This window comes from Haliotis rufescens, unplaced genomic scaffold (assembly GCF_023055435.1).
Source record: "Haliotis rufescens isolate VD_foot unplaced genomic scaffold, xgHalRufe1.0.p SCAF_1, whole genome shotgun sequence".
Lineage (NCBI taxonomy): Eukaryota > Metazoa > Mollusca > Gastropoda > Lepetellida > Haliotidae > Haliotis > Haliotis rufescens.
In genome coordinates this window covers 40,168,594-40,240,682 of record NW_025963779.1, presented here as the reverse complement: position 1 = coordinate 40,240,682, position 72,089 = coordinate 40,168,594, and the positions used below count along the sequence as shown (strand labels likewise).

General features: G+C 41.9%; 3 protein-coding genes across 3 annotated transcripts; 2 read left to right on the top strand and 1 right to left on the bottom strand.

Moving 5' to 3' along the window:
• The first annotated feature begins 14,442 nt into the window (after positions 1-14,442).
• On the top strand, positions 14,443-24,812 carry LOC124121890 (beta-1,4-galactosyltransferase 4-like). The gene is made up of 7 exons (XM_046485014.2): positions 14,443-14,879; positions 15,115-15,347; positions 15,554-15,744; positions 16,379-16,498; positions 16,749-16,853; positions 18,743-18,877; positions 24,394-24,812. The coding sequence occupies exons 1-7, from the start codon at positions 14,471-14,473 to the stop codon at positions 24,437-24,439; spliced, it is 1,239 nt and encodes a 412-aa protein (XP_046340970.1). The 5' UTR covers positions 14,443-14,470; the 3' UTR covers positions 24,440-24,812.
• Positions 24,813-27,306: 2,494 nt separating this feature from the next.
• On the bottom strand, positions 27,307-52,751 carry LOC124127439 (acetylserotonin O-methyltransferase-like). Its single transcript, XM_046490834.2, has 7 exons — positions 52,543-52,751; positions 49,300-49,471; positions 48,919-49,059; positions 48,498-48,743; positions 34,324-34,464; positions 32,311-32,433; positions 27,307-28,093 (listed from the first exon to the last, which is right to left on the bottom strand). Exons 1-7 carry the CDS (start codon positions 52,630-52,632, stop codon positions 27,870-27,872), a joined length of 1,137 nt encoding a protein of 378 aa, XP_046346790.1. The 5' UTR covers positions 52,633-52,751; the 3' UTR covers positions 27,307-27,869.
• An 11,837-nt stretch (positions 52,752-64,588) lies between these two features.
• On the top strand, positions 64,589-65,137 carry LOC124127440. The gene has a single exon (XM_046490835.1). It carries the CDS (start codon positions 64,589-64,591, stop codon positions 65,135-65,137), a length of 549 nt encoding a protein of 182 aa, XP_046346791.1.
• Positions 65,138-72,089: the final 6,952 nt, after the last annotated feature.

The window sequence follows — 72,089 nt, the reverse complement described above, 5'->3', positions numbered from 1 at the left end:
AAAAAGTCTGGACCAAAAAAGTAAGTTCGTTATATCCGTCAGTTCGTTATAAGAGCTTGTTTTAAACATATTTTATTGACATATATGGTCAACGGGATTGGGCAAAAGTTATCCAACTTAGGTGGCCCTTTCCCTACTCTATATGTCCAGACACTGATAATACATATATATACACATATACATACACACATACATATGCATACGTATACAGAAATACATACATATACACATAATCATATATACACACAATCATACATACTCACACATACATACACATACTCATATACATATGCACATATTACATTTATAGTAACAAGGAGAAATATATTTACACAAGAACATAAACATAATGTTTGCAAGAATAACATAGACATACATAAGAATTGCCTATAGACTAGATTTACTTGTATATACACATTAATCCAAAATACATGCAAGACTATATATAATTACACAATAATACATACACTTATATACATGTACATACATACACATTACCCTTGTATACGCATGCATACATTTATATACATACACATACACATATGTACACACATACACCAGGATATATATACCCGTAAACAGTATGCTTACAGAAGGAGGTAGAGATACCCATGTATTCATATACATGCATGCAGTTTATACACTAATGGCGTAATTAATAATAAGTGGTCGCAGAGCGATATTCTATATTTATGATAAAGGGTTACTCGAATCTATGAGTCGACAGTATATATTTTTGTACGCTGTTGAAGATGAGGTTATTGTGACTTTCAGCTAGGGATACATCACAGTAGAGAATATTTTGCATTGTACATGTAGTTCCAGCTTTTATAATGTTAGCGAAAATGATATTTCTGGGAATAGTGTAATTGGGACATTCAAGAAAAAAAGTGTATGTTGTTTTCATATGGGTTTCCACTAGAGCAGGACAAAGTATCAGATAAATTTACTTTAAAGAGGTCTGCATTTAGGGAACTGCAATAATGCCTTAGGCGTGTATGTAAAATATTAGCTCTTCGGTTGCCGATTGAGAAGTATGGAGGTGGAGCTGCAATGGTTGTTTTAATCATATGTTTAAAATTTGATAATGATGTTGCACTTCTGTATTCAGGGGGTAACTCATTTCATAATTTGATTGAAGAAGGTATAAATGATTGTTGGTATGTAACTGTTCGTGCATGCGGCAAATTAAAATTGTTCTGATTTCGTAACACATATCTACTAATAGTTGATACTTTGGGTGGTAACGTGTCATGTAAATACGATGGACATAGGTTATTAACAATACTGTAGATTGTACAAAGTTTTTTATTTTTCCTTCCATAAGATAGTGATTCCCATCCTGTCTCAAAATATAAACTCGATCTTGAGGAGAATTTAGGGAGACCTGTTCCTATGCGAGCGGCTTCGAGTTGAATTGTTTTTCGGAAGTTTCTTGACTGCAGTTGTCCCATACCTCTGAAGCATATTCTAATATAGGCCTTATGAAAACAAGATAGACTTTGCACAGGGTTTGTCTGTCAAGTAAATATTTAACGGTTCTTAACGAACAAATCATTTTGGAAGCTGAGCGGCAAATGTTATCAACGTGAGTTGTCCACTTCATATCATGAGAGAGAGAGTAACGCCCAGATGTTTGTGCGAGATAGATGCGCAAAGTGCGGTATTGTTATAAATAATATCTGCAGTGCGGTTTTTACAATGAGTGAACAGAATAAATGTTGTTTTGTCCGGGTTAAACTTAACTAGCCATCTATTGGCCCAGGTATTGAGAAGCTCTAGATCACTGTTTAATCTGTGTTCTATCATTTGTAAGTGAAGAGATGATGTACCAATGGAAGTATCGTCTGCAAAAAGGCGAGTAGAATTCACTAGATTATCAGCGAGATCGTTGATGTAGACTAAAAACAAAAAACAAAAAGGGACCTAATACCGAGCCCCGGGGGACAACGGCTCTGGTGAATTTCAAAGATGAAAAGCTGCCATTTACAAAAACCTTTTGTCTCCTCTGACTAATATAGTTTTCTAACAACAGTAATAGCTTGCCCGTTACACCGTATTTTTTGTAATTTATGAAGTAATCCTTTATGCCACACTCTGTCAAATGCTTTCGATATATCACAGAGTACCATACAATAGTATTCGAGCTTGTCAACAGATGAGACAAAATCATTATAAATTTCTATTAATTGTGAGGTAGTAGAATGTCCTGGTACAAAGCCGGATTGATATTTGTACAGGAGACTATTCATATTGAAATAGTTGTATAAGCGTTTAAAAACTAATCTCTCCTGTAGTTTTCCAAGAATAGATAACAAGCTAATTGGTCTATAGTTTGAGGGTTGTGCTTTGTCACCTTTCTTGTATAACGGCATGACGTGAGAAAGTTTCCAGTTTTCTGGAAAGATTGCTTCTTTTAAAGATCGATTGAAATTTATACATAATGGGATAGCAATACTGTCAGCCAAGGGTTTTAAAAGTCTAGGGTTTATATTATCTGGTCCGCTTGATTTTTTGCATGGTAGTGACTTTATGAGATCGCTGTATTTCTGATTCAGTAACTGTGATATCCGCGAGAGAGGTTTCACAACGTTGACTGAAATCCGGAAGTGGCTGATTGCCGTCATCAACATCACAAATAGAAACAAAATAATTATTGAGTACATCAGCCTTTTCGACATCGGTAAATGCTGTTGGTTTGTTAAGGTCGGTACACAGAGGGGATATACACGCTGGTGAATTAGCATTTTTGATGATGAATCGCAATAATTTCCAGTAGTTGGTACTGTTTGAGTTCAGATGTGTTTCCAACAAGCCGTTAATGTTGCTATAGTATTTTTCTTTGGCTATCTTTTTCATATTATTAATGTCGCCGGATTTATTTAGGGTAAGTTGCCAAGAGTTATCTGTTTCATTTTACGGAAGCTTCATCTCTCAATCTTACTCCTGGTTGTCTTACCAGCAGTATCTCGTGCTGATACCTGGGGTGTGACGTGGACACTTTCAAATGCCACTTTATGTCACGCCATTGTCGAGGGAAGACATTCTTTCTTCCTCGACTCATCCATTCAAGTTGATGTGATTTATATATTTTTACAGGTATGTTCCCTTGTCTATCTACTTTCTTTATGGAAATCTAGTCAATAGAATAGGTAACGCGATTGTAGAAAGTAAATCATTAAAGTAGTAAATTGTGAATATCATACTCGGTCAAAAGGCATCGCGTTGCACGATATTACTAATTCAAACACTAAGTTTAAAGACCATCCTGTTAGTAAGATTGTGAGTGAAAGATCTGGTTAAGTTCCATTTGTTAATCATGTATATATATTTTATTATTACATAAAAGATCATAAAAATGTTACTTCGTTTATAATGTGGCGACGTCACACATAACGTGTGCCGCCGAAAACATTTATTGCTACATTTATAGTATATAAAGTAACAGCGTTTGAATATTATATTGTGCCATGCTATGCAACGTAATCAAATGCGACTTTATGTTACGCCATTGTCGAGGGAAGACATTCTTTCTTCCTCGACTCATCAATTCATGTTGATGTGATTTATATATTTTTACAGGTAATAAATCCTTTTATACCTCATCCGCACCGCCTCAGTTCCCTCAATTACATCGTTGGCAGAACCCGCAACATTAAATTTGTTTCTTTGCTTTTTGTAATTGACAAGATCGCTTAATTTACCAGTTCGTAATGCCTTTTTTCGATAGCGGTCTCTGGAGCGACGCTCCCTTCTGAGGTCATTATCGAACCATGGTTTGTCCGTTGGGCAAATAGTTACACACTTTGAGGGTATATAGTCGTGCATGTAATTTTTTAGTTGGGAGTGGAATTTGTCACACATTTCATTAACGTCCGTACATTCTTTAAAAAAATCGTTCCAATTTTTATTCTTAATTTGTATATTCATTTTTGCAAAGTTAGCTTGTTTGATGAGCCATACGTTTCTTCTACATGGCTTTTTTATATTAAGATGTACATTAATAGACAAGAAAACACCCCTGTGATCCGATACATCGGAACTAAGATCTAGTACACCGGATAAGGAACAATTACAATCATAACTAACTAAAATATTGTGTTGTAATTCGTGTTGCTTCATTTATAATACTGCGTAAGTTCTTGCGTGTTATTATGTCACGTAAATGGTGGACATTCGTATTGAAAAGATCTTCAATTAGGTCACCAACAAGGACGATGTCACGGGATACATCAAGTGCAGTTTCTATCATGTGCTCAAGAACAGTCCAATATGCGGTAGGGGTGTTGGGTGCGCGATAGGTGACACAAAGCAGAAAACTGTGCTGTGGTGAATAAGCTTGAAACCACATTGATTCAGAATTAATTACTTCCAAGTCTGTCTATGCTTGACACTAAGTGAATTAGAAAAATATACAATTATACCACCTCCGAAACAATCCCTGTTCCTCCTGTGAGGTTCATGGAAGGGATGAAGGAGCAGGTCGGCTGACTGAATGTTGGCGTCCAGGTGAGATTCAGTGAAGCATAACACATCGAAATCGCAGATATCATCGTAGATTTTAGTCAATTTATGCCGGATACTTGTAATATTCAAGTGGAATATGCTTATATCATTGGTTGTGTTCTATTCTTTTGGGCCGGGATTTGGATGGATATCACCAGCAATGAACATCAGAAGGGGGGAGATTAATTTCATGTTTACGTACAGGCCATACGTCATGACAAGACAAAAGTGCAGTATGTACATCGTGAAATACATTTTGAAATGGATATATACTTCATTGGTAAAAGCGTGACGCCTGAGGTAAGTTGGCCTACAATTATTATAAAATAATCCAATCGTCGCCCTGTACGACATGATGTCAATCATTGCCTAATTTGGATAGAATAATGAACCAGGTGAGGGCGACGATGAACTGTTCTGAAAGTGTTTGATAATTGGTTTGATGAATATGACTAATCAAATGTTAAGCACGCTGTAGAGGCATAATGAATATATAAGTTCTCCTTGATTGTGTAGTACAAAATGTTCAAAAGTGTTGAACTGTAGTCTGTTTGTGGACAAAGGACAAACACATGAAGCATGTACAAGTAACATAGAAAAGATCCAGCAAAAAGCTGGGTCTTGTTCAAAATGAATAGAGGAAATATGATACAAAAGCGTACAGTGTGAAACAAGTAGGGTGTGTTGCCACAAATTGATTTTGTTGGCTTGGGTGGGACTGTGCAAGTACAGCAATAGCTGTGACCAAGATGCATCTGATTAATGACATCTTAATGTGTATAGTAGAAAAGAGTAGGTAGCTCTAAAATGATATGATGGTCACTTTCAGAATATAGAAGACATTGGCATGATACCTAAACAGGTACAGGTCAAGAGGTCACAACACATTTATGAGTTTATCAAATCATCAATGTCTGCAAGACAGTTGATCCAAAAACGCTTTCCGCCTTGTTTGCATGCAGATATCCTACCATCAAAGGTCCAGAATGAGTACATTGAGGTCGCTTTCTTGAGTTTTAGGAGCCTTTTAATTACTGAATGGCGATGTTTGGTCAGGTCTTCAGTGATGAAGATTTTGTCAGGGTTAGACCTAAGTTTGCGTTTTCACGCGTACACATCATTTTTCGTGTTGTGGGATACAAATTTGACAAGTACTTGGGCTCTGCCATTGATGACCCTACCCACAGTATGCGAACGATCTAAGTACTTCTTATTTATTTTTATACCTAAGTATGTATGACAGATATCAATGACTTTATCATCGGTTGGGGCTTTGACATCATCGATGGGCACATTCATAAAACGTAACGAATTGCGTCGTGTGTATTATTCTAGTTCCTCGATGTGAGCTTGAGCCTTTGTCAGATTATCCTCAACCCTTTGAACTTTGTTTTGAAGTTGCTGGATCAGGTCTGATTGTGCTTTATTAACTGAATTTTGATTTTCGACACAATCTAACGGCCTGCTCAACGACTTGTTCCAGGTGTTTGCCTAACTCCTTAGTCAATTTTGGCACTAAGACGGGTAACAACTTTGCCATAAAAAGTTCGTGGGCAACTGCCTGAGTTAGAGCATCTGAGGCTTCATCCTCAGTGAGAGACTCACCCCCACTGGATAGATTAGGTCTTCTTTGTCGCTGTGCGGGAGGTTGATCATCAGCTGTACTGTCTTTGCCACGCTTTTCCCCAGTCGAGGGTAATGGCGGAGTGATTGGGGTGTTCGCCGCCATGTTGCTTCTCGTGTTGATTGTAGAAGATCAGGGCAAAGAAAGAGAAGATACTAACTTAAAGTGACTTTGGGTAATTAATGTTGAAGGCGATATTTGGAGTGTTGGTACCTTGTATTTGTTGTAACTGGGTTGCGATAAACTCTCTTTAGTCCAGGTGTAGGCAGACTTGTGATGATCAATCAGTGGTCTCCGGCGCCGTGTTGTTCATTGTGTTGGGGTATTGAAGAAAAAATACCAACTGTTAGTTCATATTGCGATTTTGAGTTAACAACATGTAAAGACGTTTAGAATATTGATACCTTGTTCAGGACAGTGTTCCATCTTTAAGAAAATAGTTCAAAACTTGACTTTCTTTCGTTATAACCGTGGTTTACTGTATGTGTGTTAAGAAACGAATACACGGAATGTGGATTCATGATTATTATTGAGTTAAACAACCAAATAAGTATCCTAAATTCATGAAAACATGTATAAGCATTAAACTAAAAAGTCATATTGGTAGTTTTAGAAATAATAGTAGAGCCTATTTGTAATATAGCAGATAAGGCTAAGCATGCATGCATGTGATGAATGAATGTAGGTAAGCTTAAACGAATGAATGAAGGTAAGCATGAATGAATGAAAGTAAGCATGAATGAATGAATGAATAATTGTGGAATTGTATAGCATTGCTCTGTCATGTTCAGCTACATGTATACATGTATATATAATAGAAAGTATTTGTTCTTATTGGCATGTCTGTATGAACTGTATATATGTATTGTTATTTCGGGGCGGTCGGTAGCCTAGTGGTTAAAGCGTTCGCTCGTCACATGGGTACAATGTGTGAAGCCCATTTCTGATGTCCCCCGCCGTGATATTGCTGCAATATTGCTAAAAGCGGCGTAAAACCATACTCACTCACTATTGTTATTTCCTCTGCAGACGAGTTTTGCACTTCTGTGCAGAAATCTAGCGCGACATCGTCCCCATGAGTGATATCAACCTAGGCCCACACTCCTGGTAGGTTTACATGTAATTTATGTATCGTTTATATGTAATTTATGAACTGTGTATAGTCTCTCTAGTGTATGCATTTGATTATACATCAAAACAAAAATACTTTTGAAATGTACTTGTACATAAATACATTCTAGCCATTTACAACAATGCTATGTACTCTATCTCATCGTATTAGTATGCGTATGAATTGTATGTGTATATCTGTGTTTATGATACGTGTATATTGTTTTATATGTGATATATTGTAGACCTGATTGTTTCAGTGTGTTTTTTTAAATCACATTCATAATATCTGGAAATAAATATTGGCAATCGAAGAATACAGTAGCGTCTGTGGTCTTTGCGTCGTCGGACGCAGTCCTGCTACACAACTTGTTTCTTACACAGCCTACAATCGCACCTTTTTAGCATCGAATCGATGCATTGTGTCTCTTCTCATGATCGCAGTGGCGCATTATACATAACACAACGGTCATGAGTGACGTCATCCGACGAACTGCTTACTATTAATAAATACTGTGATCCTACACCTAAACCTAAAAACGTTCCCATCATCTCTGGATTATAAAGGCGATGATGATAATGCAAAGTAGATAAGATCAAAGAACCCGCATGGTCACCTCAAAGAAATTACCAAATTTGTTCAACAATGTTTACTATCGTATGACATCACTGCCGGTGACCGAATTTTACAAATGGCGTGTTCACCGACAACAGTACGCAGGATTTTCAGAGGAGGAGTTTGTTGATTGAGGGGTGGTATATACATAAATGTGTCATGTAAGTAATTAGAAACAATCAGACAATCTGCGTACTGGTATTTGTTTTAATGTTTTCCAATGTAACCAAGGTAATTTGTCAGAATAACAGATAACTACCGTCATCGTTGTGCATGACTTTGCGTCAGTCATGGCGTCACAAAGGACGGAAACGTTTACGATTTCTGTTGAATATACCTGATCATTGTAATGTATATATTTTTAATTCCATAATTCTTGCTACGATGCTGTTCCCTCGAATATTCTCAAACGCGTCAGCCAATGTATGCAACAATTAGACGAACTGATCTCTCAAATTAGGAGAGTGTAAATTCTGAATTTTGCTTTGTTTTCATTTAGTACAGTACAGTTTTCCAACACAGTGTTCGTTTCCACACCGAATCATCTAGATCTAGATAATTTGTTCTGGTGACAAAGACCATTTGTCATTTGATTCGAATTCAGTTATGCATGTATCGCAGCTGAGTTTGAATGAACGTGATCTTATAGGCATACCGGCATACGTGAAACGTGATTTTGTAAACACTATCAAATATGGCGGAAAAGGCACTTCGGCGTTCGTGTTTTCCAGAACTTTCTAAACGATTCTAGGTTCATCGGCGACTTTTCAGAATTATCATTGGTGATTTGATCAAAAACAAATAGAAATCTATTCTTGATCACTTATATGCTATTTTTAAAATTCAATTCTTCGAGTAAATTTTCCGCTATTTAGATTTCTAAACATACAGTAAATAATTAACCCCGTGAAGTCATGTATCAAAAATGGCGAGATTTACGATGTACCTAATTTTCAAAGGTCACTTTCAGGAGTTTTGCTTTTCCCAAAATAAGAGTTGATATCGTGGAAAAGGGAATTTCCACAGAATTCAAAACTGTAAGTGTTATAGGTTGCGTGTTTTAATTCGAAGTGAGGGTTGATGAGGAGGGACATGTTTGTCGCTGTGGAATCCAGGGGGTAATACTATACAACCATAACGTTCAACACAGATGTTGGTGAGCATTCGACTGAAGTGTTTTGGTGAAAAACAGATTCCCGTGATCACTGATATGCTATTTTTAATAAATTTTTATCCTTCGACTAAATATCCGATATTTAGATATCTAAACACAGTAATTTTGCTTTGCCAAAAATGACAGTGGATGATATCACAGACGAGGGAATTTCCCACAGACTTCAAAACTTTTTGAATGTCATGTATTTTGAAATTTATTCGACTTCGAAGTGAGGGTTGAAGAGGAGAGACATATATATCGTCGGATCATGTTTTCGGACATCATATGTTATCAAACGGCCATATTTATCGCGAATCACTCCCGCTATAACGATGGTTGTGGTGTCAACCGACATTGTAAATACTTGACTTGATTATTAGATAAAGCTGTCTTTGATGAGTGAATGAGGAGTTTTACGGTTCTTGTGATTAGCGAATGTTTCTTAAGCGTCCGAAAAACCCAAACGCGGGGATATATCTAGATGTCTGTCGCTGTTCAACACAGACGTTGGTTGACATTCGACTGAAGGACAAGCAACTTATCAATGTCTTGCGATCAGGAAAGTAGTCCGTCTAAATCTGACCTCAGGTCATCACCATAGAGTAGCCAATCACTGGTCTGGAATTTGATCTCACACATATATTTGATACTAGTTATCACAAATGGGTTTCTCACCGACAGGTGTGTAAGAAATTCCGATGCATGACACAAACAATTCCGAATGACAGACCGGATATCGGGGGCGCTGACGGGAGATATATCATGACAACCGGCATGTGTGTCTGGATAGAATAAAGGCGACAACATTAATAGACGACTTGAGATGATTTGTCCCAATCTCAAAGATCTGAGGACATCCCATTGGTGGTCACGTCAGAACGACCTTTCATTCGACCAATCAGAGCGTCGCTTACCAGATCATGAAATGTCGGAATGTGATTTCTAATCATGCAACCTCGTAAACCTTAACACGGGGTATTCAAGCGAAGGTTACGGGCTTAACGACTGAATTAATATACCCTAGACCATCTATATGCAATTCCAGAATGTTCTTTGGTCCAGGTTTCAAATGTTTAATCGAGAATTTGTCAAAATATGTTTTGAAGGGTAGTCGCCAATTTGAAATTAGTGTCGTAAAGCAGGAGAAAGCTGCCTTCTTATTGGCTAATGTCGACTTCTTGTCAGTCATTCCATTGGTCGGTCAAAGTTCGCGCAGGGTCGGTCTGACGTGACCCGTAATCGGATGTCCTAAGATCTTTGTTTAACGGTTGCGAGAAAGATCTGATTTTAATGAGATTGGATTTTTCTTTTCCTGGTGGTCAGGAAACTTGGTTTCAGAGGTGGGATAAACCTCATAACAATTCTGAATACCGAAAAGCAGGTTGACAAGCCTTTAACCAAAGAAAAATAACTAAGTAGGAAAAGCACATGGCGTGACTTCCGAAATGCACGCAGCTCAAGCTCACGGGAATTGTGGCGGAATATTTCAAGAATTTTGAAGTCAGGTTCAACGACTATTGTATTCAAGCTGGCTATAGAGATTTAGGGAAGAAACCCGATACCGAAAACTTAGAATATTACAAGAAACCACAACATGAAATATCATCGCGCAGATCGTCCATGCCAGATGAACATGGCAGGTAATCAGATATACTTTTGAAGCCTAGATATCTGAAGCAGACGGTAATAAACTATCGATATGGATGGACAGACTTTTCTGTGAAGGAACAATCGGGAGCTCAGTTATGACTGACAGATTTAGACTTTAGGGCATAAATCAACTACCACACTAGACAGTGCAGGATTGGGAGCTCAAGGTCAATGACGATAATATTAGAACTAGAATTAGAACTTCTAGAACTAAAGACACATTCGAAATCAGGCAACACGAAGAAACGTATGTCCAATCTTGTCAATGAAGCAAAAGCCTTAGAATCTGCACAGAAAGCCAACAGGGTAATTAACGAGTCGACAAGAGGTATAGGAGAAACAGGTGCATTGGACAGTGAAATGAAGTGTGGTGACTGATGAGAGCCTCACCCATGGAAGATGTGTCCAGCAAGAGGAAAACATTTGTGCCAACTGTGGAATGAATAATGACTTCGCTGGGGTCTGCCAACAAGCTAATGCTAACTCCCAACGACGGTGGCAACTGCAATAATAAAAAAAACAGTACCGTACTCTAAGATACAGGGGACAGTCTAAGGAGAATCCACAGGGTGATAGCCAATATCCATCAAACAGGGACCCCCATTAGTCAGCCCACCAGTTAGCACACACCAGAGGAAGCGTACCTAATATACTCTTTAGAGACTCAACACGTGTACAATATAGGCATTAACGCAGGAGGCAAGAACTACTTTGTCAACTTCTCAACATCTGACACAGAGCATAAATTCACGCCAGTGAAATGCCAGATAGACTCTGCAGCCTAATGCAACACCATATCAGAAGGTGTCAGAAATATTTTCTCAAATGTTGCAGTACTCAGATCTCCATATATACTCCACCCGTATGGTGATGCTAAGCCAATATATGCTCTTAGTCAGATGGGAATTGACCTGTGAACGAAAAAACAAGTATGACAATCCAGGTTCATCCGAAATCGAAAATGAGAGGTAAACCTGGTCTTCTGTCTAGACAGGATTCTGAAAAGCTAGGCTTGATAAAAATCGAAGCTGACGAAGTATAAACATTGTCTTCCAGAGTGCTGAATTTTTTAGATGATGACTTACCAGGGTACCAGGCACGATCTTGTGATAACTTCCAGACTTCACTGTCAGTGGATACTTAAAGTCAAACACACGGAGACGATGACGGTGAATAGGTGCTATAGGCATGTAACCAAGATGATATGCCACATAACAGAGTACCCGGTCACTGTTCTCTAACATTGTCAGTGCCATCACAGCATTTTGCCTAACCCTGGTCATCTCACAAAGGAAGATGTGCAGAGAGAATATCCAGAGAACTTTCCAACAATTCTGAATGACAGACCGGATATCGAGGGGGCTGACGGGAGACAGATCATGACAGCCAGCATGTACGTCTGGATGGAATAAAGGTGTCAACATTAATAGACGACTTGAGATGAGTTGTCCTTTCCCGGTGGTCAGAAAACTCTGAGATCAGGAATATAGACGATATGCATCGATTCGATGCTAAAAGGTGCGATTTTAGGGTGTATAAGAAACAGAATACTGCACTCGTGACTGTCAGATACCGTTTATCTTACAACTCGTTGTTTCAAAGCGAATCTAACTCGCTTTCGCTTGTGTTAGTTACCTCTCTATTTTACTTTTAATATATTATATATATTATATCGCCTGATCAACGATCCATTAAGCATATTTGTTTGTTTGTTGTTTAACGACGCACTCAGGCAATATTCCAGCTATATAACGGCGGTCTGTAAAAAAATCCAGTGATTGATATCATGAGCATAGATTCAAGGAATTGTGATACGATCACACACACACACACACACACACACACACTCTCTCTCTCTCTCTCTCTCTCTCTCACCTACTCACTCACTCACTCACTCACTCACGCACGCGCGTGTGTGTGTACCTCTGGGACATGATTGCACAATGTGTTCACAAGGACTATATACAAAGAGCAGATAGAGAAAAGAGATAATTAGCTCACCCATTCTCTCAAACATGATGTCAGATGAATTCTTGGCATTTAACCACTACTGTTGAAGTGGATACAAAACATGTATGTGTATAATCAAAATGCCTTTGTGTGTATTATGAAGTGTGACAATATATATGTGTGTGATGTAATGTTTTTGGGATCTTAGCAGAAGGAATAAGATTCCGAATTGTGGTCTGGTGAATGTTTACCCACTCTGCCTGCAATGCTTGTGCCAAGTTTAGGAGATTCTGTAGTTGTTGCTGACGTGCTCGCAGTCGTTGAACCAATGCATCCCATAAATGTTCGATTTGGTATAAATCTGGAGACCTCGAGGGTCATGGCAGGACCTGGATATTGTGATTCCTGAAAAAATGAAATTCGCTTAGTGCATAATGGGAAGGACGTGTGGCCGTAAAATCTCATCCGTGTAACGCGTGTCCCAGAACTTGCAGAAGTAAGATGGCTGCCCTCATCATCACAGTACCACCACCAAGTCTGTCCACTTCCTGTATGCAGTTCGTGCATAACGTTCCCCACTGTTAAACACGACGTCCGCATGGCGAATAATAATTACGGTACTAAACCAAACTTGTCTCCATCGCAGTTGTGGCCATACTCTGTGACCTTGACACCAATGGCGTCGCAGGTCCGTCAAAATGACACCTCGAAGTGGTCGTCTAGCGCGAATACCTTCAGCGCGTAAACGGCTCCTCGCTGTGCTGCTTTCAAACGCAATCCTTGTATTGCTGGAGTTGTACAGGTGACGATGGTGGTTCTTTCACGTAAGTGACATGGCCGTAGGAGTCTTGTGCTCTAGTGGTGATCTAGACCGGATCTTGCAAGGCAGCGGGTTGTCCCGTATGTCTGATAACGGTTCATCAGTCTTGGAATGGTGTCTGGTGCTACTTGGAAAAACCTGTATAAAGCTGAAAATGATTCTCCTGTTTGCAGTCGCCGATGGCGTTGTTGCGTTGGGCTTCCGTCAGTCGTGGCACGTTTTTACTGTTCACTTGCTGTAAGATTGTTGTTGTATGCAAATGAAAACCCAACGTTTTTCATAGCCCAACAAGTGATGTTGCGCATACATGTCAAGTTGGTGTGTTTCGGCGGCAGGCTCTCACGTGGCTGTGTTTTTGCGATTGTTCAATCTTTTCACCAAATTTCCCCAGTACCTCATTCTTTGGACACAGATCAATCCCAATCCATGCAAAAATTACCAATTCATTATAAGCATTAACTTTGTATTGATGTTTGCAACACTCTGTAAGATATTTACGATATTACTAACTATGCGTCTTTTTAATGTCTATGAAGAAGGTGTCTTTGTCTTTATTGCTTTAATTTATTATATATTTTAATCGTAAATACCTTATACGTAAACGCACGTAAACTCATACATGCATAAGTAATTGGACAGACACCAATATACGTTTAGGAGTCAACATATTAATATGCAAATTATCCCCACCAGTTGAAAGCGGACATAAGGACATTAAGCACAAAAAGATAGACATTGACAGGACGCTCAACCCTAACCTCAGACAATGGTTTGTGAGATTTTTTGTCCGTGGACAATGATCACTAGTTTTCACTGTCTAGGGACATTGGAAACTCGGATGTACTGTCCAGGAGAATTAGTCCTCGTGTGCATTGTCCCCCAGACATTGTATATTAAATACAAGTATATATGACACACGTTTTCCCCAATTACAATGTTATATTCTTCTAATCTACAGGAGAATCAGCTCGTCTGAAGTGCACCTCAGACAGAACATTTGTCACCTAGACGCCATTAGATGAGATTGTGTTGACTGAGATGAAGATAATCTTGCCCTGCAGTTTCACTCTGCTGACGTCGGACACAACATGCCTCACACCTACTCCAGGGTACGCACCAGCAGGTCACTACGGCTTTCTAAATGACAAAGATGGCCAGTTGCATCTGACTTACACTACTAACGTTGCTGGTACATTATGCACTGAGGTAGCGTCCTTCTGTACAGAATTACAGTACTTTGTGTTAAGAATGTGCATGGGTATGTTACGTGGGTTGCGGAGACGCTGTCCTGGTTGGCTCACACTACTGGTGTTGGTGATGTTGCTTTGGTGGTTTTGTGAACGAGGCGACTATGCACAGCTTCCACCGATAACTGTCAGTCCGTACATCGATGCCAAGCTGCTCAACCCCATGGGTCTCTCAAAGTGTTTGACAAGCTCTGGCCAAGGTTCGTATAAGGGCATTTTTGTTGTTTATGTAGGTTTACGTTGGTTTGTTCAAGCATCGCACAATACACATGTTCAGGAACACGAAATAATTGCGTACACTGGAAGGCCGGGTTCGATTGCCCATATGGGTACAATGTCTGAAGCTTATTTCTGGTGCCCCCCGCAGTGATATTGCTGGAAGCGGCGTAAAACTATGCTCATTCAAACTACTTTGATATATGCATATATTTGTAGGACGACTGCGAGTTAACAAACAGAATGTAAGCTATGAGGAGGTGCAGAATGCTTTCGCCCCTTTAGGGACGGGTGCCGGCCATTTCCGCCCGCCTCAGTGTGCAGCCGAACAGAAGTCAGCCATCATTATCCCTTTCCGAAACCGTCATCACCACCTACCGATACTCCTGAACAACCTGGTACCCTACCTACTGCGACAGCGCCGAGACTTCACCTTCTATGTGGTAGAACAGGTAATCACCACCCTCCCAGGGGGAGCAATATCACACCTCTGCTACAAGTAGAACAATAACACGAAATCTGCCATCATAGACAGAGACATAGACGGTCTCTCTGGTCTTAACTACGCGGATATGAAGTGTGCAATGTTTTCTATATTTGTATCAAGTGTAATGCATACCTTGTACATTTTGATGTGCCATATGGTCACTTCCACCAGGGATCTGCTGGGGTATTCAACAAGGCGTTAATGATGAACGCGGGCTTCATGGAAGCGATGCGTCGTGGCAACTATGACTGTTACATCTTCCACGATGTGGACCTGATTCCTGAAGATGACCGGATACCGTACACCTGTCGCCCTGGGCAGGTGGCGCATCTGGTGGCTGCCGTCAGGAAGTACTATTACCAGTAAGGCCGTGTTTCTTTATGCCCTCATTGTTTATATACTATATTACATGAAACTAAAATAAACCACCCATTGGGCTTTGTATGGGTGGGCGTTATCCTCTCGGAATTCAATCTGACGGCCACTTACTCCTACGCACAAATTGTTTAATACTGCAACTTCAGGTCCGACTGCTCAAAGTGCGATCATTTATTCGCCTGTGGTTGATGACCCTAGATTGTTTATCCTAGATGGTGATCTGAAGCTATACCGTAACGCTGTGAGTTTTACCTGACGGCCTTGTCTGGAGTTTGTTTCGTCTACCACGACCACTGCGCATTTCACACCGTGTAAATTCTATAACCCTGTAGTCACACTTGTTGATCTATTAACATATTCAGCAACAAGCCGGAGTTTTCCGACCTAATCATGCCTACTGCTACTAATTTGTGCGCTATTGTGTCTTCGTGATGTCTGCTTTTACAAAACAAGTGTTTCTCATCCTTCTCTTACACGGCGATACATGTGTTACAAAACTATGCTTTCTACCTGCACTTCTCGCAAATAGGTCATCTCTGGGTACATGCAACGTGAAGGTCTCGCAGGTACCACTGCATTTATCACACACAGGTTAAGGACCGTCTTGTCTCGTTTCAGCGCCATGCGGAGGTATATCGGAGGCGTTCTAGCCTTCACCGAGCAACAGTTCCGTGGTGTGAATGGTTTCTCCAACCTGTACATGGGCTGGGGGGGCGAGGACGACGACATGAGGTTCAGGTAACGTCAGTGGCGGAAACACCAGAATTCGCCCCGAATAAAACAATATCTTCTCCAGTAACGATTCCACCGTACCGGCGTCCACAAGCCAGTTATAGAGCATATGTTATGTGCAAAGGTTATAAATCCCGAATTTCATGGTGATCACACGCTTATTTTATCTCACAACGGCCTAATTGTAACATGTCACGGACTGGCGAACTAACGGTCATGTCTAACCTTGCCTTACCTTGATACCGCCTGGTTCCAGATTGGATCTCCTGAGTAATCCAGTGTATGAAGTATCTATTCAGATTGGGAGGTACTACAGTTTCAATCACTCGACTGACGAGGGCAACCCAGTCAATCACCACAGGTAAATACTACAGCTACAATCACTCGACTTACGAGGGTAACACAGTCAATCACCACAGGTAAATACTACAGCTACAATCACTCGACTAACGAGGAGAACCCAGTCAATCCCCACAGGTAAATACTACAGCTACAATCGCTCGAGTGATGAGGGTAACACAGTCAATCACCACAGGTAAATACCACAGCTACAATCACTCGACCGAAGAGGGCAACCCCATCATTCACCACAGGTAAATACCACAGCTACAATCACTCGACTGATGAGGGTAACACAGTCAATCACAACAGGTAAATACCACAGCTACAATCACTCGACCGAAGGGCAACCCCATCATTCGCCACAGGTAGTCAAAGAAAGTTGGAAGATTCAGCACATTTAGTAATCACACGTCACAAAATACACAGCACACACAAAAGTCGAGAGCGGATATTCCAAGCACAAAACATTGAGGCAGGACCCTATTGACTTGAGTTATTACAAAGTAAGGGTTGGATAACAATAGCCTGATTGATAAGGAAGCTCTGTCATATAACAGATTATGTTTGACACGAACGTAAATGACAGTAATAACATTGTGTACGTGTCACACAGGGACATCTGTGACTCTGACATCTGCCTCTCTCTTTAAGGCAGGATATCATGTCTTAAATAATTCTGTACAATCATATGTTATCAAGAAAATGACAACTAATATAAACTTAAGAAATACTAAATATAGCAAGTAAATATTCACATGTAAAGTCCTGGTATTGATCTAACAGCACAGGGGGCGGTCGGGTAGTCTAGTGGTTAAAGCGTTTGCACGCCACGCCGAAGACCCGGGTTCGATTCCCGACATGGGTACAATGTGTGAAGCCCATTTCTTGTGTCCCCCGCCGTGATATTGCTGGAATATTGCTAAAAGCGGCGTAAAACCATACTCACGCACTCACTCTAACATTACAGTCCAGGGTCTCTTTTACATTTTCATTGTCATCGCTGCAGCTGTGGAACAACGTTGACTGGGGGCTCGTGTTGGGATGTCGCTGGCGATCTGGGGACATCGGTCATATATTTACTTTGGTCTTACTTGAAGACCTTCTGTGTTGACATTTATCCAAATTGGTGTTTAGTGGAACGTGTTTCCGCCAAAGTTGATGTCTTCTCAAGAAACTAGCTTGAGAACTTGAGCAAGCTTTAAGTAACCGTTTCAAAGTAACTTCCGATGTAATCCATCGTCTGGTACCGTACAGGAACATTCCAAACACAGTATGTAACAATACAACGACAAAATGACACAATGAGGGGAATACCTCTTCTGATATCACAAGCACAACGTTGAGCGGACTTTCCTGCTCAGACATTTCCAGCTGAATCTCCAGAGGTTTCCTCCGAGCAGCACATCCTACACATGCAAGCGGAATACCAGACAACCTGAACATGAAGCTGGACACTTTATACAGTTCCATAAAGGTATCACGTAGACAGGGTTGTAATAATTGCTCATTTAACGGGTGCAGATGAAGAAGGTATTGGATCGGGATTCAGCACAGAAACTTGAGGCGGGATCCTATTGACTTAAGCTATTATAAAGTAAGGGTTGAGTTACAATGTGCTTGATTGACAAGGCCGCAGAGCGATATAACGGCTTCTACACGAACCTTAATTATAGTAGACTAAACAAATACATCAGACATGGGGTATAGTTTAACAAAATAATGTCTGACGTGACATTAAAATCTCTTATGCTGCGTGACGACCCAGTCAATCAGGAACTATATAGATGACAATGGTAGTTGTGTTCTCTCATGGTTGACACACCGAGCCGCTGCGTTTAATTGACAGAAAGATTATACTTTTTTCTGAATTATTTCGACACAACTATTCTAAGACTTTACTTTCTTTAGGAAAGAGTTACTCTGGGAGGCAGGTAAACGAGCGGCCATCGACGGTATAACGTCACTGAAGTATACTGTGGACAGCGTGGAAGAGTCAACGTTGTTTACATGGGTCAAAGTGCGATTTGACCCACAACACTACAGGTGAGATTTGATTTTACACCAAGGCCAAGCGTAACATTTGAATCGACATTTAGAACGTAATGAGTGATCCTATACTGCCATACTTTTATCTACAGGGTGACAGAGACCTCAACACCCTATCTCTCTGCCTCCTTTACACAGTGTTCCAAGTAATGGAGGTATCATCTATCTGTCTGCCACCTATACACAGTGTCCCAAGTAATGGAGGTATCATCTATCTGTCTGCCACCTATACACAGTGTCCCAAGTAATGGAGGTATCATCTATCTGTCTGCCTCCTATACACAGTGTCCCAAGTAATGGAGGTATCATCTATCTGTCTGCCACCTATACACAGTGTCCCAAGTAATGACGGTATCATCTCAGCGTCTGCCATCTATACACATTGCCCATAGTAATGCCGTATCATCTCAGCGTCTGCCTCCTATACACATTGTCCCAAGTAATGGAGGTATCATCTGTCTGTCTGCCTCCTATACACATTGTCCCAAGTAATGGAGGTATCATCTGTCTGTCTGCCTCCTATACACATTGTCCCAAGTAATGGAGGTATCATCTGTCTGTCTGCCTCCTATACACATTGTCCCAAGTAATGGCGGTATCATCTGTCTGTCTGCCTCCTATACATATTGTGCCAAGTAATGGCGGTATCATCTGTCTGCCTGCCATCTATACACATTGTCCCAAGTAATGGCGGTATCATCTGTCTGCCTGCCATCTATACACATTGTCCCAAGTAATGCCCGTATCATCTCAGCGTCTGCCATCTATACACATTGCCCTAAGTAATGCCGGTATCATCTCAGCGTCTGCCATCTATACACATTGTCCCAAGTAATGGAGGTATCATCTGTCTGTCTGCCTCCTATACACATTGTCCCAAGTAATGGAGGTATCATCTGTCTGTCTGCCTCCTATACACATTGTCCCAAGTAATGGAGGTATCATCTGTCTGTCTGCCTCCTATACACATTGTCCCAAGTAATGGCGGTATCATCTGTCTGTCTGCCTCCTATACACATTGTCCCAAGTAATGGCGGTATCATCTGTCTGTCTGCCTCCTATACATATTGTGCCAAGTAATGGCGGTATCATCTGTCTGCCTGCCATCTATACACATTGTCCCAAGTAATGGCGGTATCATCTGTCTGCCTGCCATCTATACACATTGTCCCAAGTAATGCCCGTATCATCTCAGCGTCTGCCATCTATACACATTGCCCTAAGTAATGCCGGTATCATCTCAGCGTCTGCCATCTATACACATTGCTCCAAGTAATGCCGGTATCATCTCAGCGTCTGCCATCTATACACAGTGTCCCAAGTAATGGAGGTATCATCTGTCTGTGTGCAACCTATACACAGTGTCCCAAGTAATGGAGGTATCATCTGTCTGTCTGCTTCCTATACACAGTGTCCCAAGTAATGCCGGTATCATCTGTCTGTCTGCCACCTATACACATTGTCCCAAGTAATGGATGTATCATCTGTCTGTCTGCCTCCTATATACATTGTCCCAAGTAATGGCGGTATCATCTGTCTGTGTGCAACTATACACAGTGTCCCAAGTAATGGAGGTATCATCTGTCTGTCTGCCATCTATACACATTGTCCAAAGTAATGGAGGTATCATCTGTCTGTCTGCCACCTATACACAGTGTCCCAAGTAATGCCGGTATCATCTATCTGTCTGCCATCTATACACAGTGTCCCAAGTAATGGAGGTATCATCTGTCTGTCTGCCACCTATACACAGTGTCCCAAGTAATGGAGGTATCATCTATCTGTCTGCTTCCTATACACAGTGTCCCAAGTAATGGAGGTATCATCTATCTGTCTGCCATTATACACAGTGTCCCAAGTAATGGAGGTATCATCTATCTGTCTGCCACCTTTACACAGTGTCCCAAGTAATGGAGGTATCATCTATCTGTCTGCCACCTATACACAGTGTCCCAAGTAATGGAGGTATCATCTATCTGTCTGCCATTATACACAGTGTCCCAAGTAATGGAGGTATCATCTATCTGTCTGCCTCCTATACACAGTGTCCCAAGTAATGGAGGTATCATCTATCTGTCTGCCATTATACACAGTGTCCCAAGTAATGGAGGTATCACCTATCTGTCTGCCTCCTATACACAGTGTCCCAAGTAATGGAGGTATCATCTATCTGTCTGCCTCCTATACACAGTGTCCCAAGTAATGGAGGTATCATCTATCTGTCTGCCTCCTATACACAGTGTCCCAAGTAATGGAGGTATCATCTATCTGTCTGCCACCTATACACAGTGTCCCAAGTAATGGAGGTATCATCTATCTGTCTGCCACCTATACACAGGGTCCCAAGTAATGGAGGTATCATCTATCTGTCTGCCTCCTATACACAGTGTCCCAAGTAATGGAGGTATCATCTATCTGTCTGCCACCTTTACACAGTGTCCCAAGTAATGGAGGTATCATCTATCTGTCTGCCACCTATACACAGTGTCCCAAGTAATGGAGGTATCATCTATCTGTCTGCCTCCTATACACAGTGTCCCAAGTAATGGAGGTATCATCTATCTGTCTGCCTCCTATACGCAGTGTCCCAAGTAATGGAGGTATCATCTGTCTGTCTGCCTCCTATACACAGTGTCCCAAGTAATGGAGGTATCATCTATCTGTCTGCCACCTATACACAGTGTCCCAAGTAATGGAGGTATCATCTATCTGTCTGCCACCTATACACAGTGTCCCAAGTAATGGAGGTATCATCTATCTGTCTGCCACCTATACACAGTGTCCCAAGTAATGGAGGTATCATCTATCTGTCTGCCACCTATACACAGTGTCCCAAGTAATGGAGGTATCATCTATCTGTCTGCCTCCTATACACAGTGTCCCAAGTAATGGAGGTATCATCTATCTGTCTGCCACCTATACACAGTGTCCCAAGTAATGACGGTATCATCTCAGCGTCTGCCATCTATACACATTGCCCATAGTAATGCCGTATCATCTCAGCGTCTGCCACCTATACACATTGTCCCAAGTAATGGAGGTATCATCTGTCTGTCTGCCTCCTATACACATTGTCCCAAGTAATGGCGGTATCATCTGTCTGTCTGCCTCCTATACATATTGTGCCAAGTAATGGCGGTATCATCTGTCTGTCTGCCTCCTATACACATTGTCCCAAGTAATAGCGGTATCATCTGTCTGCCTGCCATCTATACACATTGTCCCAAGTAATGCCCGTATCATCTCAGCGTCTGCCATCTATACACATTGCCCTAAGTAATGCCGGTATCATCTCAGCGTCTGCCATCTATACACATTGCCCCAAGTTATGCCGGTATCATCTCAGCGTCTGCCACCTATACACAGTGCCCCAAGTAATGCCGGTATCACCTCAGCGTCTGCCACCTATACACATTGCTCCAAGTAATGCCGGTATCATCTCAGCGTCTGCCATCTATACACAGTGTCCCAAGTAATGGAGGTATCATCTGTCTGTGTGCAACCAATACACAGTGTCCCAAGTAATGGAGGTATCATCTGTCTGTCTGCTTCCTATACACAGTGTCCCAAGTAATGCCGGTATCATCTATCTGTCTGCCACCCATACACATTGTCCCAAGTAAAGGAGTTATCATCTGTCTGTCTGCCTCCTATATACATTGTCCCAAGTAATTGCGGTATCATCTGTCTGTGTGCAACCTATACACAGTGTCCCAAGTAATGGAGGTATCATCTATCTGTCTGCCTCCTACACACAGTGTCCCAAGTAATGGAGGTATCATCTATCTGTCTGCCACCTATACACAGTGTCCCAAGTAATGCCGGTATCATATGTCTGTCTGCTTCCTATACACAGTGTCCCAAGTAATGGAGATATCATCTGTCTGTCTGCCACCCATACAAAGTGTCCCAAGTAATGCCGGTATCATCTGTCTGTCTGGCATCTATACACAGTGTCCGAAGTAATGGAGGTATCATCTATCTGTCTGCCACCTATACACAGTGTCTCAAGTAATGGAGGTATCATCTATCTTTCTGCCACCTATACACAGTGTCCCAAGTAATGGAGGTATCATCTATCTGTCTGCCACCTATACACAGTGTCCCAAGTAATGGAGGTATCATCTATCTGTCTGCCACCTATACACAGTGTCCCAAGTAATGGAGGTATCATCTATCTGTCTGCCACCTATACACAGTGTCCCAAGTAATGGAGGTATCATCTATCTGTCTGCCATTATACACAGTGTCCCAAGTAATGGAGGTATCATCTATCTGTCTGCCTCCTATACACAGTGTCCCAAGTAATGGAGGTATCATCTATCTGTCTGCCACCTTTACACAGTGTCCCAAGTAATGGAGGTATCATCAATCTGTCTGCCACCTATACACAGTGTCCCAAGTAATGGAGGTATCATCTATCTGTCTGCCATTATACACAGTGTCCCAAGTAATGGAGGTATCATCTATCTGTCTGCCTCCTATACACAGTGTCCAAAGTAATGGAGATATCATCTATCTGTCTGCCTCCTATACACAGTGTCCCAAGTAATGGAGGTATCATCTATCTGTCTGCCATTATACACAGTGTCCCAAGTAATGGAGGTATCATATATCTGTCTGGCTCCTATACACAGTGTCCCAAGTAATGGAGGTATCATCTATCTGTCTGCCTCCTATACACAGTGTCCCAAGTAATGGAGGTATCATCTATCTGTCTGCCTCCTATACACAGTGTCCCAAGTAATGGAGGTATCATCTATCTGTCTGCCTCCTATACACAGTGTCCCAAGTAATGGAGGTATCATCTATCTGTCTGCCACCTATACACAGTGTCCCAAGTAATGGAGGTATCATCTATCTGTCTGCCATTATACACAGTGTCCAAAGTAATGGAGGTATCATCTGTCTGTCTGCCTTCTATACACAGTGTCCCAAGTAATGGAGGTATCATCTGTCTGTCTGCCTCCTATACACAGTGTCCCAAGTAATGGAGGTATCATCTGTCTGTCTGCCTCCTATACACAGTGTCCAAAATAATGGAGGTATCATCTGTCTGTCTGCCACCTATAAACAGTGCCCCAAGTAATGGAGGTATCATCTGTCTGCCTGCCATCTATACACATTGTCCCAAGTAATGGCGGTATCATCTGTCTGCCTGCCATCTATACACATTGTCCCAAGTAATGACGGTTTTATCTGTCTGTCTGCCACCTGTACACAGTGTCCCAAGTAATGGAGGTATCATCTGTCTGTCACCAAAACACAGTGCCCCAAGTAATGGAGGTATCATCTGTCTGTCTGCCATGTATACACAATGCCTCAAGTAATGGCGGTTTTATCTGTCTGTCTGCCACCTGTACACAGTGTCCCAAGTAATGGCGGTATCATATGCCGTCTGTAGGTGCATTATTGCTTATTGATGCTTTAGTGAAATACGTTTGAGTGGCATTATGATATGATATATCTGTACATTTTTCGCTCATAACCAACGTGTAACCATTTTGTTGCAGTCCACTCTTCAATGCTGTCGTAGACGGTTCTTTGGAAATGCCTTAAATGAAACATTGCCAAATACTACAAAACTTAAGGCATAGCATCCCTGATACAAGAGCAAGGGCCACACAGCATTGGACCTGATAAAGCAACCTTAACGCCTCCTCCCTGAAGCATGCGACCGATGAGTACGATTCAGATCTTTGGGGATGATAGCTCGCCCAGCCTGTAGTGTCAGTACCAGCTATGGCAACGTCTGCGACTGTGGTGGAGGCAGTAGCACCCACCTATGCTACTATGTTATAATGCTCGCTGGGGTTAATATCTGGAGACCGACAGGGTCAGTGCATAAAATTAATGTTGTTGCTTGTTGTTGTTGTGGTGGTGGTTGTGTGGTGGTATACCGTGGTGATATACCGTGGTGAGTCTGGAAGAATCGCGAGGGAATACGGCGTTTGCGTTCTGCATTATGGGAATGATGTGTGATTATAGAATTTCAACTCATGTGCTGTAAACATAAATTAGGTAGGTGCTGTAAACATAAACTAGGTAGGTGCTGTAAACATAAACTAGGTAGGTGCTGCCATTGTGCGAGATTGCTTCACACACATTTACACGCCACCACACACGACCATACGCCTTCAAACACCACTTATCATCTCACACATCGTCACACACCATCTCACATCGTCACACACCACCACACAACATCACACACCGCCACAAAACACCACACACTGTCACACCACACTGCAGATAATACAACACTCCACACCTAACAACTATACCACAGATGCTACTACACTTCACCTCCATACAGGGGGCACGGGTGGCCCAGTCGTCTAAGGCGCCGCGATTCGCTGTGCAGAGTTGCGTCCCTTGGGCACGCCAGAAACCTATGATTGTGGGTTCGAATCCCGGTTCGCCCCGATTATGTTTCTAGGTTTGTCAGCACCATACCCGTGCTCGTGGGTTTCACCGAAGTGGTAACCGTCTGAGACCTGCATCACTTCGGGCTTTCCTCCCACATTAACCTGACACGCCCTGATATAACTTGAATAAAGTTAAACCCAACTCACTCACTCACTCAATCACCTCCATACAACAGAATCAAAGATGCTACAACACTCTATTCTTATACAACCACATCACAGAGGCTACAACACTCCACCCTCACACAACCACACAGCAGATGCTACAACACTCCACCCCACACAACCCCACCACAATGCTACAACACTCCATCCTCGGAGAACATCATAGATGCTACAACACTCCAGCCACACACAACCATACCACAGATTCTGCAACACCCCACCCTCAAACAACCACACCACAGTTGCTACAACATTCCACCCTCATACAACCACACCACAGATGCTACATCACTCCACCCTCACATAAACACACCACAGATGCTACAAAACTCCACTCTCACACAACCACACCACAGTTGCTACAACACTCCACCCTCACACCACAGATGCCACATCACTCTACCCTCACACCACAGATGCCACAACACTCCACCCTCACACTAGTCTACCATCATCACAGATAATGTTACATACACCAGTGCAACATCATCACAGATAATATTATATACACCAGTCTACCGTCATCACAGATAATGTTTCATACACTATTCTACCGTCATCACAGATAATGTCACATACACTTGTCTACCATCATCACAGATGATGTTACATACACTATTCTACCGTCATCACAGATAATGTTACATACACTAGTCTACCGTCATCACAGATACTGTTACATACACTATTCTACCGTCATCACAGATAATGTCACATACACTTGTCTACCATCATCACAGATAATGTTACATACACTAGTCTACCATCATCACAGATAATGTTACATACACTGGTCTACCGTCATCACAGATAATGTTACATACACTAGTCTACCATCATCACAGATAATTTTACATACACTAGTCCATCATCATCACAGATAATGTTACATACACTGGTCTCTAACATCATCACAGATAATGTTACATAGACTAGTCTAACATCATCACAGATAATGTTACATACACTAGTCTACCGTCATCACAGATAATGTTACATACACTAGTCTACCGTCATCACAGATAATGTTACATACACTATTCTACCGTTATTACAGATAATGTTACATACACTAGTCTACCGTCATCACAGATACTGTTACATACACTATTCTACCGTCATCACAGATAATGTCACATACACTTGTCTACCATCATCACAGATAATGTTACATACACTAGTCTACCGTCATCACAGATACTGTTACATACACTATTCTACCGTCATAACAGATAATGTTACATACACTAGTCTACCATCATCACAGATAATGTTACATACACTAGTCTACCATCATCACAGATAATGTTACATACACTGGTCTCTAACATAATCACAGATAATGTTACATACACTAGTCCGCCATCATCACAGATAATCTTGCATACACTTGTCTACCGTCACCACAGATAATGTTACATACACTAGTCTACCATCATCACAGATAATTTTACATACACTAGTCTACCATCATCACAGATAATGTTACATACACTAGTCTACCGTCATCACAGATAATGTTACATACACTGGTCTCTAACATAATCACAGATAATGTTACATACACTAGTCTACCGTCATCACAGATACTGTTACATACACTATTCTACCGTCATCACAGATTATGTTACATACACTGGTCTACCGTTATCACAGATAATGTTGTGACTACAATATTGAAAACCAAACTTTACTTGTTTGAAAAATACACTAAAATATTAGTGTCACCGGAACTTTTGTTGTTGAATATATGTTGGGATGTTCCTCATAATATAACATCTTGGGCATAATCATGTGTGCGCACACTGACTTCATAAAGAAAACAACATTTGCTTACGTACATAACACTTTATTTCTTACAACAGGTTACAAAATGTGATATAAAAGTATAAAATACATGACGATATGACGAGTTGTAAATATGGTACAGATCTGATAAAAACTTCAAAATGTATGCGGACCAAAATAGTTTGCCCCCAGTCGCCCAAAAGTTTGTTCTTGTCATGAGGTTAGACTTGAACAGACAATGAAAAGACAATGAAAAGACACCATTTCTATAAATTAAGTAACAGAGGGACAGATTTACCAGTGGACCCCTTTCAACTGACCGGTACTATGTTCTTTGTACACATCTGTACGTTTGTCACAGTGCTCGTCCCGAAAGCAGGGTGTCCAGGCTTCTATCGTGTGCCTCAGTGGACGGTAGGCAATAAGCGACGAAGAGGAAACATATTAACCAACTAAATGCTGCAAGGCAATAAATACAATTTTTAATGTTTCATGACATTGCTTTCGACAACTGATCAGCAAATGGCAAGTGAACATCACTAAGAACATCTGCTGCACCTTCGGTCTTCATGGAAGAAACCAATCGAATCACATGCTCTACTGCATACCTAAAATGGTTTCTTTGCGAGAATAGCATCATAGTAATTGCACCCTTCTATTGACTTAAACTGAGTATTTGAAAATCCGTGCTTCTTGAGCAACTTCTGATATTCTGACGGAGTTCTCTCCCGTCCCTTTGAGATCATAGCCATCACTAGATCCATGCTGATACACGACCATGGTCCATCTTTATCCTCGTTCAGCGTCTTTTCCAGCAGGAGTAAGCTTCCCCCTATAAAAGAAGTAACACGTTATGCGAGGAAAGTTATTTCCTAGATTTAGTATGCAAAAGAGACACTATAACTTCTCCTCCAGGTGTTCTAGTGTATATCGTCAGTTGCTGCATCATAGCAGTGTACATGTGACACTTACAACATGGGCAGTATAATACAGGTGACAAATGCAACATGGACAATATAATACATGTGACACTTATAACATGGACAGTATACATGTGACACATACACCATGGGCAGCATACAGGGGCACCAACAACATGGAAGGTTTATTACAGGTGACACATACAACATGGAAGGTATAATACAGGTGACACATACAACATGGACAGTATACATGTGACACATACAGCACGGAAGGTATAATACAGGTGACACATACCACATGGAAGGTGTAATACAGGTGACACATACCACATGGAGGCTATAATACATGTGACACATACAACATGGACAGTATACATGTGACACATACAACATGGGAGGTATAATACATGTGACACATACCACATGGAAGGTGTAATACATGTGACACATACAACATGGACAGTATACATGTGACACATACAACATGGGAGGTATAATACATGTGACACATACCACATGGAAGGTGTAATACATGTGACACATACAACATGGACAGTATACATGTGACACATACCACATGGAAGGTGTAATACAGGTGACACATACCACATGGAAGGTGTAATACAGGTGACACATACCACATGGAAGGTGTAATACAGGTGACACATACCACATGGAAGGTGTAATACAGGTGACACATACCACATGGAAGGTGTAATACAGGTGACACATACCACATGGAAGGTGTAATACAGGTGACACATACCACATGGAGGCTATAATACATGTGACACATACAACATGGACAGTATACATGTGACACATACAACATGGGAGGTATAATACATGTGACACATACCAAATAGAGGGTATAATACATGTGACACATACAACATGGACAGTATACATGTGACACATACAACATGGAAGGTATAATACGTGTGACACATACCACATGGAAGGTGTAATACAGGTGACACATACAACAAGGACAGTATACATGTGACACATACAACATGGAAGGTATAATACGTGTGACACATACCACATGGAAGGTGTAATACAGGTGACACATACCACATGGAGGGTATAATACAGGTGACACATACAACAAGGACAGTATACATGTGACACATACAACATGGAAGGTATAATACAGGTGACACATACAACATGGACAGTATACATGTGACACAACATGGAAGGTATAATACAGGTGACACATACCACATGGAAGGTGTAATACAGGTGACACATACCACATGGAAGGTGTAATACAGGTGACACATACCACATGGAAGGTGTAATACAGGTGACACATACCACAAGGACAGTATACATGTGACACATACAGCACGGAAGGTATAATACAGGTGACACATACCACATGGAAGGTGTAATACAGGTGACACATACAACATGGACATTATACATGTGACACATACAACATGGGCAGTATAATACATGTGACCCATACAACATGGACTATATAATACAGGTGACACATACAACATGGACAGTATAAAGGTGCCACATATTACATGGACAGTATAAAGGTGCCACATATAACATGGAAGGTATAATACAGGTGACACATTCAACATGGACAGTATAATACATGTGACACGTACAACATGGACAATATAATACAGGAGACACATTCAACATGGACAATATAATACATGTGACACTTACAACATGGACAATATAATACAGGAGACACATACAACATGGATAATATAATACAGGAGACACATACAACATGGACAATATAATACAGGTGACACATACAACATGGACAATATAATACAGGAGACACATACAACATGGACAATATAATACAGGTGACACATACAACATGGACAATATAATACAGGAGACACATACAACATGGACAATATAATACAGGTGACACATACAACATGGACAATATAATACAGGAGACACATACAACATAGACAATATAATACAGGAGACACATACAACATGGACAGTATAAAACAGGTGACACATACAACATGGACAATATAATACAGGTGACACATACAACATAGACAATATAATACAGGAGACACATACAACATGGACAGTATAAAACAGGTGACACAACATGGACAGTATAAAACAGGTGACACATACAACATGGACAGTATACATGTTACACAAACAACATGCACAGTATAATACATGTGACACATCGACATGGACAGTATACATGTGACACATACAACAGGGGCAGTATACAGGGTCACCAACAACATGGACAGTATACACGAGCGCCAACAAAATGGACAGTATACACGAGCGCCAACAACATGGACGGTATACATGTGACACATATAACATGGACAGTGTACAGGGGCACCAGCAACATGGACGGTATACAGGGGCATCATCTACATAGTATAAAACAGGGTGACCAACAACATGGACAGTATACAGGGGCATCATCTACATAGTATAAAACAGGGGACACATACAACATGGACAGTATAAAACGGGTGACACATACAACATGGACAGTACACAGGGGCACCAACAACATGGGCAATATACAGGGGCAACAACAACATAGACAGTACACAGGGGCACCAACAACATGGACAGTACACAGGGGCACCAACAACATGGACAGTACACAGGGGCACCAACAACATGGGCAGTATACATGTGACACATATAACATGGACAGTGAACAGGAGCGCCAGCATAGGCACTCTACAGGGACATCCACACCCTAGGCAGTATACAGCGACATCTACACCCTAGGCAGTATACAGGGACACCCACATCATAGGCAGTATATAGGGACACCCACACCCTAGGCAGTATACAGGGACACCCACACCATAGGCAGTATACAGGGACACCTACACCATAGGCACTCTACAGGGACACCCACACCCAAGGCAGTATACAGGGACACCCACACCATAGGCAGTATACAGGGACACCTAAACCCTAGGCAGTATACAGGGGCACCAACACCATAGGCAGTATATAGGGACACCTACACCATAGGCACTCTACAGGGACACCCACACCCTAGGCAGTATACAGGGACACCCACACCCTAGGCAGTATACAGGGACACCAACACCATATGCAGTATATAGGGACACCTGCACCATAGGCACTATACAGTGACACCAACACCTTAGGCAGTATATAGGGACACCCACACCATAGGCAGTATATAGGGGCACCAACACCATAGGCAGTATATAGGGACACCCACACCATAGGCACTCTACAGGGACACCCACACCCTAGGCAGTATACAGGGACACCTACACCATAGGCACTCTACAGGGACACCCACACCATAGGCAGTATATAGGGACACCTGCACCCTAGGCAGTATACAGGGACACCCACACCATAGGCAGTATATAGGGATACCTGCACCCTAGGCACTATACAGGGACACCCACACCCTAGGCAGTATATGGGGACACCTGCACCATAGGCACTATACAGGGACACCCATACTCTAGGCAGTATACAGGGACACCTACACCATAGGCACTATACAGGGACACCCACACCATAGGCACTATACAGGGACACCCACACCATAGGCAGTATATAGGGACACCCACACCATAGGCAGTATATAGGGACACCTGCACCAGAGGCAGTATACAGGGACATCTACACTCTAGGCAGTATACAGGGGCACCCACACGATGGGCAGTATATAGGGACACCTACACCCTAGGCAGTATACAGGGACACCCACACCATAGGCAGTATATAGGGACACCTGCACCATAGGCACTATACAGAGACACCCACACCATAGGCAGTATATAGGGACACCTGCACCCTAGGCAGTATACAGGGACACCCACACCATAGGCAGTATATAGGGACACCTGCACCATAGGCAGTATATAGGGACACCCACACCATAGGCAGTATATAGGGACACCTGCACCCTGGGCAGTATACAGGGACACCCACTCCCTAGGCAGTATACATGGACACCTACACCCTAGGCAGTATATGGGGACACCTGCACCCTAGGCAGTATACAGGGACACCCACACCCTAGGCAGTATACAGGGACACCCACACCCTAGGCAGTATATAGGAACACCTGCACCCTGGGCAGTATACTCACCTGGCGGAAGACCGCGGTACACCTTGGAAAGAAGGATGTCAGTCTTCTCAATATCCCAGTTATGAATTACGTGAGCTATGATGTAGAGATCTGCCGGGGGAAGACTGTCCTTGAAGAAATCACCTGCGGAAAGAAATGTCGATTTGATTAGTTTGCATTTCATCTTAATATCCGTCTAGTATTGTTCAGTATTGTTTCTTCACAAAAAGTGTTAGGCCGTGTTACCACTATTTTACATATATATCCATATCCATACGCATTCATACACATACACATGCATATGTACAAATAAATATTTAGACTGTATGCAATGAACGAAGTCGAAAAGCTTTGTAAACGTAGACTGCTAGATTTCGTATGATTTTAAAGTTAGTGGATGACATAAGAGCATTAAATTTATTTTAAGAAGGGGTTGTAAAATATTTAGGAGGAATATATTCAGCTCTTAAATCACTATAAGCATTGCATATAAGCACAAAATGATATCTGTCCTCAATAAAATTCTGGTTACAAATCGAACACAGTCTCTGTTCTCTAATTTCCTTAATATATCGACCGGTCTCAATTCGCAGCCGATGGGAGGAGCATCTCAACTGAGCAAGTGCAGCTCTGAATTTTGAAACATTTACTTCATTGATATAGCTTTCTAAGCCAAATGAAATTTTGTAAAGAGAGTAACTTTGGGATTTAGTGCTAGATGAAACCGCTGCATGCCAATCTTGCTCAGATGAGGCTTTTAAACGGTTTACAAATTCCAAGATAAAGCTTCTACTATTATTACTAAATTGCATCTCCCATATGTAGCCAAAACCAAACGAATAGAGAATGTGTTTGATTTTAGAGACCCAGTTGATCTTACCATTATTAACATCAAGTACTAATAATCTATAACATTTCTTAACTAATCTATTTTAAGGCAAATGTAAAATTCTGTACCAATAAGTAACTACACGCTTATAAGCACATTTGTACATAGGATACCTTCCGCATTCCCCCCTAACCACATGATTTGATGAAGATTGTTTAACCCCAAGAAGGCGTTTACATGCTAGTACCTGGATTTGCTCTAATTCCTTGTAAGTATCTACACCCCAAATCTCGGCACCGTATAAAAGAATTGGAGATATTTTAGAATTAAAAAAATTGAAAAACAAGTCATAAGGAAGAGGTTGAAGCATTTTTAGAGATTTAATGACACCAAATAGGACCTTTTAAGCTTGTAAAGCAGCACTATTAACATGCAAAGACCAGGAGAGAGTTTTTGAAAGAATGGTACCGAGATATTTATAAGAACTTACACACTGAAGTTTTTGACCCTCGTATTACCACTTTTCATATTTTGATAAAATACCCCCATTTTTAAATACCACTACCTTAGTTTTATCCAAGTTGACTGTTAGATGATAGTTACTACAAAAACTTTCCAGAGCTTTTATGCGTTTTTGAAGGCCATACACAGTATCAGCAATAAATGCAACATCATCAGCAAACAACAATAGAAAAATCTGTACAGTGTCAGGGTGTAGCTGTACACCTGGAGTGCATGTTGATTCTATATACAAAGCTAAGTCGTTTATATAAAATAGAAAATATCCAACTAAAACGACTGAGGTTTGATTATTTGATTGAAGTAGTTCTGAGCTTCAAAAAGAAGGAATTGCGTTTTGTAAATTATTACATGAGGTATATCCACAAAAAACGGTGACAAGTCAGTAAAATAGGCATGGTTTGAATATGTATAGAACACTAGGGAAGGCTGTCACACGGAAGACCCGGGTTAGATTTCCCAAATGGGGAAAACGTGTGATGCCAATTTCTGGTGTTCCGCGCCCTGATATTGCTGGACTATTGATAAAAGCTCACTTACTCACTCCTCAAACACTCGTAGAATGGACAAAGCTAAACCGCTGCACCATACTGTTCATCGAGCGTGACAAAATCAAACACACGGAATACTTCCATGTCCTGTAGCAAGACACAAATCACTTGTAGTGATGGGGTGCTTGCACCTACCTCCCACTATCTGTACTTTGTTCCTAGTGTCCTCAGGCTGAAGCTTCTTGGCTAGCTTGGCCACATGCGGCAATTCGAACACTGTGAGACACATGTTTGGGTAGGTCCGCGAGAGCTCGAAAGCGATGCACCCTGACGCTCCTGCAATAGGTTCAAATTAAATCAACTTAACAGTTTAGAAATAGGCTAGTAGGTTGTTACTGATGTACGTTGCTAGAGTTCGGAACAGAGTACGTTGCTACTGACGAGAACAGAGTTCTTTGCTACAGTTCGGAACAGAGTACGTTGCTACATTTCGGAACAGAGTCCGTTGCTACAGTTCGGAACAGAGTACGTTGCTACTGACCAGAACAGAGTACTTTGCTACAGTTCGGAACAGATAACTTTGCTACATTTCGGAACAGAGTACGTTGCTACAGTTCGGAACAGAGTACGTTGCTACAGTTAGGAACAGGGTACTTTGCTACATTTCGGAACAGAGTACGTTGCTACATTTCGGAACAGAGTACGTTGCTACAGTTCGGAACAAAGTACGTTGCTACATTTCGGAACAGAGTACGCTGCTACAGATCGGAACAGAGTACTTTGCTACATTTCGGAACAGAGTACTTTGCTAGATTTCGGAACAGAGTACGTTGCTACAGTTGGAACAGAGTACGTTGCTACAGTTCGGAACAGAGTACGTTGCTACATTTTGGAACAGAGTACGTTGCCAAAGTTCGGAACAGAGTACGTTGCTACATTTCGGAACAGAGTATGTTGCTACTGACCAGAACAGAATACTTTGCTACATTTCGGAACAGAGTACCCCGCTACATTTCGGGACAGAGTACGTTGCTACAGTTCGGAACAGAGTACGTTGCTACAGTTCGGAACAGAGTACGTTGCTACAGTTCGGAACAGAGTACGTTGCTACTGACCAGAACAAAGTACTTTGCTACATTTCGGAACAGAGTACGTTGCTACATTTCGGAACAGAGTACGTTGCTACAGTTCGGAACAGAGTAGTTTGCTACATTTCGGAACAGAGTACCTTGCTATAGTTCGGAACAGAGTACGTTGCTACATTTTGGTACAGAGTACGTTGCTACAGTTCGGAACAGAGAACGTTGCTACAGTTCGGAACAGAGTACGTTGCTACTGACCAGAACAGAATACTTTGCTACATTTCGGAACAGAGTACTTTGCTACATTTCGGAACAGAGTACGTTGCTACAGTTCGGAACAGAGTACGTTGCTACAGTTCGGAACAGAGTACGTTGATACATTTCGGAACAGAGTACTTTGCTACATTTCGGAACAGAGTACGTTGCTACAGTTCGGAACCGAGTACGTTGCTACAGTTCGGAACAGAGTATGTTGCTACTGACCAGAACACAGTACGTTGCTACAGTTCGGAACAGAGTACGTTGCTACAGTTCGGAACAGAGTACGTTGCTACATTTCGGAACAGAGTACGTTGCTACAGTTCGGAACAGAGTACTTTGCTACATTTCGGAACAGAGTACCTTGCTACAGTTCGGAACAGAGTACGTTGCTACATTTTGGAACAGAGAACGTTGCTACAGTTCGGAACAGAGTACGTTGCTACAGTTCGGAACAGAGTACGTTGCTACAATTCGGAACAGAGTACGTTGCTACTGACCAGAACAGAGTACTTTGCTACAGTTCGGAAACAGAGTACTTTGCTACATTTCGGAACAGAGTACGTTGCTACAGTTTGGAACAGAGAAGGTTGCTACTGACCAGAACAGAGTACTTTTCTGCAGTTCGGAACAGAGTACGTTGCTACAGTTCGGAACAGAGTACGTTGCTACATTTCGGAACAGAGTACGTTGCTACAGTTCGGAACAGAGTACGTTGCTACTGACCAGAACAGAGTACTTTGCTACAGCTCGGAACAGAGTACTTTGCTACAGTTCGAAACAGAGTACGTTGCTACAGTTTGGAACAGAGAAGGTTGCTACTGACCAGAACAGAGTACTTTTCTGCAGTTCGGAACAGAGTACGTTGCTACAGTTCGGAACAGAGTACGTTGCTACATTTAGGAACAGAGTACGTTGCTACAGTTCGGAACAGAGTACGTTGCTACTGACCGGAACAGAGTACGTTACTACAGTTCGGAACAGAGTACGTTGCTACATTTTGGAACAGAGTACGTTGCTACAGTTCGGAACAGAGTACGTTGCTACTGACCAGAACAGAGTACTTTGCTACAGTTCGGAACAGAGTACTTTGCTACATTTCGGAACAGAGTACGTTGCTACAGTTCGGAACAGAGTACGTTGCTACTGACCAGAACAGAGTACTTTGCTACAGTTCGGAACAGATAACTTTGCTACATTTCGGAACAGAGTACGTTGCTACAGTTCGGAACAGAGTACGTTGCTACAGTTAGGAACAGAGTACTTTGCTACATTTCGGAACAGAGTACGTTGCTACATTTCGGAACAGAGTACATTGCTACAGTTCGGAACAGAGTACGTTGCTACATTTCGGAACAGAGTACGCTGCTACAGATCGGAACAGAGTACTTTGCTACTGTTCGGAACAGAGTACTTTGCTAGATTTCGGAACAGAGTACCTTGCTACAGTTCGGAACAGAGTACGTTGCTACAGTTCGGAACAGGGTACGTTGCTACATTTTGGAACAGAGTACGTTGCCAAAGTTCGGAACAGAGTACGTTGCTACATTTCGGAACAGAGTATGTTGCTACTGACCAGAACAGAATACTTTGCTACATTTCGGAACAGAGTACCCCGCTACATTTCGGGACAGAGTACGTTGCCACAGTTCGGAACAGAGTACGTTGCTACAGTTCGGAACAGAGTACGTTGCTACAGTTCGGAACAGAGTACGTTGCTACTGACCAGAACAGAGTACTTTGCTACATTTCGGAACAGAGTACGTTGCTACATTTTGGAACAGAGTACGTTGCCAAAGTTCGGAACAGAGTACGTTGCTACATTTCGGAACAGAGTATGTTGCTACTGACCAGAACAGAATACTTTGCTACATTTCGGAACAGAGTACCCCGCTACATTTCGGGACAGAGTACGTTGCTACAGTTCGGAACAGAGTACGTTGCTACAGTTCGGAACAGAGTACGTTGCTACAGTTCGGAACAGAGTACGTTGCTACTGACCAGAACAGAATACTTTGCTACATTTCGGAACAGAGTACTTTGCTACATTTCGGAACAGAGTACGTTGCTACAGTTCGGAACAGAGTACGTTGCTACAGTTCGGAACAGAGTACGTTGCTACAGTTCGGAACAGAGTACGTTGCTACTGACCAGAACAGAATACTTTGCTACACTTCGGAACAGAGTAGTTTGCTACATTTCGGAACAGAGTACGTTGCTACAGTTCGGAACCAAGTACGTTGCTACAGTTCGGAACAGAGTATGTTGCTACTGACCAGAACAGAGTACTTTGCTACAGTTCGGAACAGAGAACGTTGCTGCATTTCGGAACAGAGTTCGTTGCTACATTTCGGAACAGAGTACTTTGCTACATTTCGGAACAGAGTACGTTGCTACAGTTCGGAACAGAGTACGTTGCTACAGTTCGGAACAGAGTACGTTGCTACAGTTCGGAACAGAGTATGTTGCTACTGACCAGAACAGAGTACTTTGCTACATTTCGGAACAGAGTACTTTGCTACATGACGGAACGGAGTACGTTGCTACAATCGGGACAGAGTACTTTGCTACATTTCGGAACAGCGTACCTTGCTACAGTTCGGAACAGAGTACGTTGCTACAGTTCGGAACAGAGTACTTTGCTACATATTGGAACAGAGTAGTTTGCTACGTTTCGGAACAGAGTACGTTGCTACAGTTTGGAACAGAGTACGTTGCTACAGTTCGGAACAGAGTACGTTGCTACAATTCGGAACAGAGTACGTTGCTACTGACCAGAACAGAGTACTTTGCTACAGTTCGGAAACAGATTACTTTGCTACATTTCGGAACAGAGTACGTTGCTACAGTTTGGAACAGAGAAGGTTGCTACTGACCAGAACAGAGTACTTTTCTGCAGTTCGGAACAGAGTACGTTGCTACAGTTCGGAACAGAGTACGTTGCTACAGTTCGGAACAGAGTACGTTGCTACTGACCAGAACAGAGTACTTTGCTACAGCTCGGAACAGAGTACTTTGCTACAGTTCGAAACAGAGTACGTTGCTACAGTTTGGAACAGAGAAGGTTGCTACTGACCAGAACAGAGTACTTTTCTGCAGTTCGGAACAGAGTACGTTGCTACAGTTCGGAACAGAGTACGTTGCTACATTTCGGAACAGAGTACGTTGCTACAGTTCGGAACAGAGTACGTTGCTACTGACCGGAACAGAGTACGTTACTACAGTTCGGAACAGAGTACGTTGCTACATTTTGGAACAGAGTACGTTGCTACAGTTCGGAACAGAGTACGTTGCTACTGACCAGAACAGAGTACTTTGCTACAGTTCGGAACAGAGTACTTTGCTACATTTCGGAACAGAGTACGTTGCTACAGTTCGGAACAGAGTACGTTGCTACTGACCAGAACAGAGTACTTTGCTACAGTTCGGAACAGATAACTTTGCTACATTTCGGAACAGAGTACGTTGCTACAGTTCGGAACAGAGTACGTTGCTACAGTTAGGAACAGAGTACTTTGCTACATTTCGGAACAGAGTACGTTGCTACATTTCGGAACAGAGTACATTGCTACAGTTCGGAACAGAGTACGTTGCTACATTTCGGAACAGAGTACGCTGCTACAGATCGGAACAGAGTACTTTGCTACTGTTCGGAACAGAGTACTTTGCTAGATTTCGGAACAGAGTACCTTGCTACAGTTCGGAACAGAGTACGTTGCTACAGTTCGGAACAGGGTACGTTGCTACATTTTGGAACAGAGTACGTTGCCAAAGTTCGGAACAGAGTACGTTGCTACATTTCGGAACAGAGTATGTTGCTACTGACCAGAACAGAATACTTTGCTACATTTCGGAACAGAGTACCCCGCTACATTTCGGGACAGAGTACGTTGCTACAGTTCGGAACAGAGTACGTTGCTACAGTTCGGAACAGAGTACGTTGCTACAGTTCGGAACAGAGTACGTTGCTACTGACCAGAACAGAGTACTTTGCTACATTTCGGAACAGAGTACGTTGCTACATTTTGGAACAGAGTACGTTGCCAAAGTTCGGAACAGAGTACGTTGCTACATTTCGGAACAGAGTATGTTGCTACTGACCAGAACAGAATACTTTGCTACATTTCGGAACAGAGTACCCCGCTACATTTCGGGACAGAGTACGTTGCTACAGTTCGGAACAGAGTACGTTGCTACAGTTCGGAACAGAGTACGTTGCTACTGACCAGAACAGAGTACTTTGCTACAGTTCGAAACAGAGTACGTTGCTACAGTTTGGAACAGAGAAGGTTGCTACTGACCAGAACAGAGTACTTTTCTGCAGTTCGGAACAGAGTACGTTGCTACAGTTCGGAACAGAGTACGTTGCTACATTTCGGAACAGAGTACGTTGCTACAGTTCGGAACAGAGTACGTTGCTACTGACCGGAACAGAGTACGTTACTACAGTTCGGAACAGAGTACGTTGCTACATTTTGGAACAGAGTACGTTGCTACAGTTCGGAACAGAGTACGTTGCTACTGACCAGAACAGAGTACTTTGCTACAGTTCGGAACAGAGTACTTTGCTACATTTCGGAACAGAGTACGTTGCTACAGTTCGGAACAGAGTACGTTGCTACTGACCAGAACAGAGTACTTTGCTACAGTTCGGAACAGATAACTTTGCTACATTTCGGAACAGAGTACGTTGCTACAGTTCCGAACAGAGTACGTTGCTACAGTTAGGAACAGAGTACTTTGCTACATTTCGGAACAGAGTACGTTGCTACATTTCGGAACAGAGTACATTGCTACAGTTCGGAACAGAGTACGTTGCTACATTTCGGAACAGAGTACGCTGCTACAGATCGGAACAGAGTACTTTGCTACTGTTCGGAACAGAGTACTTTGCTAGATTTCGGAACAGAGTACCTTGCTACAGTTCGGAACAGAGTACGTTGCTACATTTCGGAACAGGGTACGTTGCTACATTTTGGAACAGAGTACGTTGCCAAAGTTCGGAACAGAGTACGTTGCTACATTTCGGAACAGAGTATGTTGCTACTGACCAGAACAGAATACTTTGCTACATTTCGGAACAGAGTACCCCGCTACATTTCGGGACAGAGTACGTTGCTACAGTTCGGAACAGAGTACGTTGCTACAGTTCGGAACAGAGTACGTTGCTACAGTTCGGAACAGAATACGTTGCTACTGACCAGAACAGAGTACTTTGCTACATTTCGGAACAGAGTACGTTGCTACATTTTGGAACAGAGTACGTTGCCAAAGTTCGGAACAGAGTACGTTGCTACATTTCGGAACAGAGTATGTTGCTACTGACCAGAACAGAATACTTTGTTACATTTCGGAACAGAGTACCCCGCTACATTTCGGGACAGAGTACGTTGCTACAGTTCGGAACAGAGTACGTTGCTACAGTTCGGAACAGAGTACGTTGCTACAGTTCGGAACAGAGTACGTTGCTACTGACCAGAACAGAATACTTTGCTACATTTCGGAACAGAGTACGTTGCTACAGTTCGGAACAGAGTACGTTGCTACAGTTCGGAACAGAGTACGTTGCTACAGTTCAGAACAGAGTATGTTGCTACTGACCAGAACAGAGTACTTTGCTACATTTCGGAACAGAGTACTTTGCTACATGACGGAACGGAGTACGTTCCTACAATCGGGACAGAGTACTTTGCTACATTTCGGAACAGCGTACCTTGCTACAGTTCGGAACAGAGTACGTTGCTACAGTTCGGAACAGAGTACTTTGCTACATATTGGAACAGAGTAGTTTGCTACGTTTCGGAACAGAGTACGTTGCTACAGTTCGGAACAGAGTACGTTGCTACAGTTCGGAACAGAGTATGTTGCTACTGACCAGAACAGAGTACTTTGCTACAGTTCGGAACAGTGTACGTTGCTGCATTTCGGAACAGAGTACGTTGCTACAGTTCGGAACAGAGTTCGTTGCTACATTTCGGAACAGAGTACGCTGCTACAGATCGGAACAGAGTACGCTGCCACAGTTCGGAACAAAGTAGTTTGCTACATTTCGGAACAGAGTACGTTGCTTCAGTTCGGAACAGAGTATGTTGCTACAGTTCGGAACAGAGTACGTCACTACAGTTCGGAACAGGGTACTTTGCTACATTTCGGAACAGATTACTTTGCTACAGTTCGGAACAGAGTACTTTGCTACATTTCGGAACAGAGTACGTTGCTACAGTTCGGAACAGAGTACTTTGCTACAGTTCGGAACAGAGTACGTTGCTACAGTTCGGAACAGAGTACGTTGCTACAGTTCGGAACAGAGTACGTTGCTACAGTTCGGAACCGAGTACGTTGCTACAGTTCGGAACAGAGTACGTTGCTACAGTTCGGAACAGAGTACGTTGCTACAGTTCGGAACAGAGTATGTTGCTACTGACCAGAACACAGTACGTTGCTACAGTTCGGAACAGAGTACGTTGCTACAGTTCGGAACAGAGTACGTTGCTACATTTCGGAACAGAGTACGTTGCTACAGTTCGGAACAGAGTACTTTGCTACATTTCGGAACAGAGTACCTTGCTACAGTTCGGAACAGAGTACGTTGCTACATTTTGGAACAGAGTACGTTGCTACAGTTCGGAACAGAGTACGTTGCTACAGTTCGGAACAGAGTACGTTGCTACAATTCGGAACATAGTACGTTGCTACTGACCAGAACAGAGTACTTTGCTACAGTTCGGAAACAGAGTACTTTGCTAAATTTCGGAACAGAGTACGTTGCTACAGTTCGGAACAGAGTACGTTGCTACAGTTAGGAACAGAGTACTTTGCTACATTTCGGAACAGAGTACGTTGCTACATTTCGGAACAGAGTACATTGCTACAGTTCGGAACAGAGTACGTTGCTACATTTCGGAACAGAGTACGCTGCTACAGATCGGAACAGAGTACTTTGCTACTGTTCGGAACAGAGTACTTTGCTAGATTTCGGAACAGAGTACCTTGCTACAGTTCGGAACAGAGTACGTTGCTACAGTTCGGAACAGAGTACGTTGCTACATTTTGGAACAGAGTACGTTGCCAAAGTTCGGAACAGAGTACGTTGCTACATTTCGGAACAGAGTATGTTGCTACTGACCAGAACAGAATACTTTGCTACATTTCGGAACAGAGTACCCCGCTACATTTCGGGACAGAGTACGTTGCTACAGTTCGGAACAGAGTACGTTGCTACAGTTCGGAACAGAGTACGTTGCTACAGTTCGGAACAGAGTACGTTGCTACTGACCAGAACAGAGTACTTTGCTACATTTCGGAACAGAGTACGTTGCTACATTTTGGAACAGAGTACGTTGCCAAAGTTCGGAACAGAGTACGTTGCTACATTTCGGAACAGAGTATGTTGCTACTGACCAGAACAGAATACTTTGCTACATTTCGGAACAGAGTACCCCGCTACATTTCGGGACAGAGTACGTTGCTACAGTTCGGAACAGAGTACGTTGCTACAGTTCGGAACAGAGTACGTTGCTACAGTTCGGAACAGAGTACGTTGCTACTGACCAGAACAGAATACTTTGCTACATTTCGGAACAGAGTACTTTGCTACATTTCGGAACAGAGTACGTTGCTACAGTTCGGAACAGAGTACGTTGCTACAGTTCGGAACAGAGTACGTTGCTACAGTTCGGAACAGAGTACGTTGCTACTGACCAGAACAGAATACTTTGCTACACTTCGGAACAGAGTAGTTTGCTACATTTCGGAACAGAGTACGTTGCTACAGTTCGGAACCAAGTACGTTGCTACAGTTCGGAACAGAGTATGTTGCTACTGACCAGAACAGAGTACTTTGCTACAGTTCGGAACAGAGAACGTTGCTGCATTTCGGAACAGAGTTCGTTGCTACATTTCGGATCAGAGTACTTTGCTACACTTCGGAACAGAGTACGTTGCTACAGTTCGGAACAGAGTACGTTGCTACAGTTCGGAACAGAGTACGTTGCTACAGTTCGGAACAGAGTATGTTGCTACTGACCAGAACAGAGTACTTTGCTACATTTCGGAACAGAGTACTTTGCTACATGACGGAACGGAGTACGTTGCTACAATCGGGACAACGTACTTTGCTACATTTCGGAACAGCGTACCTTGCTACAGTTCGGAACAGAGTACGTTGCTACAGTTCGGAACAGAGTACTTTGCTACATATTGAAACAGAGTAGTTTGCTACGTTTCGGAACAGAGTACGTTGCTACAGTTCGGAACAGAGTACGTTGCTACAGTTCGGAACAGAGTATGTTGCTACTGACCAGAACAGAGTACTTTGCTACAGTTCGGAACAGTGTACGTTGCTACATTTCGGAACAGAGTACGTTGCTACAGTTCGGAACAGAGTACGTTGCTACAGTTCGGAACAGAGTACGTTGCTACTGACCAGAACAGAATACGTTGCTACAGTTCGGAACAGAGTACTTTGCTACATTTCGGAACAGAGTACCTTGCTACAGTTCGGAACAGAGTACGTTGCTACATTTTGGAACAGAGTACGTTGCTACAGTTCGGAACAGAGTACGTTGCTACAGTTCGGAACAGAGTACGTTGCTACAATTCGGAACATAGTACGTTGCTACTGACCAGAACAGAGTACTTTGCTACAGTTCGGAAACAGAGTACTTTGCTAAATTTCGGAACAGAGTACGTTGCTACAGTTCGGAACAGAGTACGTTGCTACAGTTAGGAACAGAGTACTTTGCTACATTTCGGAACAGAGTACGTTGCTACATTTCGGAACAGAGTACATTGCTACAGTTCGGAACAGAGTACGTTGCTACATTTCGGAACAGAGTACGCTGCTACAGATCGGAACAGAGTACTTTGCTACTGTTCGGAACAGAGTACTTTGCTAGATTTCGGAACAGAGTACCTTGCTACAGTTCGGAACAGAGTACGTTGCTACAGTTCGGAACAGAGTACGTTGCTACATTTTGGAACAGAGTACGTTGCCAAAGTTCGGAACAGAGTACGTTGCTACATTTCGGAACAGAGTATGTTGCTACTGACCAGAACAGAATACTTTGCTACATTTCGGAACAGAGTACCCCGCTACATTTCGGGACAGAGTACGTTGCTACAGTTCGGAACAGAGTACGTTGCTACAGTTCGGAACAGAGTACGTTGCTACAGTTCGGAACAGAGTACGTTGCTACTGACCAGAACAGAGTACTTTGCTACATTTCGGAACAGAGTACGTTGCTACATTTTGGAACAGAGTACGTTGCCAAAGTTCGGAACAGAGTACGTTGCTACATTTCGGAACAGAGTATGTTGCTACTGACCAGAACAGAATACTTTGCTACATTTCGGAACAGAGTACCCCGCTACATTTCGGGACAGAGTACGTTGCTACAGTTCGGAACAGAGTACGTTGCTACAGTTCGGAACAGAGTACGTTGCTACAGTTCGGAACAGAGTACGTTGCTACTGACCAGAACAGAATACTTTGCTACATTTCGGAACAGAGTACTTTGCTACATTTCGGAACAGAGTACGTTGCTACAGTTCGGAACAGAGTACGTTGCTACAGTTCGGAACAGAGTACGTTGCTACAGTTCGGAACAGAGTACGTTGCTACTGACCAGAACAGAATACTTTGCTACACTTCGGAACAGAGTAGTTTGCTACATTTCGGAACAGAGTACGTTGCTACAGTTCGGAACCAAGTACGTTGCTACAGTTCGGAACAGAGTATGTTGCTACTGACCAGAACAGAGTACTTTGCTACAGTTCGGAACAGAGAACGTTGCTGCATTTCGGAACAGAGTTCGTTGCTACATTTCGGATCAGAGTACTTTGCTACACTTCGGAACAGAGTACGTTGCTACAGTTCGGAACAGAGTACGTTGCTACAGTTCGGAACAGAGTACGTTGCTACAGTTCGGAACAGAGTATGTTGCTACTGACCAGAACAGAGTACTTTGCTACATTTCGGAACAGAGTACTTTGCTACATGACGGAACGGAGTACGTTGCTACAATCGGGACAACGTACTTTGCTACATTTCGGAACAGCGTACCTTGCTACAGTTCGGAACAGAGTACGTTGCTACAGTTCGGAACAGAGTACTTTGCTACATATTGAAACAGAGTAGTTTGCTACGTTTCGGAACAGAGTACGTTGCTACAGTTCGGAACAGAGTACGTTGCTACAGTTCGGAACAGAGTATGTTGCTACTGACCAGAACAGAGTACTTTGCTACAGTTCGGAACAGTGTACGTTGCTACATTTCGGAACAGAGTACGTTGCTACAGTTCGGAACAGAGTTCGTTGCTACATTTCGGAACAGAGTACGCTGCTACAGATCGGAATAGAGTACGCTGCCACAGTTCGGAACAAAGTAGTTTGCTACATTTCGGAACAGAGTACGTTGCTTCAGTTCGGAACAGAGTATGTTGCTACAGTTCGGAACAGAGTACGTCACTACAGTTCGGAACAGGGTACTTTGCTACATTTCGGAACAGAGTACTTTGCTACAGTTCGGAACAGAGTACTTTGCTACAGTTCGGAACAGAGTACGTTGCTACAGTTCGGAATAGAGTACTTTGCTACAGTTCGGAACAGAGTACGTTGCTACAGTTCGGAACAGATTACGTTGCTACAGTTCGGAACAGAGTACGTTGCTACAGGTCGGAACAGAATACGTTGCTACAGTTCGGAACAGAGTACGTTGCTACTGACCAGAACAGAGTACGTTACTAGAGTTCGGAACAGAGTACGTTGCTACTGACCAGAACAGAGTACTTTGCTACAGTTCGGAACAGAGTACTTTGCTACATTTCGGAACAGAGTACGTTGCTACAGTTCGGAACAGAGTACGTTGCTACTGACCAGAACAGAGTACGTTACTACAGTTCGGAACAGAGAACGTTGCTACAGTTCGGAACAGAGTACGTTGCTACTGACCAGAACAGAGTACTTTGCTACAGTTCGGAACAGAGTACGTTGCTACAGTTCGGAACAGAGTACGTTGCTACAGTTCGGAACAGAGTATGTTGCTACATTTCGGAACAGAGTACGCTGCTACAGATCGGAACAGAGTACGCTGCCACAGTTCGGAACAGAGTAGTTTGCTACATTTCGGAACAGAGTACGTTTGCTTCAGTTCGGAACAGAGTACGTTGCTACAGTTCGGAACAGTGTACGTCACTACAGTTCGGAACAGGGTACTTTGCTACATTTCGGAACAGAGTACTTTGCTACAGTTCGGAACAGAGTACTTTGCTACAGTTCGGAACAGAGTACGTTGCTACAGTTCGGAACAGAGTACTTTGCTACAGTTCGGAACAGAGAACGTTGCTACAGTTCGGAACAGAGTACGTTGCTACAGTTCGGAACAGAGTACGTTGCTACAGGTCGGAACAGAATACGTTGCTACAGTTCGGAACAGAGTACGTTGCTACTGACCAGAACATAGTACGTTACTAGAGTTCGGAACAGAGTACGTTGCTACAGTTCGGAACAGAGTACTTTGCTACATTTCGGAACAGTGTACGTCGCTACAGTTCGGAACAGGGTACTTTGCTACATTTCGGAACAGAGTACTTTGCTACAGTTCGGAACAGAGTACTTTGCTACAGTTCGGAACAGAGTACGTTGCTACTGACCAGAACAGAGTACTTTGCTACAGTTCGGAACAGAGTACTTTGCTACATTTCGGAACAGAGTACGTTGCTACAGTTCGGAACAGAGTACGTTGCTACTGAACAGAACAGAGTACGTTGCTACAGTTCGGAACAGAGTACGTTGCTACTGACCAGAACAGAGTACGTTACTACAGTTCGGAACAGAGAACGTTGCTACAGTTCGGAACAGAGTACGTTGCTACTGACCAGAACAGAGTACTTTGCTACAGTTCGGAACAGAGTACGTTGCTACAGTTCGGAACCGAGTAAATTGCTACATTTCGGAACAGAGTACTTTGCTACAGTTCGGAACAGAGTACGTTTCTCCTAACCAGGGCCCCCTTGCCCCCGAAGGCTAAGATGACCGTAACTTTGCCTTTAGCTCTACACTGGAGGCGCCCACCTCTTTCACAAAGCCCCCTTCTGCTCTTAATAAAGATCAAAACTTAAGGTTAGTATGATCCATCCTAAGTCGCAAGATTTCTCGTGAAAATGGCGGCATTCGTCACTTTTAAAAAGATACCGATCAAAAGAGAAAGAATATTTCGGAATCGCACTTTGCAACAGGACACGATCTCATAGCTATGTACAGAATGCCAAGAGCAGCTGTCTTTGTGATTCTAAAGGAAGTCAGACCCTATATTTAACATTCCACTAAGAGTTCCCATGCAATCACGCCAGAAACATGGAAACTATGGCTTATCTGATAAATTGTGTATTTGAGAACAAAACACACACCTAAAATAAGTCATACGTGTCAGGTGTGTATGCCTTTTAAATATGATAATGCAAAATAGTAATACCATTTGGTGTATTAAGAAAACATGCATTGCTTACTGTATATCCCTGGTTCGATATTCTCTTCGCTGATGTGTACACAAACTGTTTGCAGTTTCACCCTTCATAGTGCATAGGGCAGCCTTCCTCCTGCACAACTACTGTATAACTTTAAGATTACCAGAAAAATTTCACTTCATCAGCAATGCTATCTATCTCCTTGCTGCTAAAGTTGGCCTTTCGCACTCGTTTCCCTCTCAGTTGGCCTATGTTAAAGTGTGGGAGTTACGATCATCTGAGCCTTACGACTATCATTAGCCCTTATTAAAGTGTGGAGCTACGATCATCTGAGCCTTACGACTATCATTAGCCCATATTAAAGTATGGAGTTACGATCATCTGTGCCTTACGACTTTCCTTAGCCCATATTATAGTATAGGAGTTACGGTTGTCTTAGCGCTACGGCTATCATTAGCCTATGTTAAAGTATGTGAGTTACGATCGTCTTAACGTTATGATCGCTTTGTGGAACGGGACCCTGAGCTCGTTGGGACTGATTAGAACAGAGCACTACTGATCCTACCACCAAGGTCTGCTGCTGTTTTATTTCCACTCAGGTCAAATGCTCGTGCAATGGCGGGAGCACAAGAGGCCGCCATGCCCTCCATTGCTAACATGAACATCATTTGTTTGTCGTTGTTGGTGATCATGGTGCTTGGCGGGTTGGTGTTCGCTGTGTTGGGCGGGTTGGCGTTGGCATTGTCGCTCCCTTTCGTGTTGTTATTCTGTTCCCCTTTCACCACCTGCTGGGCAATAGTCTCGGATGTCCCTGATTTAGAAAACATACATGTTGTAGCATTAATTCTTTGTGTTTGTTATCCCTAAGACGGCCAGTCTTTCAAATAATTATACTTGTCAGCAGTGTTCTGTCATGTCAAGTTAACTAGGTGTTTAGTTGTATCATAGAAATGAAGGAGACACTGTTAACTCTGATTACAAAGTACCTCCTCTGAGGACAGCAGCCAGATTATCTAGCGCCGGTAGGACCATAGCGGCTTCGCTCAGACAACAGGCGATCATGCTAGGCCGCTTGGAACATAGCAGGTACCTCGTTGTCGCCGTGGAGTTCTTATACCCGACAGCACCTGCAAATTTAATAGAACTGAGTCAATAATCAGTTTAACATCATGTAAATATAAACAGAATAGTTGTTTCATCTTGTGAAGGTTACCCAAATTAGTCGTACATTAGGTTAAAGATAGCGAAATCAGTCATACATCAGTAAATCAGTGTTACCTCAAGTTAAGATCAACAGATTCAGTGTTACATCAGGTGAGATCAATACAGCGAGTGTTACAACAGCTAAGTTCACACCGAAAGCCTACCGTCCGTAGATGTAATCTTCTCCAGCAGCTTCAGGCACACCAAAGTGTTAAACAGTCTCTCAGTGACGTCAAGGCTAAAGTGACACTTTGTGGCGACATCTGCACTGGAGACAGGGCCTCTGAATGTCTCGATCTCATCAAACAAACCCGCCTCCAGGGTCTCGCATACAATCTGAAATGACATATGTGGTGCACTTTCAAGCGTGTACGTTGTCACATGCTATTTCAACAGTGATTGATCTACTGGCGTCTCATGAATACGATTCATAAGAAATTTCATTTTATTCTGTCGATTTCAAGATGGTTTATGGCAATACATCATATTGAGAGACACGCTATGCGACGTTGCTATTCTTGACATATAATCCGTTAATATCGGTTTTGGAAATATGTTGCTTCAACAGACAATGGAAGGAATATCTATTACATATTCATATTGTATTGTCACTACAAGCAATCAACCGTTAATATTTAATCTACTCGCAATGACCCGAGAAACATCATCAAGTGCACTTCTGAATCATTTGCTTGCTTGAATATACTATGGACACGGCATGTTTAATCTCACCATTAGCTAAGAGCCGCACTGAACATTCAGCCAAAAGACACCCTGAACATTCAGACAAGAGGCACATTGAAAGTTGAGAAAAGAGACACCGAACATTTAGACAAGAGATATACTGAACATTAAACCGAGAGTTAACTGAACATTGAGACAAGAGACACCCTACACATTCAAGCAAAAGGCAATAGACACTGAACGTTGAGACAAGAGACACTGGACGATCAAACACAAAACACACTGAACATTGAGACAAGAGACACCCTACACATTGAAGCAAAAGGCAATAGACGCGGAACGTTGAGACAAGAGACACTGGACGATCAAACACAAAACACACTGAACATTGAGACAAGAGACACACTGAGCATTGAAACATAAGGCAATAGACACTGTACGTTGAGACGAGAGACACTGGACGATCAAACACGAAACACACTGAACATTGAGACAAGAGACACACTGAACATTGAGATAAGAGACACACTAAACATTGAGTCGAGAAGCACTGTACATTTAACAAAGAAACACACTGCACATTGAGACAAGAGACATACTGAACATTGAGACAAGGGACACACTGAACATAGAGGTAAGAGACATATTGAACAATGGGGCAAGAAACACTGAACATTGGGACCAGAGACACCCTAAACATTGAGACAAGATACACCCTGAACATTGACAGAAGAAACATACTAAACATTGAGACAAGATACATGCTGAACATTCAGCCAAGAGTCACACTGAACCCTTGAGACAAGGAACACACTGCACATTGACACAAGAGACATACTTTACATTGAGGCAAGCCAAACTGAATATTGAGAAAAGAGACACACTGAACATTGAGCCAAGAGTCTCACTGAACATTGAACCAAGAGACATACTGAACATTGAGACAAGAGACACACTAAACATTGAGTCGAGAAGCACTGTACATTTAACAAAGACACACTGCACATTGAGACAAGAGACATACTGAACATTGAGACAAGGGACACACTGAACATAGAGGTAAGAGACATATTGAACAATGGGGCAAGAAACACTGAACATTGAGACCAGAGACACCCTAAACATTGAGACAAGATACACCCTGAACATTCAGCCAAGAGTCACACTGAACCCTTGAGACAAGGAACACACTGCACATTGACACAAGAGACATACTTTACATTGAGGCAAGCCAAACTGAATATTGAGAAAAGAGACACACTGAACATTGAGCCAAGAGTCTCACTGAACATTGAACCAAGAGACATACTGAACATTGAGACAAGAGACACACTAAACATTGAGTCGAGAAGCACTGTACATTTAACAAAGAAACACACTGCACATTGAGACAAGAGACATACTGAACATTGAGACAAGGGACACACTGAACATAGAGGTAAGAGACATATTGAACAATGGGGCAAGAAACACTGAACATTGAGACCAGAGACACCCTAAACATTGAGACAAGATACACCCTGAACATTGACAGAAGACACATACTAAACATTGAGAAAAGATACATGCTGAACATTCAGCCAAGAGTCACACTGAACCCTTGAGACAAGGAACACACTGCACATTGACACAAGAGACATACTTTACATTGAGGCAAGCCAAACTGAATATTGAGAAAAGAGACACACTGAACATTGAGCCAAGAGTCTCACTGAACATTGAACCAAGAGTCACACTGAAAATTGAGCCACGAGTCTCACTGAACAGAATCTTTCAAAATATTTACTGAACATTGAGACAGAGAGACACTGGTTATTGAGACATGGGACATACTGAACATTGAGACAGAGAGACACTGGTTATTGAGACATGGGACATACTGAACTTTGAGACAGAGAGGCACTGGTTATTGAGACATTGGACATACTGAACATTGAGACAGAGAAACACTGGTTATTGAGACAGGAGACATACTGAACACTGAGACAGAGAGACACTGGTTATTGATACATGGGACATACTGAACATTGAGACACTGGTTATTGAGACATGGGACATACTGAACATTGAGACAGAGAGACACTGGTTATTGAGACAGGAGACAAACTTTACATTGAGACAAGAAACACTGAATATTGAACCAAGAAACACATGGAACATTGCGCCAAGAGACACACTGAGCATTGAGTCAGGAAACACTGAACATTTAACCAAGAAACACATTGAACATTGCGCCAAGAGACACACTGAACATTGAGTCAGGAAACACTGAACATTTAACCAAGAAATACACTGAACATTGAGACAAGAGGCACACTAAACACTGAGTCACTGAACATTGATCTAAGCGACACTGAACATTGGGCCAAGACACACTGAACATTGGGCCAAGACACACTGAACACTGAGCCAAGACACACTGAACACTTAGCCAAGACACACTGAACACTGAGCTAAGCGACAAGTGCGACATTCTCTTCTAAATGTCAAACGATTTTGACCCAGGTGCCTTTGTCACGAATGTCATTCAATATTTTCAATCAGATAAGGTGATTCTACAAATTCAGCGTTAATCAGAAAAAAATCCATAATTCGTAAGTATGTCACCGAAATATGATCTGTGAAAGTAAAAAAGTTAATAAAATCAGGAAAGATTATATATTGCTAACATGTGATCTGAAGTTGTATATAATCAGCGACAACAGTTGGTGACAGAAGCCTACCTTGAGTCGTCTTGCCCCTGATATGATATCTTGAATGATGTCTGATGCTGGATCGGATCCTAAGTTGTTGTCGATGTCAAGATCTCCCATATTAGTGCCTACACGATTGCCACTAGCGTTCTTGGGATATGATTTCACCGGCCGGCTTCTCGCAGCAGCTGATCAACAGCTGATCGAACGCGCTTTATATGCCCGGCCGAGTGTCACAGTTGTAACCCTACCCGATAACCCTGTTCCCAGCCAATCGCGGTTAACCTTGATCGTTACCATTGGCTGATGCTTTCGAGGTATACACTGAACCCGTTTTGCTTGTAGCTGTGTTATAGGTGATTCAATCATGTCAAGCAGTTGACTGACATTATTTCAAATTTGCTAAAGTGAGCACTTGAGTGCGATGTGTCGAGTGGGGGAACGGAAAAATGGTATCCAAATATATATAACTTACATTTTGTCAGCAAATGAATAGACATTGTAGATTAGTTTCTGGAGTCTGCAATGAACTCTTCCATTCAAAATAGTTTTGACTTTTTTCCTGTGACTTCCTTTCCGTTTTCGTTCAGGTCATGTTAGAGTAAAGCCCGAAGTGATGCAGGTCGTAGACATTTACCACGTTGGTGAAACCCAAATCACGGGTATAGTTTTGGCAAACCCAGAAACATAATCAGGTCGAATCTGGTATTCGAAACTACGATCATAGCTTTCTGGCACGCCTTTGAGACCCGGCATAGCGAATTGCATAGTATTCGACAATGTCGCCACGTTGCTTGCACATGAAGCAACTGAAAGTTCGGAAAGAAGATGTCAGGGACGTCAAGTAACTGCTGTCACGGAACAGGGACAAAACAGGGCAGCAGATAATTGAATTCCGTTTAAAAACGCGGATGTCATATTGTAAACGTACATAAATGGTTTCGTAAGACAAATGTATGCATACGATTTTAATAAACTGAAATACAGAAAAGGGCATAACTGTTTTATCATAAGTATATATTTACCTCGATGAATACACGTCCTTCATGGGATTCAATCGCATGCTAACTGATGGATTTAGACATATGGCACTTGTCGCCTACGGCGGAGGAGTATACTGTGATACCCATTGCATGGGTTGTATTTTGACAACTGTTTACCATCAAATTCGATTAGAAAATAATCTTAATGAAATGGAATACCTATGACATACTGCAGTAGGACAGTACAGTAACTTAAACATATGGATGTATACCGGTCACCAAAGAGGCAAATCAAGTGCTGGTCTGTAACATGTCACATAGGCCAGGTGCTGGTCTATAACTTCTCATATGGACACACATACACAATTGCTGGTCTGTAATGTGTATATATGAACACGTCCTGCTCTATAACGTGTCAAATGGACATACGCTGGTCTATAATATGCATATATGGACAGGTGCTGATCTGTAACGTGTAAATGGAGAGGCCCTGACATGTCGCAGACCAGCACCTGTTCACACGGCACTTCATAGACCAACACCTGCCTTATATGGCACGCAATAAACAAGCACCTGCCCTATATAGCACGTTAAAGACCAGTACCTGTCCATATAACACGTTACAGACCAGCACCCATCACAACACGTCTAAAACGCGTTTGACAGACAGTCGCTTATCTTTTATCAAAATGAAACCGAACTGTAGCGAAGTTGATAAGAGTTAGCGAAACTGGTAATATACAGGAAATAAAGCCTTTATCGTGTAACAAGGACAACTGCACTAAATGCGTCAAAAGATCATTAAGCATGTTAACCTACTCCATATGGCAAATGCCTATGGAATGCCGTAAGGGACGTTCTCGCGTTGTCACGATCTCGAGCTTTGAAAACAAGCTAAATATGCCAACAGTGCAACATGTAGCGTGTCAGAAACCAGTAATCGTGGGTTTTGAATCTCAGATTAGACGTGGTTGTTTCTAGGTTTGTCAGAACCATACCCGTTCTTTGTTGGTTTCATCAACGTTGCCTAACCCTAACCAGGTTATGGGTGAGAACTTCGTTCTTTTCTACCCTGGACCAAGGTTTATTCGGGGTGGCTGACAGTAAATGTGCAATACACTGGAGATGAGGGTTAACAATGGGGATTAGCATCTTATAAGTATTGGTGATATAATGCTCATAGAGTAGGACGATCGGCCCATGGTACAGTAATTTGCAGCAGCCACATTAGTCGTGTATGTCTAGTCATGACCATGTGTATTTCCTAAGTTGCACAGCCACATAAACATACATCGCCACAGTCATCATCTGGGCAACATTATCAAAAGACATTAATAAACTGAATTTATGTATCGCAGGAATCTTTTCGTATATTTTCTTGGTCACGTAACTCATCATAAGTCTTACAATCAAACAGAAAAGTATCTCACCTGCTACAAAACCCAAAATGGCCTACATTACAAAGTCTTTCTTGTCTTGGAACATTTGGAATCTACCAATTTCAATTTCTCGTTGATGCGACCTAAATCCAAACCCAGCTGAGACTACACGGAATTTATTTATAGAAATATAGTTGATACAATACTCGTGGTATAATGTCTTTGGACTAAGAGACCAAGATGTATATATCGGCACCATACAATAATATTGGCACAACCTTACTATCAAATACTCTAAAAATCATCATGCATACAATAAGGGTCTTAATTTTGAAAACTATAACAACATTTTAATTTACTAAATTGTGCCTTCTAATGCAGTGAGGCACTCATAAAAAGTTTATTCCTTGATAATGTTTCTTAGAATACTATACCTTGATATTTCTCTGAATACTTAAAAGAATTCCTTCATCTTCAAAAACATCAATTTTTTTTATTATTAATAAGTTATACATAACTGGTATTCTTTACAGTAATGATGTAATACATATATTCCCCCTTGTAGACATACAACAGTATCAGAGAAAAGAATCACATTGTCTGCAAATAGAAGCAAAACTAGATGAGTTAAGTCTGGATGTAACTGGATACTACGGTGACAAGAACTTTCTATCTCACAACATTGGACTAAAAAACAGACCTGTCGTACTCCTTTTTATAATTAAAACATTTAAAAAAATATATACATAATCGTATTTAACACATAACTTTCAAACTATCATAAATTGATATAATACTATCTACCATTTAAATGACACCACGTTATGTTCTAAAGCTGCCCACAATTTAAATCGATTTACCAAATCAATAGCCTTTGAGAAATCAAACATACACGTTAACCTTCTTTTTAACCAACAGGTGATCAACAACAGACTGAAAGATACATACATTATCCGTCGTATAATAATCCTCGGGGAAGCCAGACTGCGATTCTGAAAACATAATCAATTATTCAAAACTGAAATATACATTTAACTGTAAATGCTCAGGTCTGTAATACCTCTACAATTAGATCTAAAACTAGACCACGGAGGCGGTTAGTCTGAATAAGAAATTGCATTGGACATAATAATGTTTGTCACTGATGCATACAATTTGGAAATGTCCCCACATGTCTACCGTAAAACTTTTTAAAGTCTTTACTAAGGCCTTGATTGTCGCATGAGCGCTCTATTATACTTCAAAAGGTTGGATATGTAAAAAAAGACCTGCAACTTATTGTGACAAATAAATCGACACATAAATTTACTGCAGGCCATAAAGACCCATACAATTTTGGAACTATGAGCCCAACACGAGATCCTACTGTCACGGGCCTGCGGGCAGCCGCTTATTTCGAACACTGTCCATGAGGGTAAATCAGTGGAAGCGAATTGGCCTTTTTCCATTATTGAAAGATATCAGATCATGAACATACATGATGCTAAATTAAAATTCTTTGCCAAATTCCCTTGTTTTGATTTTGCAAATTCGAGCAGAAATTCCTATTCATGTGCACAAAGAAACAGATCAGCAAGAAGGGGAACACAATTGGTGCCCATGCCTACTTCAAGTCCACGTTCTGCAGCACAAAAATTGAACAACCTGGATGGAGTGGTGTTTGCATAGGTAAATGAAACTTTTGTGGGTTCTCAAATTTGACATGGGACATTTAGAGCAACTGATTTTTGTCTGAGAATGTTGCTTCAGAAGAAATTCCACAAGATGATTGGCTTTTACATTTTCAAGATTCAGCTCAAGACTGTAACATAAGTTGATGGTGATGTTGACTTGAACACGAATGAAATCAGCGCCAGTATCTTTGATTCACCTATTATACGCAGATGAAATTTTTGACTCTATTAATAGATTAAGAAACTCAAAGGCACCTGGCGTCCAACTGTTTGGAAAACCAGCATAATTGTAACATTGTTTTTTAAAAGACACTAAAGATCCAAAAAGCTACAGTCGCATATCTCTTTTGAGCACTCTGTACGCTGTATACATCCATACAGAACAATAGGTTATCATTTTGGGCTGAATCATACGAGGTTATAGCACAGTTAACATGTTTATATTACAGTTTGTTATTCAACGATACCTGTCAAGGACGCCGGATAAACTATATGCAGTCACACTCGAAAATTCATGTATATGTATGTATTTTGATAGAGATTTATAATCTATTTACACTAAGATAATATATAGATAAAATAATTCTATTTGGTTCTTACATCAGTTAGCAGATTATTGTACAGTATAACAACTAGTATATGAAAAACATCTGTTTGTAATGTAACACGGTTTGTACCACTGTGATGATGACTTGTATTGTTAATATTACTTTATCATTCCTTTAATATGGTTCAGGGTGTAGATAAAAATATGACACACCCATCAGCAGAATAAAACATCTCTCACCCGTCGCGTGTGTTTGTATATTTCTCATTCATTGCCCTGCCCCAAGTGAGGACTATAGCCACCATGGAAGGAACGACATAGATCGCCAGCAACATCCACCATAGATGGTTTCCTTGAAGTGACTTTTGTGTGACCTTGGACACTGTCACGTGACATATGTGTGTTTATTGTGACATTTCCAGTATTGGATATTGCTACTTCAGCTTGGACATTCAATTCAATTCATGGACATTCTGATCATGTGAGTCCCCATCATGTATTATTTCATTGTATAAATGTATCATCCTTGCTAGCTAGCATTTGACTTTAAATTTACTTTGTATCTGGCGCCAGTTCAGTTAAGTTCTGTAAACTGTAACTTTGTATGCGTCACACTTTTGTATTTTTCATGTACTGAGTTTTGTATTACCGTAGACTTCTTTGTCTGCTACTTCTCACTATCCTGTTGGTACCAAGAGTCTGCGTAGCTACAGGTTCTTTTGAGGTGTTTAGTTTAGTTTAGTTCTGTTTGGTTTTGTGAAGTTTAGCTTAGTTTAGTTTATTTTTGTATAGTTTTGATTTAGTTTAGCATTAGTTTTTAGTTAGTTGACTTATAACGGTACTCAGTGTGAATGTGTGTATGAAAATGGCTTGATTACATTTCTATTTTCTGTCCTTGTTTAATCAAATAAAAGGCTAGCAAATAAAAATTTAATTGTATAAGTAAAATATAAGCTGAACATGTTTTAATTCACTGACTGTATGACGACAGACTTTTGCACTTTCTTTGAATATTTCACATTATGTTACTGACATCCCCTACCAACCCCTCTGTGCTGTATGTAGATTTAGAATTTAATCACTTCCTTGGTTTGCAAATACACTTTGCAAGTATTGTATTTTCAATTTGAGATTTGTCGTATGCCTGGTATCACATTCATGTATATGTACACCTTATCCCATGTACACTTGTGTTTCGCTTCTTTCTTTTGTTTGTCATGATGTAACTGGACTACTGTTTAAACCGGCCTTAAACCAAACTCATTCACTCTTTCTTTTGTGAGTATATAATTACACTTTGTCTTCCCGTATGATATATGCTATTATTCCTCCATAGGAGAGTACAAAACATGTTATAAGTTAACAGTGAAAAGCAGAGATTTTACATGGATTAAGAGTCACTTTAGAAGTTGCACATATCATATAGTCTGGTTATCACAGATATTTGGAACAGTTCTTGATCCTCATCGGACAGAGAAACAGGAGGCTGGCAGGACAGGAGACTGCAGACAAGATCAGTGTCAGATCTATCTTGGAGATGGACACTGAGTTCCACAGGACCAATGTTGATGATGTCACACCACAGCATGTCTCGATACATGCTTAAAGTCTCACAATGACACAAGGCGTGTGTTAGAAGGTCGTCGTAGTGTAGACCACAGAGAAAGCAGCTTCCTTGAACAACGCCAGGTCTCCAGAGGGCACATAAATGAACAATAAACGCACACTGTTTCTTAATGTTTGGGTTGGCTTTTGCTATGAACCAGGCAGGATGGGGCTTTCTGGTGGAATGGATTTTCCTGAAATGTTTAAGGCCGTGATCTAGAGATATTCGGGTATTCCATTCCTTCTCTTTATGGTCATGAATGGATTTCTTTACAATTTTCTTCCAGGAGCTTTGCACGGGGAATGTACCACTGACCATGAAAGCATTTAAGAAGGGTAGAAGCAGATACTTCTCCAGAATGTTCCATAAATCCGGGATGAAGCCATGTGCATTCATACAACAGTTGTTCTTAAAAGCGAAGAGACGAGTTAAGAAGAGCTGCATGGCTAGAAAATGGTTCGGGCTGTTGCACAGGTTTCCAAGAAAGAACAATTTCCTTGTGTTGATATGGGATTCCAAAGAATGCCAATCTATTAGTGTATTACAGATGTCAGTCCTTGTTGTTCTAGGCAGACCTTGGCACAACTTGAGACAGAAGCGTTGCGATCTTTCAAGTGAGATTTGTTCACCTTTGGATAAGTTGTTCCAAAGTTCAGAGCCAAAGTGTGCCCGGGGAAGGCTGACAGAACGAACCAAATTTGCACTCGTGACTGGATTAAGACCTTTAGAGTGACAGCCAGACTTAATAAGCATCATCGTTGAGGATTTCATTTTTGAGCAAGCATTTATTGTTCTCTCTCACGAATTGAAGTTGAAGTTTAGCTCAACACCTACATGTTTTGTGCTTTTCGCCATGGGCAACTCCTTTCCATATAATTGTATGTGACATTGGACGTGTTTTGACTTATGAAATGTCATCACACAGCTCTTGGAAGGGGAAAAAGTGAACCGCCACTTAGAGCTGTAATTCTCACATGTTGTTACCATCAATTGGAGAAAGGATGTTATCAGACTGATAAGAGAGATGTCATCCGCTTGAGTTGGTGCTGAGATATGAAGATCTATAACCATGGAACCTTTCTTTGCAGTTGACAGAATCCCGAGAAGATCGTTAATGTAAACCAAATACAGTTTGGCAGAGAGCACACTTCCTTGTCTCAAGCCTCTCTCAAGGTTGAACCAATCAGACTGGATGTTGTTCACCATGACACAGCTTTTCATTTCAGAGTAAGTGTTGCTTAATATCCTCCATATTGCAGTAGGTATATTCAGTTCTTTAAGTTTCCAAAGAAGACCAGAGGGCCAGACGGTATCAAATGCTTTGCTGCTGTCTAGGAAAACCACCTTCGGTGTGTCCCCCCTCTCTAAGTAGTGTTGAACTGTTTCTTGGAGTATAAATGAAGTATGAAGAGATGAAAGGCCTTTCTGAAACCCGTATTGGTGAGGGTCCGGGAAGGATTTGCAGTTACTAAATTCAGGAATTCTTCTGCACAGTACCATTTCAAATACCTTTGAGATGACAGGTAGAAGAGTCACACCTCTGTATGAGTCTGCTGAGGCTTTGTCTTTTTTGTTCCTTTTGTATATTGGAACGATTTAGACCTTCTTTCCATTGCTTAGGAATATAGCCAGTGGTCAATACTCGGTTGAACAGTTCTGACACGTAGTAGAACAGATAGGACCCGCCATACTTCAAGTGTTCATAACACAAGCCATCAATTCCTGCAGCCTTATTGTTATTCAGTGATTTGCACAAGGTTTCAATCTCTTTAACGGATGTAAGAAGGTCGTGAACATCGTGATCATGGGAGCCAAGTTCCTGTTTGAGTTGGTCGACTTTAGTTTCTATTGTTTCCCTAAAATCATTATCAAAGTGCTCTTCCTGGATATTGCTGAAGACTAAACGCATATGGCCTGCCATAACATTGCAGATCTCCTTCTGGTCCATTGTCAGTTTATCACCTGTACGGATTGATGAAATTTGTCTCTTCCTGTTAGAGGTCTGTAACACTGCCAAGAAGGCTTTCTGATCAACATCATAGAGTTTGTCAAGGCTACTGAAGTAACCCTTTTCAAAGTCTGTTGCAGCTTTTCTCATCGCATTCCTGAATTTCCTTGTATGCTTTGTATGAAGCATGCTGCATTCCTCTAGGTTTCCCATCTGTTATCCATTTTCTTCTTGCCTTTAACATGGAGTCATGGAATCTTTTTACCTCGTTTTTCCAATAAGGTTTAATGTATGATCTATACTGACTAACTGGAATCCAATCTTTCGCTGCCTCTGTAAGTGTTTCAGTGATAGCTTTATACATAGTTTCAATAGCTTCGTTAGAACATTGAGTTGGAGGTATGACTTTTCCCCAAAGAGTGTGAGATACTGCATATGTGTAGTCCCTTACACTGCCGTTGAACACCGCTTTATCCCACAAAGGTCTCGAAAAAAGTGACGCATTTGTCTGTTTGGAGGCCGTGTTGATCTTCAAGCAGCAAAACACAGGGTGGTGATCAGATGTATTGAAAGGGTTGTCCCCCCTTACCTCTGTACTGATGACCAGCTCCAGTAATTCAACTGGTACGAGGATGTGGTCTATTGGAGTTTCTGGGCCTCCATCGTATGCTTGAAAAGTGAAGACTGGGCCTGTACAATAATCCTGCATATTCACTGAAGTTAACGCGTAGTGAAGAGCTCCATCAGAGAGCTCCTATGATCGGTCTGAATATGATATCTTGGACCTTTTAGTTTGGCATTCAAGTCTCCAAGAATTATCACAGAGCCAGTTTGTGAGAATGCAGAGTAGATATCATCAAGTTGTTTGAGGGAGTGCCTTAAGAGGTCATTTGAACGGTTTGCAGGTGGCATATAAACACTAAAGAAATAGAGAGTTTGAATATATGGTAACGCCAGTTCGATACCTGTCACTCGGTCATACTCAAGGGTAATTTCGTGGATGAAGGGTTGAAGTCGTTTGTGACATAAAAAACGAGCATCGTTTGAAGAAGGCGCTTCTGTAACAATACCAAAATAGTCAGCATTCAGGGAGTCCATGAATGAGAAGTTGAAGGTCTGTAACTGATGATCACTGATTGCACATATGTCAACGCAGTGTTCTAAAAGACAAGTATTGAGATAAGTGACACTTGTCATGATTCCACGACAGTTCCATGTCATAAGTGTTAAGTTGCAAGCTTGGGCTAAGTTGAATTGATTCGTCATCACTTGGAATACATTTCGTTCTGTTGGTGTTTATCATCAAATTGTTGCCAGAACTTGACTTTGCTTAACCAAGGTTTTACAATGATATATTGTGGCCAGAAGTCAACATTTTCAAATAAGCGTTTGTCCTCTGCCAAGACATTCAATTGTGCAGATGCGTATGGTTTTTCTGGTCTATTAAAAAATTTCATATGAGTAACAGTCACACCTCTGTCAGACAGCTTCTTATGGCTTGTTCAGAGCACTTTTTATTGAAACGACCAATGTAGTAGCGAATAGTTCTGTGTCTTGGAGGAGCAGAACAGAACTCTGCTGAATCATGTGTTTATTGCACTGCACTGGTCGTTACTTATGTGGACCTTGATTGGATTTGGAGTGACACGTTCAGGGGCTGTTGTAAAACTGATGACTTTGCTTCTGGGATCGTTGATATAAACATCTCTCCTTCCAGACTGATGTGACATCACAGCTTCCTCCGTCTGAGCAATATTTGTGAGAGACAATATATCTCTTGTTGGGATATCAGGAGCTGGCTGCCTTACATCTCTCGTCGTGGTACCAGGTGTTTGCTCATCTACAGATCTCGTTGTTTTCTCAGGACTAGGGGAAGTCAGCAATGTTTGCAATAATTCAGTAGCTTCTTCCTCACTGCGTGTTGCAGTGACAGTAGGTTGGGTTGTTCCCAGGACAGTAGCGTGTACTATGTTCCTTCTGTTCAAGTTCGGAATCTCGGTGTTCGTGCAGGATAAATTCGTATCTTCGGTTGTAGAACCATAGTTCACACTGTGTTTGGTGATATCTGCATATGTGTATGCTCTAGACTTTCTGCAATCTCTCTCGACAGCATTAATAATTTTTCTGACATCACCAACTGAGTTGGAACAAGCCTTGCATTGCTCATCTATTGTTTTCATATCTTCTTCTATTGATGAAAATCTTTGGTTAAGGAGAGTCACTTTTGATTTAATCGAAGCAACCCCAAGCTGTCGCTCGTCCGATATGTGTGAAATATCCAGACAACCGTCGTCCACCCTACTCTTGAGGTCATTAACCATATCTTTGAGGTCAATGTGACGTGTCTCAAGTCTATCTCCAGATTTCACAAGTTTTTCTATTTTTTCTTCAGATGTAGCTGACTCTGATTTGATTAGAATCATAAGGTCTCGTTTGTACGCAGAAAGCTTGCTTTTAACGTCCTTTATTTCGGATGAGAACAACTGAGTATCATCCGAATTCATCTTATTTGCTGTGCGTAGCTGTTCTACAGCCTTACCTACTTTTCCCCGCAGGGTCTCCATTGCTACTTTTGTCTTAACAGTTTCACTGCGTGCAGCTTCAATTTCTCCCTTCATTACATTGTTTGCCTTCTCAAGCTGTTTTATTTTATTATGTAAGCAGTCCACGTCTTGCGTGTATTCTCCCTGCAATGTAGCAAGGTCTCTCTCCAGGCGAGCTATTGTCTCACTGATTGATTGGACGGTGGCTAGCGGCTGAGCGTCGTTTGCAAGGGTAGGTCTTTTTTGTGTAGATTTAGAACATCATAAATATCATCACTTATTTCACCAACCAATGTTCTGAACAAAACAAAACAGTCTTTAGCTAATTTTTCAAGTTTTTCACCTCGTTTTGACCATATATCTTTCCTCCTTTTTAGAATGCTGTCTTGATATGAAAAGGATTCCTTTTGTTTACATAAGTCAAACAGATAGTTTCTCAAGTCTAGTTTAAATTCGTGAAAGACTTTTCCAGCATTGCAAGACCTCTGTCTGAACGACACAACGACTATAGTATGAAAGTAGGGTCAGGAGCAAGAAACAGATTTTGAGGAGATCAAGACATGCCTTTCACCCCCTCCCGTTTTAGGGTATGCTGATTACACAAAGCCCTTCGAGCACTATACAGATTCCAGCACTCAGGGTTCGGGAGCAGTACTGTATCAGCACCAGGATGGCAACCGACGAGTCATAGCATATGCAAGTAGGGGATTGAAACCTTCTGAAAGAAACTACTCGGCACATAAACTGGAGTTTCTGTGTTTAAAGTGGTCAATTTCCGAAAGGTTTCATGACTATTTGTAAGGCCATGACTTTGTGGTGATGACTGACAACAATCCCTTGACGTACGTTCTCACCACAGCTCGATTTGATGCTACTGGACTCCGTTGGTTAGCTTCTCTAGCCAACTACAACTTTACCATCCAATACAGATCAGGAAAATCCAACATAGATGCTGATGCCCTGTCCACATTGCCTCAAACAGAACATCAAGTACAAATAGAAGGGGTCACCAAGGACTCAATAAGAGAAATATGTGATGTTTTACAAGTTTCTAACCTTGTTAAAAGTTTGATTCTCTCCGCCCCTGACACAGATTAGCAAGAAGAGATAACTGAAGACAGATGCGAGTTTAATGCCAGGTATTGGAGACATACTGAATCAAAGGATCCAGCGGTTGGTATCATCATTGATAACCTCAGAAAGAGGACTAAACCAGACAGGACACATTTTATTGGGAGTCAAGAGAAGACAACGCTGTTGAAGAGTTTTCAGTACTTTCAGCTAAAGCGAGGTGTTTTGTTTTGAGTCATCAAGACAGATGGAGAAGAACAAGAACAGTTAGTCCTTCCAACAAGATTTAGATCGGCCGTATTGCGTAGGCCATAGGGCTGGTCTGCATGGCCTTTATCACCCTGGAGCCATCAAAGGGAGGACAGCAACATGTTCTAGTAGTGACTGACCACTTAACCCGCTATGCCAAGGCCTACACAACCAAGAACATGACGGCCAAGACAACCCCTGAAGTCTTCTTCAACAATTTCATTATACATTATGGGATATCTAAGCGTATCCTTTCGGATCAAGGAGCCAACTTCACTGGGAATCTCATGCAGGAGTTCTGTGAACTTCTGAAAATCAACAAATCCCGAACTACACCATATCATCCAATGGGGAATGGGATATGTGATTGTTTCAACAGGACTCTCTGCAACCTGCTTGGTACTCTTGACCAAGATAGGAAGAAGACTCGGAAAGCCTATATTGGACCATTAGTACACGCATACAACTGTACTCGCCATGAATCAACAGGCTTTGCACCATTCATCTTGATGTATGGACGCCATCCACGTCTCCCGGTTGACATAGCTTTTGGACTTGACATGGATTCATCCAAGTCAAAATCAATGACCTGTTGCATCAAAGATTTGAAAGATCGTCTCACCTAAGTGTATGACATAACTTCTTCTGCAGCTGAGAAAGTCCAGTCCAGGAACAAGAGTTTGTAAAATCAGAAAGCAAGAGCAGCTGTCATTGAGAAGGGAGACAGAGTACTTGTGACGGTGGTTGCCTTTGACAGACGGCACAAGTCAGCAGGCAGATGGGAAGAAGATATTTATGTAATCTTGGACCTACCAAATCCACACTTACCAGGATTTGTCGTTGGTAAGGAGACTGGACAAGAACGGACAAGAACTTTGCACAGGAATTTATTGCTTCCTTCAGTTCTCTTCCCAATACAGTGCCTGTACCTAAGCCAAGACGAATGGAGTCTCCACAACCTAAAGGACGTGTGTAAAAGAGACACCCAGAGAAGATACAACAGGCATCTCACGGGATGACGATGAACTAGAAGATGGAGAAGATATAGTGTTAGTCACTACTCATTATTCGAACTCGATCCAGCTGACAGGCCACCTGAAGACATGCCGACCGAAGATATTGAGAGTGAGGACCAGAACACTGATGTTGATGGAAGGGATGAGATTGTAGATGAACAACAGGAACAGCCTACAGAAGAACCTCCAGTTCCACTAGTGGATGTCCGACTAGACGGAGAACCTGCTGCTGCTGCACTGGTGCCACCAGTACCACCGACTCCTCAAGCAAGGAGGTCTATTCACCTTCAGTGTCTGCTTTTAAGTGTTCAACTTTTATGTTTAATAGTTGGTTGAGATTAGTTAATGTGTCCTCCATATTGTAAGCCTTAACAAAGCCAAGCCATGACGTGCTCAACTGATTGACCAAGCTAACCCTCAAAGTTGACCCTTTGTCTCACTGCATGTTCTCAGTCTGCACACATTTCTTACACAGACATGTTGGCAAGTAAAATCATCTAAAATCAGGTTAGTTTATTACGTTTGTGTATATTTGTATTGTATGTTATTGCATTTACATGTTGCAGTATATTAAACCTATAATACTAAAGTTACCTAAACGTGTTTAATATACACAAAGAAAAAAGTTAAGCACACCTCTATTTCTGAACCATGACAAATGGCAAAAATCACGGCATGGGATGACTGACCTCAGGAGATGGTCGATACCAAGAACATCGGAAATAACATTGGGAAGAACAAACATTTGACAACAAATAAGGAAGATATTGGTGAGTTGTGATTAAAATTTACTGACAAAAACATAATGGTAACACAGGTACTGTTTTGACCTTAGACAATACCTAAAAAAAAGTATGGAGCTGCAGGATTAAGTAAACGAGTTACGTTTGATGTTTCATGTGAAAATGTTCCTTAAAGTCTCTACTTGACAGGACACGTAAAACAGATCAGTAGCGGTTATAACTGCCACGTGCCCAGATGACGCATTCCACCCTACGTGTCATGCCTCCAGTCAGACGTTGGATATGTTGATGGGTCAACAACAACCACTCCTGATCCAGTGCTGCTTCCAATTGCCTTAAATCTTGTACAGGAGGATCTCGTGTCCGTATGCGTCGCCCCAGAATATGCCAAACATGTTCAAGGGGGTTCAAATCTGGGGTCATTGCTGGCCTTGGTAGAGTCGTTATTGCATTGGCCCTCGTGTAATCCACGACTGCATGCGAGCGATGAGGCCTGGCATTGTCATCCATGTACTGAGGTCGAGTAGCAAGAGGGTAGTTACCCGGCTGTATTTTAAACGGTTAACCCACAAATTTGATAAATTGAAAATGGCCGCGCACCAAACTTTAAAATTATTTTTTGTCATATCTTTGGTACTAAACATGGTTGGGCCACAAATAAAACATTTCTCTGTATGTTTTCATGTACAAGGAATCCATTGTTAACCCACAATATGCCAAGAAATCAAGATGGCCGCCATATTAGGGCAAATTCGATTATTAACTGCGTCTGATGCAAACAGTCTTATTTACATGAGTGACATAACTTTATCATACTATATGGTTGTAGTGTGGGAGAAACTAACTGTAAATGATACAGCTATAGTTAAATATAGTTGTTTGCCTTCACCGCTAACATTTTTTAATGAAAATTCACACAGTTGTGTCAGTAATCAAGGTAGTATAGGAATGAGCCGCATAGTGAATGTGAAATCTCATCTGTATAACTTTTCTCATATTAAATATCAATTCATGCATGAAACATATATAACATTGCAGAAATATAAAACTTTTATCTTTTATTTGTAATTTTACATAACTAACTGTGTGTGGAGGTCGACTTGGTGATATAGTTTATGTACGATCAGGTTGAATGTTTCTGCATTCCTCGGCATGTGACATTTGCAAGCTTCAATGCACAGTAAGCGAATTTTTCTGCTGCCACAGAGCTAACTCAGGCATCCATTGTAGCATCCGCATGACATGATCTCTGAGCATGCTTTTGGGATGGGCGGTAGAGAGAGAAGTCGTGGTACCAGCTGCCCATCTTTGCGATCCCAACCCATATCTGTTACCATGGGAAGAACTGGAGAAGGCACATGGGCTTGAATCCAGACACTGGCTTGGTAATGGCTTCGCATGAAATCGTGCCGTATCAGATGTGGGGGTGAGGCTTCTTGTGCTCGTCCTACACAGAACAATTTAACTGGTGCCTCGTCACACGGGTCCGCCTCGGGTACTCCATATAGCTGACATATGAACTTCTCTGCAGATTTTGAGATGTCGTCAGTGAAGTTACCCATTCCCAGATGGCTCAAGTTGCTGTGTTGATGCTGGAAGACACACCAGGCCGTCTTTTTGCTGTGGCCACTGAGCTGGGAAACACTGTCACATCAAGTAATTGCATGGAAAGCTATCAATGATGATATTTGGTCGATGGGTAATTGACGATGAATCTCATGTACTGGGATATATTTAGGATGTTTGGATGTTCCAGCTTTCATCAACAGATTCGTGCATCACTTTGGTGATGCCGGCCAAGCCCCCACTCTTCTTCCCAGTGGCATTCAACCATTCTGTACTTTGGTCTGGAGAAACTTGGTTAATCGTCGGTTTGCATGTTTGACCACAAAATGTCCCTGCTAGAACTCATGCAAGATGTTTGGTGGGAGCTGGGCCATTTCAGCCCGGTAGACCGTCCCCCATCGGGCATAGCTAGTTTACGTGGTCATATCTGAAGAATAAAGGGAGCATACGTCTGAAAGCATACAAGTGGAGTTCCCATGATGCATCACGCTGTGCCCTGGTAAAATCAAGTAAGATGCTGACCATCATCATGTAATCCCATCAGAATTCTGCATTCGGGTCTTCTTCTTTTAGGACTTTGATGAAATTAAGGATTGGCTGGTGGAACCCCTCAGATGTCAGGGTGTCTTCCATATGTGCAATATCTTCAGTGTCTAACAACGCCCAAAAAGATTTCAGTTCTTTCCTCAGCTCAACATCAACAGAGTCCGGATGTTCATTTAGTTGAGGGAGGAGTACTTGCCACATAGCCTGCAAAGTTAGTTTGTGTGTTCGCATTGCACGACCATAGCCTTTGCTGGACATCACATTCTGAGCTGACCCGTGAAGATCCGGGGTAGAATAGGTCTTCAGCAACCCATGCTTGCCGTAAAAGGTGACTATGCTTGTCGTAAAAGGCGTCTAACGGGATCGGGTGGTCAGGCTCGCTGACTTGGTTGATACATGTCATCGTATCCCAATTGAGTGGATCGATGCTCATGATGTCAATCACTTGATTGTCTGGTCCAGACTCGATTATTTACAGACCGCCGTCATATAGCTGGAATATTGCTGAGTGCGGCGTTAAACAACAAACAAACAAAAAACAAAACATTCTGAGCTGCATTGGCACCCAATACATTACATTCTATCCAAAACTCACACAGGCCAGATTCTTCCATGTGACGGCCTAGGACTTCAAGAAAGTTAATTCCTATATGCAGTACTCCGAGGCAGCGTATTAGGACAACCTTGTATTGGTCAACAGACCACATCAGTTCCATCAACTTTGGATATAGACCCTCGTCAACCGTTAGAATCACATGTTCCTGTTCCATAGATTGAGCTATGTGCAGTACTCGCCTGACGACAGTGTTCAGCGAATCAATGTCGTGTGCAGGAGCCGTATTATGGATAGATATCCTACAGATGTTTGCTCTGGATTGACCATGCTTGCATTTTCAATGAAGGAAGTCCAAGAAGGCATTGGTTCCTGCAAAGATCGAGTCATTGTGAATGCCATGTCAGTCGCGTGTGCTTTCTTTGCTGCCGGACATTAATCCATTCATCCATTGACTGTGTGAACCAAATAGTGTTGTGTGCGTGCTTGACCGTGGAGAACAATAACTTCATACACACCATCCATGCGTTTAGCCAACTTATCGTTGAATGTATGTGCTCCCTCGACTCACAAATGATGACGGAATTGCAATGTCCGCTTTATTGGCTAGTGTGCAATATCTTTCCCACACATCAGTAAGTAGTAGAATGTCAGCATGTGATGCTAATTGTTGAAGCTCATGACAAAGCTAAGTGAATACCACATCACTGGCATTTTCGGGTGATTTGCAAATTTTGTCAGTGCTACGTTTGAATCTTACATGGCAGCTGCTGTGATGTTTGCTGTCAGTTGCAGTGAGGTCGTTTACACAGGACAGTCGTGTCCTCAAAATAGGGTCGTACTTGGCTGCTTCCAGGACCCGTTTGCTAACTTGCTTCTCTTGTATAACATGAACTTTTTCCTTGGTCTCTTTTTGGAAATCTATGCACATGTTCCACTTCATCTGTTCCACATTGCTTCGTAGAAGGGTCTTTTGTGCAAAGGTTGTGGGCACTGATAAACTAGACTGAATTTCATCAAATGTTACATCTGCAGCCTTTGTAAGAACTCGTATAGGAGGCACAGCATCCATTGTGACATGCTATCGATGGAGAAGGACACAAAGCTAACACATCAGTCAGCCGGTTAGTTGCAGATCTAAAATTGCCATTCCGTAACTTCTGCCGAGTTTGCCTTGCATTATGAATTGTCTTTAGGCCATCGGATGTAGAGGACAAAGTTTATGCTGTTTTTTGTCTTCTTGGCATATTATACATTTGTCAAAATATAACACAGCTGCCCGTTTCCTTGAAGCTTGACTGGCGTCCATTGATACCCATATACAAAGTTATAGTCAATTTATATCACATAGGAATCGTTGTACCTGAAAACATACAAAATTAAGTATTGTTTATGTTCTTACCATGTTTGGTACCAAAGACAAGACAAAAATGAATATTTAAGTTTCGGTGGCGGCCATTTTGAATTTATTACATTTGTCGGTTTACCGTTGAAAATACAGCTTGCAAACCCCCTAAATCAATTTAGAACATATCAGTACGTCTAGAAAAGTTGTTTGCCAGCCGTAAATATGAAATGCCTCCATCACTTTTAATATGTACATTTTCCCAGATTCTGCCCAGTCTACAGGCCGTGTTCCGGTGCCTCCAAACTCTCGTTCTTCCATCAGTAACGTGGAGCAGAAAGCGACTTTCGCCTGACCAATGGATCCGTCTCCAAATACTCAGATTCCAGTTCTGTCGCGCAATACACCATGCTAAACGAGCAGCTTTGTGGTGATCTCTCAACAAGGGACGATTTAGGACTCGTCTAGCCCTCAGTCAGCGGGTTCCTGACGGTTCTGGTGCTGAAACGACGATTGGGCAACCACAGCTGTTTCAGACGAGTACTTGTTAAAAAGCGTTCTCGGCGTATGAGACGAAGACGGTCCCTGTCTTCGCGATGTGCCGTCACAGGAGGTCTGCCATATCTGGGACGGTCCTGTACATCACCGGTCTGAGCATGTTTTTCGACTAAACGGCTTACGAAAGTGTGATGATACAACCAAATTCCGACCAATGGCATTTCAAGACATTTCTGCGTTATGCATACCGATTATTTGCCATCTTGTGACGTTTGTTAATCGCCTTCGTGCCATGGTCACAAAATGTCATGGAATAAATGTTTAAAAAAGAGCTTAAGAAAGCAATCTTAACCTTGATATACTGCTTTTAGAGAGTCGAGGGTAGCATACTGCACGGGAATACCATGCATGGCACGTGAGCTTTCGTCACGCATGACTGATCACACCATCTCGAGAAAACATAATTCTTCCCGTAATTATATCATTCATGACTGTTACAAATATGGGGACCAAACAATAATGAAATATATTAGGGTGTGCTTAACCTTTTTCTTTGTGTATATTATCATATTCTCAGTTACAATCATTGTAATCTGTTGTTTTACTGTTTATATGTTACGTTTTAAATGTTCCGGAACAGTAACGCCGATCCTAATCAACCCAAGAGCGAATCCGATGTAGACGTTTGTTCTCAACCGGACACAAATTCACCCGGGCGTTGTAGTGGAAAAATAAATGCGGTCATTTAGAAATAACTAAATAATCAATCAAACACCGGAACAGTGACGCCGATCCTCCGTCTGAGTTGTTGGCCTATGGGGGGAAGGGGGAGAAATATATGTGTGCCAGTGTCCACGGGCCAAGACCGCCAGGGGCACACTGCACGCGCACGCTGTACACTGCACGTTGTACTCTGTATACTGCAAGTCATACCGATTCCCCCGAGGAAGCACGGTCTCACTTGTTTATATACCAGATTCCGGACAATTAAGTTTTGCATCATCACTAGACATATGATTCTCACCTTCCAGATGCAAATAAATTAAACTATATTGAGACTAGTGTCAACGATCTGTACAAAGTAGAGAGGAGTTCATCTTCCCGAGGCAAGTGAGTTAACGGACTATAAAAGTCCAGTTTCCACTGAACTGTTTAAGTCAGTTAACTCTCTTGCCTCGGGAAGATGAGAGGAGTTAGGTCTTTGATAGGTATTTTGAAGTTTTTTCAAAGATATCAACTTCTTTATTCCTTTTAACGACGTTTCAGTGCTACTTCTTGCTCTTTCATCAGTTCTTTATATTACTTGACAAC

Coding starts and splice junctions, on each gene's coding strand:
- LOC124121890 (XM_046485014.2), top strand. CDS start 14,471: ATGAAGATAATCTTGCCCTGCAGTTTCACTCTGCTGACGTCGGACACA. Junction 15,348..15,553: donor CCTTCTATGTGGTAGAACAG/GTAATCACCACC, acceptor CACTTCCACCAG/GGATCTGCTGGGGTATTCAA. Junction 15,745..16,378: donor GTCAGGAAGTACTATTACCA/GTAAGGCCGTGT, acceptor GTCTCGTTTCAG/CGCCATGCGGAGGTATATCG.
- LOC124127439 (XM_046490834.2), bottom strand. CDS start 52,632: ATGGGAGATCTTGACATCGACAACAACTTAGGATCCGATCCAGCATCA. Junction 34,465..48,497: donor AACAGCAGCAGACCTTGGTG/GTAGGATCAGTA, acceptor AACCTATTGCAG/GAGCGTCAGGGTGCATCGCT. Junction 32,434..34,323: donor CAAAGTACAGATAGTGGGAG/GTAGGTGCAAGC, acceptor TTCTTTCCGCAG/GTGATTTCTTCAAGGACAGT.
- LOC124127440 (XM_046490835.1), top strand. CDS start 64,589: ATGGCCTTTATCACCCTGGAGCCATCAAAGGGAGGACAGCAACATGTT.